At 41.6% G+C, this 72,089-nt stretch overlaps 3 protein-coding genes across 12 annotated transcripts in view; all 3 read left to right on the top strand.

Moving 5' to 3' along the window:
* LOC143038873 (uncharacterized) overlaps nucleotides 1-25,830 on the top strand; it is a 113,702-nt gene extending 87,872 nt beyond the window's left edge. For 4 of the 5 annotated variants that reach the window (XM_076208535.1, XM_076208532.1, XM_076208534.1 and 1 more), the window contains 5 exons: nucleotides 5,446-5,635; nucleotides 9,241-9,315; nucleotides 12,909-13,022; nucleotides 17,063-17,563; nucleotides 23,831-25,830. In XM_076208535.1, the coding sequence (XP_076064650.1) occupies nucleotides 5,446-5,635; nucleotides 9,241-9,315; nucleotides 12,909-13,022; nucleotides 17,063-17,563; nucleotides 23,831-24,151 (1,201 nt within the window). In that variant the 3' untranslated portion in view covers nucleotides 24,152-25,830. The remainder of the gene's footprint in view (nucleotides 1-5,445; nucleotides 5,636-9,240; nucleotides 9,316-12,908; nucleotides 13,023-17,062; nucleotides 17,564-23,830) is intronic. The other variant, XM_076208533.1, reaches the window with a different exon arrangement.
* Nucleotides 25,831-47,528: 21,698 nt separating this feature from the next.
* LOC143038871 (pseudouridine-5'-phosphatase-like) lies at nucleotides 47,529-56,359 on the top strand. 6 transcript variants are annotated; one of them, XM_076208526.1, is made up of 5 exons: nucleotides 47,529-47,559; nucleotides 51,543-51,761; nucleotides 52,349-52,567; nucleotides 52,737-52,969; nucleotides 55,955-56,359. In XM_076208526.1, the coding sequence occupies exons 1-5, from the start codon at nucleotides 47,544-47,546 to the stop codon at nucleotides 56,132-56,134; spliced, it is 867 nt and encodes a 288-aa protein (XP_076064641.1). In that variant the 5' UTR covers nucleotides 47,529-47,543; the 3' UTR covers nucleotides 56,135-56,359. The 6 variants fall into 6 exon arrangements, with proteins under 6 accessions (XP_076064641.1, XP_076064638.1, XP_076064643.1 ...); XM_076208523.1 differs by lacking the exon at nucleotides 47,529-47,559 and adding an exon at nucleotides 47,719-47,860; XM_076208525.1 differs by lacking the exon at nucleotides 47,529-47,559 and adding an exon at nucleotides 48,135-48,390.
* A 1,084-nt stretch (nucleotides 56,360-57,443) lies between these two features.
* Nucleotides 57,444-70,952, top strand: LOC143039050 (WD repeat-containing protein 3-like). The gene is made up of 5 exons (XM_076208900.1): nucleotides 57,444-57,462; nucleotides 61,786-61,971; nucleotides 62,095-62,254; nucleotides 70,528-70,622; nucleotides 70,890-70,952. Exons 2-5 carry the CDS (start codon nucleotides 61,804-61,806, stop codon nucleotides 70,950-70,952), a joined length of 486 nt encoding a protein of 161 aa, XP_076065015.1. The 5' UTR covers nucleotides 57,444-57,462; nucleotides 61,786-61,803.
* The last annotated feature ends 1,137 nt before the right edge of the window (nucleotides 70,953-72,089 follow it).

Genomic DNA, 72,089 nt, shown 5'->3' with positions numbered 1-72,089 from the left:
CCAGGTTATCATGTGGGTGCTCGTATTATTCAAAGACTGTCGGACTGGCTGGGCGGAGCATATCTCATATGAATGCTTACCCTTCAGCAGAATTGATTTGCTTCATAAAACCAGAAGCACATCTCAACTAACCTACGGTAAGTCTCATGTACTTCAGTAATTGATAGCTAAATCCCCTGAGTCACTCAGTGGAGGAGCTTCTTTGGGGAACTATCAAAAGTTAAAGGAGAGTTGATATTCCATAGAGGTATTGAAGTGCCTGAAGAGGCCAAGACACTTGCAAAAAGGGAATTGTTCTGTATTTGTGGTTCATTAGTCATTATCCCATAGCAGGGTGGTTGCACGTCGCATGTAGTTTCATTAAGAGAAGAGCTGGAGGCTCACATTGGGAGGATTTTGTTGGAGAACAGACGATGTTGATGATTAAGGAAGTCATCGAGAAAGGATTCTGTAAGAGGGAGCTGGTGGGTGCCCAACGTTAAACATGGTGTTGTGTGGTCAGATGCCAGTAAGATTGCAGTTGGAGTAGTTTTGGAAAATAATGGTAAGACTGTTGAGGATGCTGCTTGACTACAAAAAAAGATGATTTCAACCACATTAATGTCACAGAATTGGAAGCTGTGTTGAAAGGGGTGAATTTGGCTGTTAAGTGGGGCCTTACCTATATAGAGTTGAGGATTGATTCGGCAATGGTTGGCGCCTGGTTGAAAAACGTGATAAATGCTGAAAAGTGCATTCATACGAAGGGAGCTGCCAAAATTATTATCAAATGGCATTTAGGAAATTTAAAGGAGATGGTTGTTGAATTTGGGTTGAATATTGCTGTGTCATTAGTACCTAAAGAAAAGAACAGAGCTGATATTTTAACCAGATTTAAAAGGAGTTGGTTAATGGATACTGAACCACACATGTGTGCTGGGGCCTTTGTGAATTTGAAAGAAAAGCAGGACAAACACCACATGGGAGTAGACAGGACCTATCTGGCCCAGAAGTTGAACCCAAAAGTCTAGAGATTCTGTGAAGAGGGTTGTGAAGAGTTGTGACTGATGTCAGTCAATCAATCCTGCTCCTATAGTGCATAAGTGACGTGAACTTAGTGTTGAATATAACTGGTGGCACCTGGCTGTTGATGTGACTCATTACAAGGGGATTCCCCACTTATTTGTAATGGATCGTGGGCCAGGTCCATTTGTGATGTGGAGGAGATTGAGGAGAGAAGACGCACAATGTATCACAGCAAAATTGGACAACATCTTTATGGAAAGAGGTCCTGTTGGTGGACAACTGTATGGCCTTGTGATCACAGTGTTTGGGAGACATGTTGCACAGGTGGAAAATTGAGAAGGCATTTAGAGCTGCTTACTGACCAGAAGGGAATGGGATAGAAAAGCATCACAGGACCATTAAGGCTATTGCTGAGAGGGGAGGGATCTCTCCCTTTGAGGTAGTATATTGGTACAATAGTAACCAACGTCTGGACAAAACCAGTTGTCTGTGCCACAATGCTCTGTGTAAACCTATGATTGGAGATATCCCTTGGTGAACCTTGGGAGGGTGGAAGATGACTTAGATGGCCCTGCCAATTAAAATGGGAGTGGATGTTTGGGTAAAACCACCTGCCACACGTTGTACCACTCAGTGGAACAAGAGAATTGTTACCCAAGTGAACTCGTGAAATAATTATATCTGTTGACGGTGTGCCAAGACATGTATTAGATTCCCATCCAGTCATGGGTCCATGGTCCCCGTCTGAAGGTGCAAATGATACTTTGAGCAAGAAATCATCTCCTGAAGAACATGTGGAGCCATCGGTGGTTGATGAAAGTAATCAAGAGGATCCTCAGCCTCCTTGAAGGAATACAAAACCGCCTGTTTGGATGGTTGATTATTAATTTTTATGTCTTTTTTTTTTTTTTCATAGGTGATTGGTTGTGATCTTAAGATCAACCAGGTATGTGGTGCGTTTGGCAGAAAGTTGCCTGTTGGTGTTGGTCGCAGAACCCATTCTCTTTGGTAGTCGCTGCAGTGCTATAGCGGGAGAAGACATTTGGAATTATGAGGTTCTGGAGAAAGGATAGGTTGTCTGTTGGTATTGTTCTGTTGTAGGAGCTTCTTCCAGTGTAAATCCTCTCATTTAAAGTGGAGTTTCTTCTGTTAGTGAACTAGAAGGCAGACGTCATCAAGAAGTGAGTCCAATTGAATAACACACTGGCAAGTAATTTTTAAAAAAAATTCTAAAGTCACCTATGTCATGAGGACCCAATGTATCAGCCTTGTCAGGCAGTCTTTTGGGAAGCAAGGAACCCAATGTTGGCTATCCCATTTCTTAAATAGCAGTTCAGTCCATATTTTCAGCCATGTTTAATTGCTAGCCTCAGTTTTCTTTATTGTCTTTATCCATTTCTTCCATATCCAAGAGAGGTGTCTCTCCTATCATGATAGTGCAATGTGTTCTTTATCTGTGCGCACTACAGGGATGTTAATGGCATTATATTATGAAAAGTTCCCTTTGTGTTTTTAGTCTTAGTTCTCAGATTAGAAAAAGAAGGTGAACATCTAAATATGGGAGTAATGCACTTGTGGTGTGCATAGGCAAGACACCTACAATGGAGAGGCAAAATATACTTCACACAGAAATGGAAAAAAATGCAGTGGGAGTTGCTTATATTGCAGCATAGTAGAACAAAATAAAAGTGAGGTGGCAATATCAGATGAATCAGGACTGGATAGCCTGCTTTAGAGACCCAACAGGTAATGTTTGTAACTACCCAGTGTCATCACACAAGCAGCTTGTCAATAATGATCCAACATAGGGACTATATATAATTTGTATTAACCTTTTATGGCATAGAGGTTAATAAGTTGAACAAAATTGTTAGGTATTTGGCAAAATACAATGCTTAAATGTGGTGAGATAGACACTATATACCTTGAAGAATTAGTTGAGGTAGTTCAATGGAGATTGGGTTAAACTTTTATGGCACAAAGATTCATCTAATTGTTAAACTATTTTATGGCATTAGCCAGAACAAAATCCTTTGATGTGCTAAAAACAGAAGAATATATTGGATATGGTTCATTTATGGAGTTCCAAGCTTTTGCACATTCACCTGAAGTAATCATGTCACAGTATTCTAATAAATTTAGTGTATATATGTATGGCATTGGGGATTAGAATTGAAAATGGAAAGAGCAAGTGGTTTGAGGTAAAGGCGGGGCTGCATTAGGGCTGTGTCACATTGCCATGACTAATTTGTACATGGATGGGGTGGTATGGAAGGTAAATGCAAGGGTAATGGGCAGGAAATAAGAATTGGTCAAAGATAGTGGAGAGAAGTGGAAAGTGAGCCAGTTGTTGTTTGCAGATGACTCTGCCCTTGTGGCAGGGTCAAAGGAGGGTTCTTAACCTGGGGTACCTGTACCCCCAAGGGGTATGAAACCTTAATCCTGGGGGACGAGACATGATGGCCAGTGCAATGGTACAGTGTATTTATCATGAGAAATCATAATGTGCATTCATTGTATCCTACAAACTGACATTTTAAATTTGAAATAAAAAAGTGCCTTTGTTCAGTAATGCATACATATATACATATACCAAAGGCTTTTTTCCCCCTTACTCGGGAGGTAGCCAAAAGACAAGGCATAGAAACCACTCCCGCCCATTCCATCCCCTACATCAGTGGTTTCCAAACTGTGGGTAAATTACCCCCTGGGGGGGAGGTAAAAAGATTTTGGGGGTAATGGAGGGGTGACAATTTTTTTTTTTAAATAAAATAAAATGGAATAAAATCAAGAAAACATTGAGGTACCTGGCATTAGGATTAAGGTTAACTTCGTACGTATAGTCGTAAAACTTAAAAAAAAAAAGTTTGGGAACCACCTACATACTCCCCTCTACCCTCTTCCCCTCTTATCTTGGCACCTCCTGGATGACGGGTCATCCCTGCATCTTGTCCACTGCCCTGGGTCAGAAGCAGTGTCGCAAGACACAGCACATCCACAGCAAGGCCACTTCATAGTTTCGGCAACCCCCCTCTCTGTCCCCTCATGCAGAAAAGGAGAAGACTGGGAGAAATCCCTTCAGGCTACGTCAATTTATTTCTCATACATACTCCCTCACCCCCATCCCCTACCCACTCCCCCTCAATACAAACATATGAAAAGGATTAGTGATACAAACCTTGCTAAGAAATTATTATATACATATATATTATATATATAATCATTTCTCAGCAAGGTTTGTATCACTAATCCTTTTCATATGGTTGGATTGTAATTATATTGGATGGGGGTATGAAAAATTTATCTGAGATAATCAAGGGGTACGGACACTGAAAAATGTTAAGAACCACTTGTTTAAGGTATTTAGTGATGGAGTATGGGAAGTTATGTGATAGGAGAAAGTCGAAGGTAAATGTGGGTAAAAATAAAGTGATGAGATGTACAGAGGGGAAGGATGGCAGTGAGTTGAAAGTAAGTCTTAATTTTTCTGGTGTTAAAGGAGAGAGGCTGGAGGAAGTGGACAATTTTAAATATTTGGGGTTGCATGTGACAGGAAATGGAGGGGTGTGGGTGGAGTTAAACTGTAGATTAAGAGAAGTAAGTAAAAGTCTTGGGGGATTTAAGGTCATAAGGAAAAGGCATCTGAAAAAAGATCCAAAGAGAAGTTTATATGGAGGGGTGATTGTGCTTACACCACTCTATGGGGCAGACTTGGAATTTAAGAGAAGCAGAAAGGAGAAGTTTGAATGTGTATGAGATGAAATGTCTGAGAAATATGGCAGGGGTTACAAGGTTGGATAGAGTGAGAAATAAAGAGGTGATGAGGAAGGCAGTGGTGGATAGGGCTGATGAAAGATTATTGAGATGGTTTGGACACATGGAAAGAATGAGTGAAGAAAGATTAGCAAAAGATGTGTGGAAGGCACAGGTGGATGGAGTGAAATTGAAGACTACTGAGGATGGGATGGATGGAGTGAAAGTGGCTTTGAGCAAGAGGGGAATGTCTGTTGAGCAAGGAAGGGAGAAGGCAGGGGATTGGGGTAAGTGGAGAATGGCTATGAATGGATATTTTGATGCAGCCTGAAGGGATTTCTCCCCCATCCTCTCTATCTACCATGAAAGGACAGCAAGGAGGGTCGCCATGCAAGTGAAGTGTCCCTACTGTGGATGTGCTGTCTTGCTGCATTGCTTTTGACCCAGGTAGGGGGCAGGAGAGAGGGATGACCCTTCATCCACGAGGAGCCAGGATGAGAGGAAAACAAGGGTGGTGTATGGGAGTGGGCCCATGCCTTGACTTGTCTACCTCCTTAAAAGGGCTAAGAAGCCCTTGGTATATAGGTAGACGTAATAGTGTAATGGGTATGAATGAATAGATGGGATGTAATCACAGATTATTTATTTCTTAATGACATATAATTGTGACTAATCATTTGATCTTAGACTGCAGAAGGAAACCAAAGAGATGATGGACTCCTTCCAGATTATATTTTCATCATTAGATACTCAAAAGACCCAGTTGAGATCAAAGCTTGAGTTGTTGTGTGACTTTTCAACACAAGTTGAAATTGTTGCTACTGCTGCACAAGAACAGAAGTTAGTTCAGGAAAATGCTGCAAAAGAATTAACACAGGTAATATGTCTTTGTTTAGTTATACACACATAGGTGCCATTGGACTGAAAAGGTGGAAGTGTGTTGCTAGTAATCAAAGGAGGAAACAGGGAGGTTCTATTATATTATGAACCAGTGTCTTTGACCAACACAGTAGCCTAAATGTGTGAGAAAATTGTAAGAAATTAATGGATGAAAGGCTTGGAGGGGAAAATAATCTTGATTGACAGTCACTTGAGAAAAGGAAAGTCTTGTGTAACCAGCCCATCAAATTTTTATATAATGGTGGTTGGTGTGTTGAATGAGAGAGTTTGGTGGATTGTGTATACCTGGATTTGGTAAAGGCTTTTAACAAGGTACAAAAGATTAGTATGGAAGTTAGAATTCACAGGTCTTAAAGAGAATACATTGGAATAGGTAAAAGACTTTTCAAGTAGTAGATATATGAGAACAGTAGTGAGATATAAAATGGAGTTGGAGAGAAGTGACTAATGGTGTACTTCAGGGTATGATTCTGAAACCTGTTATGTTTCTACTGTATATTAATGATATGATAAATGGAATAGCTATTTATGCTAACCTATATGCATATTATGTTAAGATCACAAAGTAAAAAACTAGAAAGATTGTAAACAATAGCAGAAATACTGAAATAAGGTTTATGAATGGAGCCAGGAGTGGAAAATTAACATTAGTACGAAGAAATATAATATCTTGGAAATAGATCATAGTAAGAAAAATAATGACAGTCAATCAGTCATCCAGTTAATCTGTTCCCCCAGGTCTCACTTACAGGAAATCCATGGCTGCCAGGTACCCAGCATTAGCCATCATGCCAGCCCATAAGTTGCTCAGTGAAGGAGTTCAAGGTTTTAAGATTCATTCAGATAAATACCAAAGCAATATGTTGTAATGCCTGCCATTTAATTTATCTTATTCATTTATTTGTTATTATTTATTATTTATTTATATAATGGTAACAAGGAGTATAGTAGAAAGAGTTAAGGATGTATATGTTCTAAGGGGAAAAGGTGGGGGAATATCAGATCATTTTTTGGTGGAAGGTAAGCTGAGAGTGGAGGATAGATGGAGAAAGAGGAAAAGGACAGAAGGTAAGGAGGTGCTTAGAGTGAGCTGCTTAAATGAGAAACAAAAGGATGAGTACAAGAAGAAGCTGAGAGAGGAGTGGGAGGAAGTGAAGTATAGAGTAGAACTAGGAGTGCAGGAGGAATGGGGATGGTTCAAGGAGGGAGTCACAAGGTGTGCAAAGATGGTGTGTGGAACAAGGAGGATGTGAGGAAATAAAAGGAAGTGTAGTGAGTGGTGGGATAAGGAAACAAAGAAGGTTGTAGAAGAGAAGAAGCGATCTTTCACAGATTGGTTACAAAATAGGATGAGGAAATCATATGAGAGATACAAAGAAAGAAGAACGAGAAGTAAAGCATAAGATAAAGGAGACAAAGAGTAGAGCAGATGTGAAATGGGGTAAGAGTATGACAGAAAATTTTGAAACAAATAAAAAGATGTTTTGGAAAGAAATTAAGAGAGGAAGAGGAGGTGAATCAAGTAGAGAAGAAAAGGTAAAAGGTGCAGATGGAAAGATGATAATGGAAGAGAAGGCAGTAAGAGGAAGATGGGCAGAGTATTTTAGGGAGTTGCTAAATGTGAAGGAGGATAGGGAGGAAAAGGTAGTTGCAGTTGGAAGTGCTAAGAAAATGACCATGATAAGTGAGGGAAATGGAGGAGAAATAAGGAAAGATGAAGAGAAGGCAGTTAAAATGATGAGAGCAGGTAAGGCACCTGGGTTGGATGGATGTCATGCAGAATGTCTGAAAAAAGAAGTACAGTGATGGTGGACTGGCTGGTGAGATTATTTAATGTTTGTTTAAAAGAGGGTAGAGTGCTAGAGGACTGGAGGAGTGCCCGTATAGTTCCACTTTACAAGGGGAAATGGGACAAGTGTGAATGTAGTAGTTTGAGAGGGATCAGCTTGTTAAGTGTAGTTGGGAACGCTGAAGGGAGGGTTTTGATTGAGAGGATTAGGAGAGGAACAGAGGGAGTAATTGGTGAGGAACAGTGTGGGTTTAGGACAGGTAGAGGTTGTGTAGATCAGATTTTTGTGGTAAGACAGATATGTGAGAAAGCTATAGGAAAAGGAAAGGATATTTTTTGGGCTTTTATAGATCTGGAAATGGCTTATGACAAGGTAGACAGGAAGGCACTGTGGGAGGTATTGCAGATATAGGGGATAGCAGGAAAGCTGTTAAGAGCAGTCAAGAGTTTTTATGAGAGTAGTAGAGCATGTGTTAGGATTAGAAATGGAGAGAGTGAGTGGTTTGAGGTAAAGGTGGTACTTTGTCTGGGATGTGTTATATCACCCTGGCTGTTCAGTTTATAGATGGATGAAGTGGTGCGAGAGGTAGATGCAGGGGTGGTGGGTCAGGGATTGGAAATAGTTAAAGAAAATGGAGAAAAGTGGGAGATAAGTCAGTTGTTGTTGGCTGACGTCACTGCACTTGTAGCAGGATCAGAGGAGGAATTGAGGAAGTTAGTGACAGAGTTTGAGAAGGTGTGTGAAAGAAGGAAGTTGAATATAAATGTGAGTAAAAGTAAGGTGATGAGATATACAAGGGGAGAAAGTGGCAGCAGACTGGAAGTGAGTATTAAGGAAGAGAGACTGGAGGAAGTGGATAGTTTTAGATACTTGGGTGCGAATGTCGCGAAAAAGGGAGGAGTGGAGGTAGGATGTAGATTGAGAGAAGTGAGTAAATGCCTTGGTGGATTAAAAAGTGTAATGAAAAATAGACATTTGGAAATAGATGCTAAGAGGAGATTGTATGAAGGAGTGATTGTGCCAACAGCACTGTATGGGGCAGAAACATGGAACATAAGAGAGGAGGACTTTGAATGTATTTATCTAGTTGTATTTTATGGGAAGGGGAGCTATGCTCGTGGTGTCCTGTCTCTATATCTCATTTTATCTAGACTGTTACATAAGTCAACTGTGAGTTACTTTATCAAAAGCCTTCTTTAGGTCTAGATACGTAGAGTCCACCCACCCCTTTCTCTCTTGCAGCACATCAGTCACTCTTGAGTAAAAGCTTGAAATGCATTGGGCATTTGATGATACTGGCATGGTTTTCCTTCAGCTCTGCTCCAGTGTGTGACCTTCCAGAAATAATGATTCTCCAAGCAGTCTAAGAAGTAGCACTTCAACATACAGTGGATTCAAGTGGAGGAACACAATGAGCTCACATGTAGTGATCTTGCAATACCTAAGGTTCAATCATTTCCACTTCTAGCCTGTGCCAAAGACATTACTATGTCTGTTCCAGTACTAAGTTCATACTTATACATAATTCATGGTGGGAGCCATGGCAACATCAACCATGGATCTTTTTCAAGCCCCAGCTGCAACTGCATCAGTCCTTTATCTTGGATACCTACGTGGGTCAACACCCAGTTGAGGGTCACTGTCCTGCTCTGTAATTAGGACTTCTGTAGTAGTATATGAATTGAAAGCAGAATGCATCAAGTTACAAGACATGACTCCACACTATTTATAATGGGTTAAACTTTGACTTATCATTTAACTGGTCACTTTACAATCTTGATCATTTGTACAGGTCCTGAGAGTTGTGGAGCAGATGGGCTCACAGATGGCAAGTTTCACAGCAAAAATGGAAACAAATGTTGCTAAGGTGAGTTGTTTATTTTGACATTATATTCTAGTACTTATAGAAATTTTCTATATTTCTAGTGAAACCAGGATGTGTACAGGTTAATTAAGTACCTAAGAACCTTCCTCTTATAAGGGGAGTGAGTCAGACCACATACCCACATTGTATACATTAAAACCCAGTTTATACCCATTCATTCTCAGCATGTTGTTGATAAAGAGTCACCCCTGTGCCTCCCTGAGGAGGAGGAGGTTATTAATGAGATGGATGGATGGGATGAAGGGGGCCTTGAATAAAAGTGGATTTTCTGTTGAGCAGGAAAGGGAGAAGGCAAGAGATAAGTATGAGTATAGGATTGTTGTGAATGGAATGTAAATTGATGTGGCCTGAGAGGATTTCTCCTTGTCTTCTCTTTATTTGCATGAGGGGACAGAGAGGGGTCACCATGTAAATGAAGTGGTTGGCCCTGTTGTGAATCTGCTGTGTCTTGCTGCATTGGATCGGACCTGGGCAGTGGGTGGGGAACAGAAATGACCCTTCATCCACAAGGAGCTATGATAAAAGGCAAATGATTGGTGGATGGGTTGCCGTGGATGTAGGCTTTGGCTGGCTAGCTCCCTTTGTGGTATTCTTGTCACCAGTGTGTAGCTGAGGTAGATATAAAAATATATATATATATATATATAAATATATATATATATATATATATATATATATATATAAATATATACATATATTTATATATATATATATATACACATATATATATATATATACATATATATATATATATAGTGATAATTGCCAATAGTAACATTAAGATTTTCTTACTTTTATAAACATAAATGACTTTCAAATACAATACTGGGTTACAAGGGGAATTAAATATAGTTTGTTCTATATACATCAAATCCTCAAGCTTAATGTATAGCATGACCAGAATTATGAATCACTTTGGATGGCTCATCTTACTTCAGAATTAACCTGCTGGTCCATTCCCTTTCCCAATAATATTTACTAATAAAGATGCACATAAAATATATAATTATACTGTTCTAGCTAATGTTATCAAGTTTAGGTGGGGTTTGGTAATGTACTACACCAAACATGGTACATCAAAGAAGAACCCACCAACTATAGGCCAGTATCACTAACAAGCACCATAGCCAAAATTTGTGAGAAAATAATCAAGAATAGATGGGTAAAACATCTGGAAGACAATGACATATTAAACCCAAGACAATTCGGATTCAGACAAGGAAGATCATGCTCCATAAACTTAATATGCTTTTACTCAAGACTAATAGACATAGTGCAAGAAAGAAATGGATGGGCTGATTGTGCATTCCTAGACTTGCAAAAAGCCTTTGACAAAGTACCACACAGAAAACTACTAAAAAAACTGGAACACATAGGAGGAATACAGGGAAACCTACTAAAATGGATAGAGGACTTTCTGACTGGTAGAAAGATGAGAGTAGTGCTCAGAGAAAAATATTCAGACTGGAAAGAGGTGATCAGTGGAGTACCGCAAGGATCTGTGCTGGCACCAATAATGTTTGCTATCTATATGAATGACATGGATGAGGACGTGAACTGCTACATGAGCTTCTTTGCCGATGACGCCAAACTGCTAAGGAAAATAGAAACTGATGAGGACTGTGAAGCACTGCAAGAAGACCTAAATAGGGTATGGAACTGGAGTCAGAAATGGGAAGTGGACTTTAATACTAAGAAGTGTAGCATAATGGAGTTTGGAAAAAGCAAAAACAGAATATCAGGAAAATATACAATTGGAACCAAAGAAGTAAAGAAAGTAGGATCCGAAAAAGATTTGGGAGTAATTATCACGAACGACTTGTCCTATGATATACAGATTAACAAAATTGTCGGGGAGACTTACAACTTGCTAAGATCAATAAAAGTGGCGTTTACATACTTGGACGAAGACATGATGAAAAAAATATTGGTTACATTGATAAGGCCTAGATTAGAGTATGCAGCGACATTGTGGTCCCCCAGTACCAAAAAGAATATAAAGAAAATAGAAAGAATCCAAAGAGCAGCTACAAAAATGGCACCTGCACTTGCAAACCTATCATACGAAGAGAGATTGGCTAAACTGGAGTTACCGACACTGGAGCAAAGAAGAGAGAGAGGTGACCTATTGACCATCTACAGAATCATGAAAGGCACAGAGGTACTCGATAGTGAGAGCTTACTTAACTGGGACAAAAGAAACACAAGAGGACATGGAAAGAAAATAAAAAAACATAGCTATAGAAGAGAACTGAAGAAAAACAGTTTTCCTCATAGAGTTTTGGACACTTGGAACAAACTGGACAATGGAATAGTATGCGCAAAAACCATTCATGAGTTTAAAAACAAACTAGACACTGCAAGATACAAAGGCGGGACATCACGAGCATAGCTCCCCTTCCCGCAAAATACAACTAGGTAAATACAACTAGGTAAATCTACCTTAGAAAAATAGAATAACACCCCTTGTAAGTGTATGTGTGGTGAATAATGATTCAAATTAATAGATACATAGGACAATATTTACAGACCTGTTGGAGTGCAGGGTTTGGCTTGAAGTCTAATAATCTTGGATATTTAAGATATATCACTATATACAGTAGATATATTTCCAAAGAGGGGTGGTGTTTCAAGATTGGAGGAACTAGATACAAGAGGGGTTGACTTGTTGGAGTGCAGGGTTGGGCTTGAAGTGATGCCTTCCAGTAACCTTGCATGGCTTGCAATCTCTGACATTCTATGATTATGAATCCATGGCGGCAACTTCCTATTCATCTGTATCTCTATGTCTAGCTAGTAAGAATTTATAATCTAGGTCAGATAATTAAGAGGGAGAGAGGGTTCCATTTTACAGGTTCCTGAGTATCATGAAATAATGTGGGATTTTTGGATAAATAGACTGGTAAATTGAAGTTGTGGCACATCATCTCAGACCTGTTTTTAGCTGTAAGTGACATTGGGAGTAGCATTCAGCATAGAGGGAGGAGGGATGCGGGGGAAGGGGGTTAGCACATGCTACAAAGGAGTGGGAGACAGGTTATGTATGAAAAGTGAAGGGGGAAATTTTTGTACATTTGTTTTGTTGGATTTATCTTTATGTGTTCCTTGTATATGTTGAAATTTCTCCCAGGCATCCTATCCAGTAATCTTGTATAATGTAAAGGGAATATTAAACATGTGGGCATCACACCTTATAAGAGGGAAGAAGCCGATTGGTATATAGATGGATAGATAGATTGGGAATTCCGAAAATACATGTCTGCCTGTTACAGTTCTTCAACATTTTTTAGCTATTGGTTTGGCTAAGGATGATTTATAATTCAGAGCTTCTTCCTTACTTCTTACCTTATGAATTGGAACAGCATTTGCCCTTCTCCAGTCTTTGGGCATTTTTCTTTCTTCTAGAGAGCATACAATCTATGTGTATGTGTGTTAAATTATGTGTATTTTGTTTGTGTATTTAACAAATATTGTTTCAACCCTTGAAACTATTTCTGAAGGACCTACATTCATCTTCATTAAATTTGTTGCTCAATTCCTTATGCTTGTGATACCTTTAGTGCAACATGTTGCAGATGGTGCAGGAAGCTGTGTCAGGATTGCCATATACAAGAAATTTAATGAGCACAAGTATGATCAGCCCCATTCAGCGAAGTGTATTGGCACGACGCCGTCCCCTATTTACCAGTGTGAGGATATGACACTGGTGATAAGTGTCACATGCAATAATTTTTTATTATTTGATTTTTAGTGTAAGAATTGCAGTACATCTAGAAAACAGTATTTAGTTAACAAAAAAGCAAAGATAAACTTTAAAGAGAAAGTAGACTCCCAACAGTGGTTCAACAATTTATACTGTAGACTACTATGTTTTTTGTCTTTTCAATATATTGTTTGTTTTTCTTATACTTTGTCTCTCCCTCTCCCTTCTTTCCTCTTTACTCTTCTCTTCTTCCTTCTTTCTTCCTTCCATTCTCTTTCTCTGTCCAGTGGATTTTAGGAAGATAGATATATTGACAGAAAACCTTCATGCTCATAAGGCTGAATGGAAAATATATTAATAGATGGGTGAACATTAATGAACAGATAAGTCATGATATTTGCCCATTAATAGATAAATAGATATGAAAGAAATTATTATCCCTGATGGGATTCAGACATTATTGGTGCAAGCACTGAACCTTGTGGAACTCATCTTGTTACTGCTCTCCAGGTTGACATCTTATCCTTTACTACTGTCCTCATGTATCTTTCCATCAAAAAGTCTTTCATCCATTCTATTAGTTTGCCTCTCAGTCCTCCAACATGCTCCAATGTCCACATAAGTTGACTGTGAAGTACATACATACATACATATACCAAGGCTTTTTCCCCCTTACAAGGGGGGTAGCCAAAAAGAAAAAGGCATAAAATCATTCCCACCCATTCCATCCCTGAATACACTCCACACCCTTCCACCCTCCCTCTTATCTTAGCACCTCCTGAATGACAGGTCATCCCTGCACCTTGTCCACTGCCCTGGGTCAGAAGCAGTGTCGCAAGACACAGCACATCCATAGCAAGGCCGCTTCATTAAATCGGCGACCCCCCTCTCCGTCCCCCCATTGCATTGACTGTGAAGTACTTTATCAAATACCTTCTCTAGGTTGAGGTACACGTAGTCCATGCATAATTCTCTCTCCTGCAGCAAATCAATCACTCTCAAGTAAATGCTTAAAAGGTTTGACACACCTGACCTTCCAGATCTGAAGCCAAACTGAAAATGTTCATCTTTTCAAGATATTTGGTCCATGGATCTTTCACAATCCTTTCACATAATTTCACTATTATACTGGTTAGTGATACTGGCCTATTAGTTGGTGGTGTTTGTTTCCACATTTGTGATTTGGTATCCTATTTGCCCTTTTCCAATCAGGTGGCACAATGCCTTCTTTCCATGAACATGTGATAAGACTGGATCTTGTCTGCTAGTTGTTTCCCCACATTCTTTAACCTCTTCAATACGAGTCAAATTCTCACATGCAGCATCAGATGCCTGATGTACGATGATTGATGCATCACAATACTTGTATTTACCTAGTTGTATTTTGTGGGAAGGGAAGCTATGCTCGTGGTGTCCCGCCATTGTATCTCGCAGTGTCTAGTTTGCTTTTAAACTCATGAATGGTTTTTGCACATACTATTTCATTATCCATATTGTTCCAAGTGTGTTGTAAAGTAAAGTCACTGGTGTATTACTCATTCTCATTCATTGAGTAATAATACACACAGAAAATGTGATCAAGCCAGATCACAGAATTCGGGGGTCACTCAGCTACAACTACAAAGTAAATATAATAAAGATACTGACACTGGCATCCACACATACCCACTTGCACCTCATGACACCTATGTAGGCATCATCAAATTGAAGAGATTAAGTATCCAGTTTGAGATCCTGTCAGGCTCTTAAGCTTTTGTCACATCCAGTGATCCCAGGAGATTGAGTACTTCCCTCACTTCTACATTTATATCTGCTGGTTTTTTGTTCCCCTTACTTTTCTCCAAAACATTGCTTTCTTTTGTAAAGACTGATTGGAAACCTTCATTCATTATTTCTGCCTGAGCTGAGGCCTCTTCAAAGACCTCATCATCTATTAACTTGGTGATTTCTTCCCTGTGTCTCAATTTATAAATTGTAAACCTGTAACAGTTTCTGTTCATCTTTGGATATATGTACTATATCTCTTTCAAAATTGGTTTCTTCCTCCATGCAAATTCTTGCATAGTCATTCCTAGCTTGTTTGTAAGCTTCTTTAGTTTTATTGTTTCTTTTCTTCTTCCACTTTCTCTAAGCCTTCCTGACCTTTTTTGCAATCTCACACTTTTTGTTAAACCAGTCTTGTTTTTGCTTCTTCCTTCCTCATCTTTGGTACATGTTTGTTCACTCCTAGGTTGTAAATGCCAAAAAGCTTTCCCTTTTCCTCCTTATTCCTATGGTATTCATGAATTCCTCCCAGTTTGTTTCTTCAAAGAATTTTCTCAACCCCAAGTAATCTGCTTTTCTTAAATTGTGTCTACCTTGCCCATGTGATTCATTCCTTGGCTCTATTTCCTCTTCCACTAGCTGAATTTCAGTTGTAACATGGTCACTTTTTCCTATTGGGCAAAGGTAGTTCAAGGAACTGATGATGTCTGGCTCTTTGGTTAGTAACAGATCTAATCTTGTGGGAATGTCATCTTCTCTTACTGGGTCATTTCCTTTACCCACAGGGTCATTGTGTTCTCATTGTTATACTCAACAGTGTATTTCCCCAGGAATCTGCTTTGCCACATGCTTCCCATTCCTCCCAGTTGATGTCACCACACTCAAAATCTCCAATAAGGACTTGTGTTACTACTTTGTTCAATATTTTTCTTAAGAAAAAAGTTGTATCCTTTAACATTTCTTGATATTCAGTTTCATCCCAAGCTCTTCTCTTGAGGGGAACATATGCCACCATGAAGTCTCTTATATTGTGTCCTTTAGTACTAATCTTTAGGTGAATTGCTTCAGCCCTGCCCTCACTCAGATTTGTTTCTTCCACCTTTATGTCACTTTTCTCCACAAGCATTACTACTTTACCCTTTTTATCTTCTCTTTCTCTTCTCCAGGAGATTTATCTGTTGTTCCCCAACTGTATATCAACATTCTTTGTGAGTTTGGTCTCTACTAGACACAATATATCAAGCTCATTTATCCTTAAGTAGTTATTTATCTCCAACCTAGCTGATAGTAAACCATCAACATTAGCATATGCTATTCTAAGTTTCCTTGTAGTGCTTACTTTGCAATACTGCCCTCTTGTTTTCTTAGAAACCATTTCCTTACCTTCTGATTGACAACTCCACTACCCCCCCCCCCTTTTTTTTTTTTTTTTTTTTTTTTTTTACAATTTTTTATTTTTTTTTTTTTTTTTTTTTTTTTTTTTTTTTTTTTTTTTTTTTTTTTTTTTTTTTTTTATCATTCTTTGCTTCCACTAAAGGCTTTCATGTCTTTGCTCATTCCTCTTTGTTAGTACCTTTCCTAATCCAAATATTTTAACCTTTCCTCACATACTAACTTCCAAGACTTGCTGATTACTTCTTTTACCATGACTTGCGACTTGAACTTTACTTTTATTGGACGTGCAAAATTTATCTTACATTTGCCTTACCTATGCATGCTATCAATCTGGTCTGTTACATCCAAGTCCTGCCCTAGAGTTGTTGATATGATTATTTGCATTTCTTTTACTTGATGTAACCCTACAAACATGATTTAGGGGCCCAACATTGGCCATAGGTTGGCCCATTTTTTACCAATATATGCCAACTTAAAGCCAATGTTGGACAGATGTTGGCCCAATAAATCATGTTTGCAAGGAACTTCCATGAGATGCATTTTTATTGGCATCCAAAGGTTAAGATGCATCTAAACATGTTGACAGCATCTGTTTTATGTAGGCCGATGTTTGGGTCACCTCCTCACCTGGCCAGAGCTATTGGAAACCATCCCAAGAAACCTGTAGTTGGTTCTGGGAATTGAACTCATGACCATCTGCTCATGAGATCGACATGATATCCAATGTGCTACCACTCAGCCCATACATAATACAATTTACTATTTTTATTTTGCTCAATCTTTTTGTTACTTTTTATTGTATGGTTTAACTAAAATTGGTGTTTATTTTATAATACTCATACTTTCTTAATGTTGTTTTTGAAACAGGGAAGAGTTGAAGTATCTCCTGTTGCAGAAGTTAGACCAAATATCAAGCCATCAAAAGACAGCAAAGTAGGTCAAAATTCTTACTCAGGTAATCTTTACAGCAAGCCTTCTATGCTTCTGTCCTCATTCCAAAAACAAAACCACCTGCACAACCAACAACAGCAGTATGCACAAGAAAACCAGCAATATCACAGTGAACATCAACCTCAGCTGCAGCAGAGTTGTCAGAAGATTTTCCAGAACCAGCAAATGGACCAGCAGCATTGCAAGACCCAGAATCTAGAACATTTGAATCAGAATGAGCCTCATTTGTCACAAACTAAGGCAAGTGGCCATCACAAAAATTACCTCCAACGGCAGGTGAATTTTTGCAATAGAATTCAAATTGATAAAGAACGGAAGCATGTGGAATATCATGGGAAGGAAATACAGAGGTTGCCAGAAGCAGCTGTCCAAACTTTACAGAAAACTGAGGTAGAAAGACAAGTGGAGTCAAAACAGGTTTGTTTAAATTAATTAATCATCTCATAAGATATAGCATTTTAATCATCTCATATCCCATTAAAATATGACACAAGAAGTGAGTAACCAACATTATAGCAGAAAGACAGTACAGAGTAACTCAAAACAACCAAATCCCAGGTACAAAAAAAGACTACAGTGAAGTCCCTTAGGGTGCAATATTTTCACCATCACTGTTCAATCTCTTCATGAATGATCTCTAAACTCCAAAATCAGAACTAAACACCAGTGCTTCCATGCAGATGACCTGACAGGAGATACCCAACACAGTAAATACAAAAGAGCAGTAAAGAACACCCAAGCATACTTGAACAAACTGGAACAGTTGCTCAAAAATAACGGAATGGAAGCTTCACCCCAGAAATCAACAGTAACCTTACTCATACCAGATAACCATGAATATAAAAAACACCCTGTAGTAAAATTAGATGGCCAAATCCTTCCTCTGGAAAAGAATCCTAAAATTATGGGCCTCGCATTAGATACTTTATATAACTTACACCCCACATATCAAAGACCTAACACCAAAAATCATAAAAGAAACATACACCAATAGCTTTGTTTCCCCTTACTCCACTCTCACTCACCCCCTCCCTCCCTCCCTCTTATCTTGGCTCCTACTGGATGATGGGCCATCCCTGCATCTTGCCCACTGTCCTGGGTCAGAAGCAATGTAGAAAGACGCAGCACATCCACAGCAAGGCCGCTTCATTTAATCAATGATCCCCCCTCTCCATCCCCTCATACAGAAAAAGAGAAGACTAAGAAATCTCTTTGAGCTGCTTCAAAATATCATTTACACTTACCCCTTCACCCTCACCCCCCACCCACTCCCTTTCATGCATGACAGCATCATCCATACACAACCATTCTCCACTGACCCCCATATTCTTTCTCCCTTCCTTCCTCAACAAACATTCCCCTCTTTCCCAATGCCCCTTTTACCCCATCCATCCATCTCATCCTTGGTCACCCCCTCATGTTCACCCCTTCCAACTCTGTCTTCTACACCTCTTTTACTAATCTTTCTTCACTCATTCTTTCCATGTGTCCAAATCATCCCAATACTCTTTCATCAGCACTTATCTCCCAACTCCCTTTCCCCCCTGTTCTCCTCCTCACTTCCTCATATCTCACTCTATCCAGTCTAGTAACCCCTACCATACTTCTCAGGTATTTCATCTCAAAAGGGAAAGGGAATTGGGAGACAGGGTTGATGGAAGAGTATTGGGATGATTTGGACACGTGGAAAGAATGAGTGGAAAAAAAAACTAAATACATAGCAAGCACTGACTTTGGACAACAGAAAGAAACTCAAATAACCATCTACAAGCAATTCATAAGAATCACCCTTGACCACACCTCCACAGCATGATTCTTCATAGTCAGTAAAACAAATACAAACTTTGAAAAAAAGGAGTACTAAGAGTAATAACCAGATGTATCAAAAAACTCCTATTGGGCACCTATATACAGAAACCAAAATACTCTTTATAGATAGAATACCACATGAAAATGACAGGAACACAAATCTGCACCAGAATCCAAAACACTTGACACCCTTCACACTATATTTCACAAATACCATCAACAAAACACATAAAAAATACTGTGCCAGCAACCTACTACTCAAATATCTATAGCAATCTACCACCTGTACCACACAAAACAGCCTCACAAAAATACACTCATATTACTAAACAACCCACACAAGAAATTCTAACAACATAACAACAGGCCCCAGACGTAAACCCATTAGAGAATACACTCCCACACCAACAAGAACCACATTGGCAAACCTGTGCTTAGGACAGCATCCACCATTAAAGTAGTACCAAAACAGAGTAGCCATCAAACTGCCCTAGGTGTAATCACCTTACAGAAGATGCTGAACACCTTATATTACAATATCTCCCACTAACAATACCCTGACAACAACACAGTATTTCTTCCCTGAGTGACTTATGGTCCTGCCAGCCAAGAGGTTGTTGTTGGATACCAGAAGTCCACAGGTCTTCTGCAAGAGAAACCAGAGGCAACAGATTGATTGAATTGTAGGGGTGTGCCAATTAATTGGCATTGGCAAGAATTGACACTTTTTTGGTGAATCTGCATTTTTTTTTTTAGAAAGGGATTCGGCATTGACAATATTTTGCCGATGACGATGCCAATTCAGTAATTCACCTGCTATTGTTCTGGTGGTTGTATAGGGCCATCCAGTATATTATGTGCTATATGAGATACCACTACCAAATAATCATTGCTTTGTTTTATTTTCACATAGTATCACAACTGTAGGGAATGAGGTGGCTAGGAATATGCTGTGGTAGTGGTAAACCTACACTGCCGTCTGGTGCCGTAGCACACGTTTTGAAAATATTATGCAGAGGTGATAAAATCTGTAGACACGTGGACATAAGACCGGAGAAACTTAAAATAGCAGCTCAAGTCAGAGTAAATATTAGAGCAAATAATATTATTTTTTTATTTTTTTGTATTATATAAACTTATTATAATTATTTTCATTTACTTATTCATTTATTTATTTATTTATTTTTTATTATTATTTTTTTTAACAGCAGTTTCTATAATAGAAATTAAGCAAGAGTAATATGGGAGTAAATTGTCTGGGCATCTGGTTATAGGCATGAAAAATAGGGGGACAGATTTACTCCCACTTACTCCACAGCAATTTATAGCCAAACAAATAATTTATAAAGAATTTTTTGATGCATTTTGACAAGTAGATACATAACAATATAGCTTTATGCTTTTTGACAATGACAGCTATGACTTTGACTCATGTTTAGATGATTTGCCGTCAAATTCACAATCACATGAGTCAAATTTGGACAAAGCAAAACTTCAGTGAAAAAAAGTTAAGAAGATCTTCATCTGTTCTGACACTTCAAAGCAAAGTTGATAAATTTTGCTCTCTCCTACTGGAACCACATGGCTCAAATTCCTTGAGTTGGTGGAGAGACAACCTCAACTTATATCCTGAACTTGGGAAAGTTGCCAACAAAATGCTGTACTCTCCACCTTTGAAAGATTGAAGAGAAAGAGGTGATATAATTACAGTATTCAGGTCACTAAAGGGGATAGATTGCATAGAGAGAAGAGATCTGAGTAAAGATGGGGGGAGGGCTTTAAGAGGTCATGGGAGTAAATTAAGAAAGACCACTTGTCGAAAGGATATGAAGAAATAGAGTTTTCCATTTAGATGAAATAGGTTAGAAAATTATATGACCCAAGCTCGAATAGTACAGGAGTTCAAATCTAAATATGATAATTGAAAATCTAAGATATAGATTAAGTTGGAACCATACATGAATATAAAGGTGGGTATGTTAGAAAATTAGAGAATAGGAGACAGGACCCAATGAGCATTGCTCCTTTCCTGTATACTACAATTAGGTAAATACACACACATGCCATAATATACAATACATCCAAGTCATTCAAACAACATTACAAATATAAGGACAAAATGTACACCTAGACTCAATGCACTTAAATCACTTGCAGGTGCAACATTCAGACAGATCAAAATAGCACTACATAGACAAACAATGTACAGGGTGTGGCAGATATAACTCCCACATTTCAAAGGGTGATTGAAAAAAAAAAGGTCCAAGTTATCATCAAAAACATTGTACTTCCCAAATGTAGATATATAAAAGTTTTTTTTACATTAGGTTTTATAAATTGTATTGTCCAAATCGTCTTCTCCTTTTATGCATGGGGGGACGGAGAGGGGGGGTGGTTCGCCGATTTAATGAAGCGGCCTTGCTATGGATGTGCTGTGTCTTGCGACACTGCTTCTGACCCAGGGCAGTGGACAAGGTGCAGGAATGACCTGTCATCCAGGAGGTGCTAAGATAAGAGGGAGGGTAGAGGGGTGTGGAATGTATTCAGGGATGGAATGGGTGGGAATGATTTTTTGCCTTTTCCTTTTTGGCTACCTCCCTTGTAAGGGGGAAAAAGCCTTGGTATATGTATGTATTGTCCAAATGGTGGCCTTGCTGGGTGATACACATTTGGAGCCGTTCTTGAAAGTTTTCCATCACTCTCACTAGCATGTTGGGCGAGATTCCTTCAATTTCTTCTTGAATGGTCTCCTTCAGTTGGTCCAAAGACTGAAGACATTGTTTGAAAACCTTCACCTTGAGGTACCCGTAAAAAAAAAAGTCACGGAACTGTCTTGTGTAAGGAGACCACTCAACCTGGAACCATCTGCAAAATTCTTCAAGGGCAATGTGCTATGTGTGCCATAGTTCTGTCCTGTTGGAACCAGAAGTCCTCTGGGTTGTGTTCCTCCTTATACTCTTTGATTTTCGGCCACAGAAAATTCTCCAACATGTTGCAGTATTGGTTGGAATTGACAGTAACTGTGACTCCACCTTCTTCAAAAACATAAGGCCCAATGATGCCTATAGATACCACAGCACACCAAATGGTCAACATTGGGCTGGGAAGAGGTGCATGGAGTTTTTGAGGGTTTTTGACAGCCCAGTAGCAGAAATTTTGTTTGTTCACTGAGCTAGAAAGGTGGAAATGGGCTTCATCACTACTCCACAGAATACCAGTGGGAGGCACAGTTGCTTGCAAGGATAGCATTACAGCACTCCATACATCTTCCCCAGTCTGCAGACAATTCCTGACCAATCATAATCTTGCATGGATGTAAATAAAGGTCAGTATGCAAGATTCGCCTCACAGTACTTCCCGAAATCATAATAGCTAAGGTATGTTTCCTTGCTGAATGCCCTGGAGACTGCTCAATCGAATCCCTCATTGCTGTGATGTTTTCAGGTGTTCTCACACATTTGTAATATCCAGGTGGTTTTCTCTTCAGTGTAGATCCTGTTTTCCTTACTCTCTGTACCCACAGCAAAATTGTTTTCCGGTCTGGAACACTTTTATTAGCATGTAAACCGAACTGCCTGCAAAACACTCTCCCAACCACAGCATAGCATTGACTGAAAACTATATTATGTACTTGAGCTAACAAAACCGTATATGCTCGGTGATGAATTATGCAAGCCCCACATGGGCCTCTAACCTCACTAAGACAAACCGCAACACCTTAGTCTATATAGAACAAAACCTTAAAGATAGGCTACACAAACACAACACCCACAGAACATTTATACCTACACCATGAAACAGAAGTCAAGGATTACCTTGACACGAGAGGCACACACACACATTTTCTGCAGCCTCCACAAACACAGCCCACTCACTACACTACATGGCAGAACACCCACTCATGCCAAGAAACATCAAACACAAATACTCTCATCTCCCTCCACAAATATCAGACACTCACCTCCAGAAGCATATCCATAATCATATTACTCACTGTTCCATCAATAAACTGAAAGACAACATATTCCTGCATGCCCAACCCCCTGATATACATCCCTCTGAATCCTCTTTCCCTCAAGAGGACAGAATTCACCTGGCCAGGCTGTGGTGTGGCCCTTCATTTCCAGCCTTTCTAAGTTACCAGAGGAGGCTGGATGACTGCATCACAGATAATTGTCCAGGATGTAACATTACACCCCATACTGTACAACATATTATGGAAGACTGCATTGTACACAATTATGCATGCCAACAACACAACATATACACTGTAAGGGATTTGTGGGAAAACTCCATTCCAGCCAAGACATTCCTCAGGGAGACAGGACTGCTTGGCCAGACAATGACAACAACAACATATCCACAGCAGGGCCTGACAGCCTAAGCAGCTTTATTTGCATGGTGACCCTCCCTCCTTGTCCCCTCACACATAATTAGGGAAGATAGCCATGTCAATTTATCATCCATTCACATTCTCCATTTGCACCTACTGTATCTCTTGCCTTCTCCTTTCCCTGCTCAACAGATCTTTAATAATTATAATAATAATTTTTATTTGGCATGGAATCAATATACATGAAGTGCAGATAATGAAAAGAACACATAGTTCAAAATATCAATTACAGATGCCTAAATATTACCCTTTTACCCCTATCCGTCCCTTTCATTCTTGGTCTTCCCTTCAAGTTCATTCTCTCCACCTCAGCCTTACTGGTGTTGAATGATGTGCTGTTAGGCCCTTTTTTTTATATAATTTTTAGCATTTTATTTTATGAATACCAAGATATAGATTATTTTGTAGTTTTGCAAATATTTTGAGATAGCTCCTAGAAGCATACAAGGTATACTAAATTAATAAGCTTCTTTTTATTACAGAATTTTTTTGAAATAATATGTGATGGTAGTAGTTCTGAAGAAGATTTCTCCCGTCCTGCAGTTTGGGTTAATAAGAAGCTGTGTTTTGGGCAAAAATGTGAACTAATGCCATTGCCAAAACCATACTCTGTAATTGCCACACCAAGTCTAAAATCACAAAGGAAATTGAAAACGGAAAAGATTGTCAGAGTATCATCTTTCAAGGAAGTAGCTCCTCGGATTAGATATACCCCAAATAAATTGAGAAAAAACAGTACCCACTCCATCCTGTCTCCATTCATTTCTCATGGAAACTTTATAAATATTCAAAATGAAATTTGAAAAGCCAGAAATGAAGAGGGAAATGAAACACACTTTTCAGACATGCAGAAACACTAAGAAAGTTCCTGTTCCATCCAGACTTGAACCTCCAAAGATATGAACACATTTCCTATTGACCATGATGCACAAATGGATTTTAGACATATAAGCAGGCATCATTCTAAAGCATCTTGTCAACTGCTGGAAATAATGAATAACTAATGTTATCAGAAGGCTTGAATCATTTTGGTTGAAAGGTGTTAATTTCCTCACAAAATTTACATTCATTTATGCACATGGTTTGCAACAACATAGATTTGATAGATATGTATATATTTCCAGTCTTAGGCTACTTAAGTGGTTTGGCTTGATTTTACTTTTTTATGTTACTACCAAAATGGTATTTATTTCAAGGAATAGAATGTTAGAAACTTGTAGTTGTGAAACTTAACTAAACATAGTCTTTGATTTAATGGACCTCAAATTTATGGATTTTGGAGGCAATGGGCAAAATCCAGTGACTGAACAATTTTCTGATTCACCCCCCACACACACACACACAATACAATCACAACATATCAAGAACTAAAAACACTGGATCAACTTTGAAAGATGAAAGAGAAAAAGGCTATTAAGGATAGGAGGGCTTTAGGAGGTTATGGGAACAAATTAAGGAAAGCTACATGTCTGAAGGATGTGAAGAAATAGTTTGCATATAGGTGCATAAATACTTGGAATAGCCCAAGCTCAAACAATACATGAATTCAAACCTTAATGTTATAATTGGAAATCAAAGACATAAGTTGGAATTATACATGAATTTGAGACAAAGTATGTTAAATTGGAAAGTAGGAGGTACGACCCAATGAGCATTGCTCCTTGTATACTACAGTTAGGTAAATACATTTTTACAATCCTTGGTAAATCACATATTGAATTCCAATGAATATGTTTAATTCGTTATATTTATTAGATCCAGGTTCTCCACTTTTGTCTGCTAAATCAAGGGTTAGGGTTGGGTGCGATGAAAGCTGCATATGTACATCAAAGGGTGGGTGCAGTGCTTATGGAGCTTCATGTGAGTCTCTCTCTCTCTCTCTCTCTCTTTCATAATTTTATTGATTTCATGATAATTAGTGAGTGTAAACATGATACTTAATCACCATGTGACATACAGTGGGCCCACTGTATATAGAAACATGATAGGGATGGTAGGCTTTTTTCAAGCCCTCCAGAGCTCTGGCACCTATAAAATTGTCTCTGCACCTCTGATGTATATATATATATTTACCTAGTTGTATTATATGGGAAGGGAAGCTATGCTCATGGTGACCCATTTTTGTATCTTGCAAGATCAAGTTTGTTCTTAAATTCTTGTATTGTGTTTGCACACACTATTTTTTCATCTAATTTGTTCCATATATCTATCACTCTGTGTGGGAAGCTGTTCTTTTTCAGGTCTCTTCTGCAGTTTTCCTTTTTGAGTTTCATATATGTTTGTGTGTACATTTATATATATATGCAAAGTAGACCACTTGGAAAAAGAAACTAACAAAGCAGAGCGCTTTCATATATTACATCTTCAGTGCAAAAAGTATATATATATATTCATATTTTTATTATCAACAAGGAAGTACAACATTTATTACTTTTAAACTTTAGAATGAGAGATTACTATGTTTCTGATAATAAAAGTTGAATTGGGTATGATTTTTTTTTAACAGCAAACTGGCAATTGGCATTGGTTTGGGAATTGAGCCTGTGGCTTTGTGCAAGTGGTCACTGGAGACGACCGTGATGTAATTACAATATGGTCAATTATATTTGGTAAGCACACCTGCCTGGACTGTGGGAGGTCCTGGATTTGATTCCCAGTCAGTGCCAGCTTTACAGTGACACTCCCTAACACACATGATGCAGTGAGTAGGATCCCCACAGCAGTGTACATTACCAGACTGGCAGAGACCCAGGGAATAGAGATTTCTGAGTAGTCACCGTGGTGTAATTGGTAAACATGCCAGCCCAAGCAGTGGGAGATCCTGGGTTCAACTTCTGGCCAGTGCCAGCTTTGCAGTGATGCTCTTTCCCAGTGAAAGAAAAGCTAAATATACACCACATTTATATTGTATACATGTACTGTGTAAGGAAAGAGATTGTGAATTTAACAAAAGGCCTTTTCAAAGCTGACAATGAGATATGTGAACTTAAGAAAATAAATTCCAAACTAAATAATGAGCTACATACATGTACCAAGGCTTTTTCCCCCTTACAAGGGAGGTAGCCAAAAAGGGAAAGGCATAAAATCATTTCCACCCATTCCATCCCTGAATACACTCCACACCCCTCCACCCTCCCTCTTATCTTAGCACCTCCTGGATGACGGGTCATCCCTGCACCTTGTCCACTGCCCTGGGTCAGAAGCAGTGTCGCAAGACACAGCACATCCATAGCAAGGCCGCTTCATTAAATCTGCGACCCCCCCTCTCCGTCCCCCCATTGCATAAAAGGAGAGGACGGGGAGAAATCCCTTTGGGCTGCGTCAACTTTTGCTCACACAAAAAGATCTAATGGAGTTTAAATGTGAAAATAAAAAGATGAAAATTAATTATACTACCAATAGTGAGAACTTAAAAAAAGAGGTAAATAAAATACAGGCAATGTCTGAAAAAACTGAAGAAAATTTAGGTGAGGAAAATTTATAGACGATTGAGAAATGAAATGAAAACAGGAAACAAAGAGCTTTGAAATAAATAGTACAACAACAGATGCAGGAAAATGCAAAGGACACAGTTATTCAAGTAATCAAAGAAAAAGCAAATTGGGTCAGAGATACAGTGGATAGAAAAAAGTGTATTGTAGTGTATGTATATATTAAAGGAAAAACATGGTCCAGTGAGGTATGTGAGAGAAAAAAAAAACAGAAAAAGAAATGGCAGTAGTAATAATTCTAAAAGAAGCACCAGATGACCAGGAAGTAGAGAAAGATATAGAATGGGACAATATTCTAAAGAAAGAAATCGACCCCTAAAGATAAAACTAAGGTCACATAGAAGACATATTAGCAAAATCTAGCAAGTTAGCAAAGAGTGAGCATTACAACAGTATATGGATAAAAAAAGAGATTACACTAAGAGGCAAAGCTAAGGGAAAAAAATGTAAAAAGAATGGAGACCAAAAGCAAGGAGTTCTATTGGAGGGTCTTAGACTTGAGGCTGGAAAATGGTACATAAATGTAAGTGAAACTAAAGAAACAGAAAATAGGATGAAAAAGGAAAAATTTTAAAGTGGCCTATACTAACATAGATGGATTAATTTCAGGATTGAACGAACTAAATGATTACCGATCAGATGAAAAACCAGACATAATGGGAATCGTGGAGACAAAATTAAGGGGTCCACTACCACCTAGTGTTGGACATGGGTTATACAATTATTGGATTAAAAACAGAAATGAGAAACAGGGAGGAGGAATCATGTTCTTGGTCAAGAAAAACTTAAATGTGATGAAGTTTATAGAGGTTAAAAACAATGTGGAAAAGATCATGATAAAAGTTGTAGACAGACATACATATACCAAGGTTTTTTCCCTTTCCCCCCTTACAAGGGAGGTAGCCAGAAAGGAAAAGGCATAAATTCACTCCCACCCATTCCATCCCTGAATACACTCCACACCCCTCCACCCTCCCTCCTATCTTAGCACCTCCTGGATGACGGGTCATCCCTGCACCCTGCATCCATATACAACCATTCTCCATTCACCCTTGTCTTCTGTCCTCTCCCGTCCTTCCTCAACAGACATTCCCCTCTTCCCCAAAGCCCCCTTCACCCCATCCATCCACCTCATCCTAGGACATCCCCTCACGTTCACTCCCTCCACATCTGCCTTCCATACCTCTTTTACTAGTCTTTCTTCACTCATTCTTTCCATGTGTCCAAACCATCCTAACACTCTTTCATCAACCCTATCTCCCAGTTCCCTTTCCACCCCTGTTCTCCTCCTCACCTCATTTCTCACTCAATGTAGCCTAGTAACTCCTATCATACTTCTCAGACACCACATCTCAAACACATTCAAACTCCTTCTCTCTTCCTCTCTTATGTTCCATGTTTCTGGCCCATACAGTGCTGTTGGCACAATCACTCCTTCATACAGTCTCCTCTTAGCATCCATTCCCAAATGTCTATTCCTCATTACACTCTTTAATCCACAATGGCATTTACTTGCTTCTCTCAATCTACATTCTACCTCCACCTTCACTCCACCTTTTTCCTGCCACATTTGCACCCAAGTATCTAAAACTATCCACTTCCTCCAGTCGCTCTCCCTTAATGCTCACTTCCAGTCTACTGCCACTTTCACCCCTTGTACATCTCATCACCTTACTTTTACCCACATTTATCTTTAGTTTCCTTCTATCACATACTCTCCCAAGCTCTGTCACCAACTTCCTCAATCCCTCCTCCGAACCTGCCACAAGTGCAGTGTCGTCCGCAAACAACAGGTGGCGCACCTCCCACTTTTCTCCATTTTCTTTAACCATCTCCAATCCCTGACCCACTACCCCAGCCAGGGCGACATAACGCATCCTTGACGAAGTCCCACCTTTACCTCGAACCACTCACTCTCCATTTCTAATCCTGACACAAGCTCTACTACTCTCATAAAAACTCTTGACAGCTCCCAGGAGCTTTCCTCCTATCCCGTATATCTGCATAACCTCCCACAGTGCCTTTCTGTCTACCCTATCATAAGCCTTTTCCAGGTCCATAAGAGCCCAAAAAACATCCTTCCCCTTTCCTATAGCTTTCTCACATATCTGTCTTACCACAAAAATCTGATCTACACAACCTCTACACGTTCTAAATCCACACTGTTCCTCACCAATTACTCCTTCTGTTCCTCTCCTAATCCTCTCAATCACGATCCTCCCATAAGCCTTCCCAACTACACTTAACAAGCTAATCCCTCTGACACTACTACATTCACACTTGTCACCTTTTCCCTTGTAAAGAGGAACTATACAGGCACTCCTCCAGTCCTCCGGCACTCTACCCTCTCTCCAGCAAACATTAAATAACCTCACCAGCCAGTCCACCATCACTGTACCTCCTTTTTTTAGACATTCTGCATGGCATCCATCCAGAGACCACGTGCCTTACCTGCTTTCATCATCTTAACAACTGCCTTCACTTCATCCTTTCTTATTTCTCCTCCATTTTCCTCACTCATCACGGTCATTTTCTTAGCATTTCCCACTGCAGCTATCTTTCCCTCCCTATCCTCCTTTACATTTAGCAACTCCCTAAAATATTCTGCCCATCTTCCCCTTACTGCCTTCTCTTCCATTATCATCTCTCCATCTGCACCTTTAACCTTTTCTTCTCTACTTGATTCGCCTCCTCTTCCTCTCTTAATTTCTTTCCAAAACATCTTTTTATTACTTTCAAAATTTTCTGTCATACTCTTACCCCACTTCACATCTGCTCTCCTTTGCCTCCTTTACCTTTTGCTTTATTTCTCTTTTCTTTTCTTTGTACCTCTCGTATGACTCTCTCATCCTATTTTGTAACCAATCTGTGAAAGATCGCTTCTTCTCTTCTACAACCTTCTTTGTTTCCTCATCCCACCATTCACTACCCTTCCTTCTATTTCCTCCTGTCCTTCTTGTTCCACACACCATCCTTGCACACTTTGTGACTCCCTCCTTGAACCATCCCCATTCCTCCTCCACACCTAGCTCTACTCTATCCTTCACTCCCTCCCACTCCTCCTTCAGTTTCCTCTTGTACTCCTTCTCCTTTTCCCTTTTCATTTAAAGAGTTCACTCTAAGCACCTCCCTACCTTTTGTCCCTTTCCTCTTTCTCCATCTATCCTCCACTCTCAACTTAATTTCCACAAAAAAATGATCTGATATTCCCCCACCCTCTCTCCACTTAGCACATGTACATCCTTAACTCTTCCTATCATAATCCTATTTACCACTACATAATCCATTAATGCTCTATCTACCATCCTTCCATCCACCACCCTCTCCCATGTGTACTTATGCTTGACTTTCTTCCAAAACACTGTATTTGCTATCATCAACTCTCTTTCTAGACACATTTCCACCATCAAGTCTCCACTACGATTCTTTCCTGGAACTCCACATTTCCCAACCACTCCATCAATTGGACCATTTCCTACCCTAGCATTAAGGTCTCCCAGTACTATTACATTGATATTTCTCCCTAAATCCTCTATGCACTCATTTAAATCTATCCAAAAGGCCTCCCTTTCTTCTGCGCTCTTCTCGCTGCCAGGCCCATATGCACTTACAAAGACCCACATCTCCTTCCCCAGTTTCACCTTCATCCACATCATCCTTGAGGAAACCTCCTTCCACTCCACTACATGTTTACCTATCTCTTCACTTACTAGAATAGCCACCCCCTCCCTCCCTCGCCCTCTCTTCACTCCTGATAACCTCCCACTTACACTCACCCTTCCCTTTCAACTTAGTTTCACTCAAAGCCAACACATCCATCTTTCTTCTCACAAACATACTACCTATCTCTTCCCTTTTACTCTCATCTGTACCACATCCACGCACATTAAAAGACCCAAACCTTAGGGTGCTGGTCGGAAAACTCCCAGACCCTCTTATGCCTTTACTTTTTCTTCTAGGAATGTCCCCTGTGGAGCTACAAGGAGAAGGATGCCTAGTCCCACTCCCCGTCTCTTTCTTCTCGCCTCTTACGATCCAAGTGAGAATACTTGGTGGCACTATTCTTTTCCCCCTCCACAGGGAATTCCCCCACCACAGAAAAAGAATACTCAGAGAAATGGTACAGGACAGCAGCAAGGGGTTGGGGGACAGCATAACAGAGGGATAGTCGTAGTATAAAAGTGTCATCATTTCTCTATGAACAGAGTTTTCCTCTATCATAGACAAAATGATGTGTGGCTCCGGTCCGTAGGGGCGCCCCATATAGACCCTAAAGTATCAACTGCATGCTACTTTGCCACAATAACAAGCAGCCAATACCCCAGATGGGGTAGACAGTTGTAGACAGCAACATGAAAAGTAGAAAGTTTGTGATTTATGTGCCCCCAAAAATGGGTTCTTGAAAAGAGGTCGAACATTCAAAATAAAAAAATGTTAGATGATATAAGGCATTCATTAAATGAGGTACAGGAGGATGGAGATAATCTGGTACTTGTGGGAGAATCTAACTGCAAAGAAATCTTTTGGGAAGAGATGACAGTGAAAGGTGGAGAGGATACATGGGGAAATGTATTACTTGAACATAGAACATACAATGACACAATTGGTAAATGAAAATACCAGATACAGAAGTAATGAAGAACCATTGATATACAACAAAATAGACTTTGGGAAGCTTAAGAAATTCTTTCAAAATGGTAATTGGAAAAAAAATTCTACATTGAAGAGACAAAAGTGGAAGAGAAATGGACGATCTTGATGGAAATCTACAATGAAGGAATGAGTGAATATGTACCAAGACAGAAACAATACGTGTACATTAAGTGCTGGTTCAACAGAAGATGCAGTGAGGCATAAGATAGGAAATATAAAGCCAGGAAATGATGGAGAAAATACAAAAAACCTGTAAAATGGCAAATATATATAAACCATAGAAATGAATATGTAAAAGTGCACAGAGAGGAAAAAAGAAACTATGAAAAAGATATAGAAAAATGTAAAGAACCCAAACTATTCTATAGATAGGTGAATGGTAAACTTAAGAATAAATAGGAAATGGTGAAACTATGCCACGGAAATACAGAATACACAGAAGATCTAGAAATGGCTGAAGTCATGAACAATCACTTCGAGTTGGTTTTCACTAGAGAAAAAGTATATTGAGACAAAGGAAGTGAAGTGCAATCTCCCCCCATGAGGGAAATAACAATAACACAAAAAGAAATAATGGATTAATTAACAAACCTTGATGTTAGGAAATCACAGCCCAGATGGAATTGCAAATTGGATACTAAAAGAATGTAAAGAAGAACTAATGGACAAAAGATACAACATAATAAGTCGCTCACTCAAAGAAGGAAAAATGCCAAGATTGTACCAATATATAAAGAAGGAAACAAAGAACCAACAAATTAGAGATTGGTCTCACTAACAAGCACTGTAGCCAAAATTTGTGGAAAAAAAAACTATCAAGAATAGATGGATAAAACTCCTGGAAGAAAATAATATAAACTCAAGACAATTTGGATTCAGACAGGGAAGATCATGTGCCACAAACTTAATCTGTTTCTACTCAAGACTAATAGATATAATACAAGAAAGGGATGGATGGGCTGATTGTGCTTTCCTAGACATGCAAAAAGCCTTTGACAAAGTACCACACAAAAAATTATATAAAATGGAAAGCATAGGAGGGATACTAGGTAACCTGCTAAACTGGATGGAGGATTTCCTGCATGGTAGAAAAATGAGAGTAGTGCTCAGAGAAAAGTCTTCAGGTTGGAAGGAGTTGATTAGTGGAGTTCCACAGGGGTCAGTATTGGCTCCAATAATGTTTGATGTTTATGTGAATGACATGGATGAAGATGTGAAATGTTACATGAGCTTCTTTGCAGACAATGCTAAATTGTTGAGGAAAGTGAAAACCAAAACGGATTGTGAATCACTATAGAGAAACCTAAACAAGGTTTGGAAATGGAATCAGAAGTAGGAACTAGACTTCAACATTAAGATATAGCATAATGGAGTTCAGAAAAAGTAAAAAAAAAAAAAAAAAAAAAAAAAGGACAATATACAGTTGGAACAAAGAAAGCGAAGAAAGTGGGATCTGATAAAAACCTGGGAGTAATTATCTCAAATGACTTGTCCCCTGATAAATAAACAAAATTGGCAGAGAATCCTACAACTTGCTAAGATCAACAAAGGTGGCTTTTACCTATTTAGACAAAGAATTTGTTAGCAAAAAAAAAATATATATATTAGTCAAACTAATAAGGCCTAGACTGGAGTATGCTGCGACACTATGGTCACCTAGTACCAAAAAGAATATAAAGAAAATTGAAAGAATCCAGAGAGCAACCACAAAAATGGCCCCAGCACTTTCAAACCTGTCATGTGAGGAGAGACTGGCCAAATTGAAATTACCGACTTTGGAATAAAGAAGAGAAAGAGGCGACCCATTGACCATCTACAGAATCATGAAAGGCACAGAAGTCCTTGATAGAGAGGACATGATTGATAAAAAAAAGGATAGATATAGAAGAGACCTGAAAAAAAAGTTTTCCATACAGAGTAGTGGACATCTGGAACAAACTGGACAAAAGAATAGCGTGTGCAAAACTATACACAAATTCAAGAGCAAACTAGACACTGCGAAATACAAAGACGGGACACCACAAGCATAGCTCCTCTTCCCGTAAGATACAACTAGGTAAATACAGACTGTTAAGTACAGTAATGGAGAACACAATGACTCAGTGGATAAAGGAAGTGACCCAGGTAAGAGGAGATGACATTTAAACAAGATTAGATCTCTTACTAACCAAAGAGTCAGACATTATCAGTTTATTGAACTACCTTTGCTCCATAGAAGTGACTGTAACAATTGAATTTCAGCTGGAGGATGAGGAAATAGAGCCAAAGAATTAATTACACAGGCAAGGGAGACTCAGTTTTAGGAAAGCATATTACTTAGGGTTGAGGAAATGAAGTTCAATATAAAAAAGAAATGCAAAGTGATGGAAAAGGACAATGGCGGCAAAAGACCATCTTTAAACTATTCCTTGGGAAGTGAACCCATTACAAGAGCAAAAGAGGAAAAAGATTTAAGAGTGTTGATAAAAGACAACCTGTCACCTGACACATATCAGGAGGATTGTAGGAGCAACATATGGACTACTACAGAGTCAATATATGGGTGAAGAGACGATGAAAAAACTCGTCGAAACCCTGATCCATCCAAAACAAAACGAATATGTGTCAGTTCTATGATCCCCACACAATTAGAAGGATATAAGCACGATTGAGAGAATACAAAGGACAGCACCTGCAATGGTCCCCAGCCTGGCAGATAAACCATACGAGGAAAGACTACAAGCACTAGGTCTGCCAACTCTGAAAGATTGAAGAGAAAGGTTATATGATTATAGTATTCGGGTCACAAAAGATGGAAATACCAATTGAGTGAACAGAGGGAAGCAACATTATTTCAGGGTCACAGTAGAGGCAAAACGTTGCTGGCTCCAACTTTAGGAGAGTCGGGGAGGGAAAATAGTTATTTTCGTCACGACGAGACGGCAGTGACGACGGCGACGCAAAGCGAGGCTCCTAGATTTGCCATCAGGCAAAGCCAAATGAAAATAATTTCCAAGGACTTCAGGTTCGGCATGGAGATTGAGGAAAAGACAACCAAATACTTCGTATGTTTATTACAATAGGAAGTGCCATCTACATAAGTTACAAACACGTACAGCCGGCACATTCAATGGACAACGCTAGCCGGTGGAAATATTCCCAGTCTGACATTTAGTGTTGTTATACACAAGCAAGCAAGCAAGCTGGGTAGGATGAAGAGCCAGCGTGTACGTTAACGCGAGTTGGTGGCAAGCAGCTATCTTGTCTCATACAATAACACTTTTCTTTGTGCTAGCAGCAAAGATGAGGGTCGTCCCGTTAGAACTGCAGCACCCGTGCTACCGGCGAGATGGGCGGAGGTACCCGCAACCAATCCAAGGTGGGCATTGTGGGGTCACACGGGACGGGTCCCTTCCGTAAATGGCCAGTCTGTTTGTTGGCAGTGAGCCGGGGCTCCATAGGAGAGTCCTCTGGCCAGTGGGAGACCCGCGACCCGCGGGAGAACTCCGGGAGGTCCACGGTTGGCACAAGTCGATGTCTTGAAGAAGACAAATTTAAGAGGACGGCCGGACAACAGCAACAGGACTTCGTGTACTTGAGAGAGAAGAAGCGTGATACCCCGCAGCAGCGTAGGGTCTTAAAAAGGACGCGGATCGGCGGCAGCTACAGGACTTTGTGCGCCAAGTAGAGTGGAAGGAGCTTTGCCCGTCATCAGCACAGTTCTTTGGTTCTGGCTCAGCGGCAGCACAGGTTTCACAGAGGCAGGAGACGACTTAGTGTCTGACCTAACGGCAGCAACATCAGGACTTATAGACGACGGGGACTTTGGTTCTGACCCGGCAACAGGATCAAGACTTATAGGCTGTGAGGGGAGATAAGGCTAGGCGGCAGCTCGTGAACTTACCGACTCCGGGATTTTTTTTTTTTTTTTTTTTTTTTTTTTAAGTCTCGGCGGTGTTAACCGATTTAAGGACTGGCGTATATTTTCCGGGGTCTGTGTTAAGGCGCTTGGTTTATGGGGCACTTAGGCCATTTAGGTATGGAGTGTGTGTGTGTGTGTTTCTTGTGATTGCTGGGGTAGATTGCGTACATTTACAGTAGTGTTCCCACTGGTGAGGAGCAAACGAGCTTCGCTGCCATTGCCAAGTACCGGACGTCGGGGGTACTGTCGGCTCTCAATCTATCGTGGGCTGAATCTGGGTCGCCGAGGAGGGTCCTTAGTTGCCGGAAGTGGTCTTCCAGTGCAGGGCAGAGGAGAAGGCAATGCCGGAATGATGCCAATTCCGTGCCGCAGGCGCAGTAGGTACCGGTGTACTGGGTACGCCAGTGATCTACCCGTATCCTACTTATTGTGGAGGAGATGTGTTAGGGCAGTGAAGCTAGGGTGGGAGGGTTTGGTCCAAGGTAGTACGTGGGCCATCCACGGGCGGAGGCCGTGGCAGCGTAATCCGTCTTCCATTGGGCCCAGGCGGCACGGTCGATTCTTCTGATGGCGTCACTAGCTGTGAGGTGGATAGTTAGTCTCACTATCTTTAGGTGCCAGGGCACCGTGTTTGGCAGCTCTGCCATCTCATTGCCGTGGAGTCCCACATGAGAGGGAACCCATTGGTACCGGAGACGGACTCCCATTTTTGGCAGCCTCGTCAGAAAGGTGCAGGATATCGTTGAGGATTTCTGGACTCGAGGGGGAGTGGCCTCTTTGGATGACTACCAGACTGGATCTAGAGTCTGATAGCACTGTGACGCGCAATGGTGGGTCGGGAAAGGCGATTATTTTGTTCAGCGCTTCCTTGATGGCGACAAGCTCAGCCGTGAGGATTGTGGTGGGGGCAAGCTTCACGGAAAAGGACTCCCTTGTGGCTTCTAGAAAAATGCCCGCCCCTGTGCGACCATCTTCAAGTACTGACCCGTCCGTGTGCACCAGGAATTCTTCTTGATACTTGAGAGCCAGCAGCTCCCGGGTGCGTGCAGCCAAGAGGTGAGGGTTGTCGTGTCGTCCTAGCCCGGGGGATGTCAAGTTCGACCTCGGCTGGAGAAATTGTCCAGGGAGGAAAGGGGTCTACTTGGTATTGGGCGACCCGTCGACGGTCACTGGGCTGGACTCCGGCTCTGGGGCAGAGATCCCTCACAGAGCTGGGCAATCCATGGATGGGTGCTGTGGGCGGGGCTGAAATCCATTCCTCGTACATTTCATCTTCTGTCGAGTTTGGCATCCTTGCTGAGCCGAAGAGGTATCTGCCGGCGTCCTTTTTTAAACGGTACCGGAGTGGGATGACGCCAGCCTCATTATACACCTGTTCGTGTGGCAGGTCAAGTCCTAGACGGAGTGCTTGGCACTCTATCTGGACCATTTTGTACGTGCTCTCCGGGGAGAGATCGTGGAGGGCAGGAGAGCCGAAGAGGAGTCGGGATCGTACGAGGCTCCGAACAGTGGGGATCAGAGTTTCTCTTCGCTGGCCCCAGGGTTCACGTCGGATGACTCTGACTAGGTTGAGGGCCCTTCGAGCATTCAGACAAACTTGTTGGATGTGTCTGGTCCACCGTCCGTCTCGCTGAAAGATGACACCAAGGTAGCGAACGGACGTCGCGGGTTTCACGGGCGTGCCGCAGACTGTAAGCTGGTTCCAGTCCGGGTAGTCCCCTCTGTTGTATCCAATGCTGTGAATTGGCATATACACCGTCTTGGCCGCAGAGAGTGTGAAGCCGAGGTCCACAAGGTGAGACACAACCATGTCCACTTGTCTCTGGAAGAGCCGAAGTTCTCCTCGGTGTTGGGTAGAGTCCTTTTTGGGCCGCCGATGTCTTGATTTCCTCCACATCGTGGAAATCCTCCACGAGCCATCGTGAGTGCATCATGGCGGCCATGGAAGAACCCCCGAGTACAAAGAGCTTTTTTCCGCCAGCTAAGAAGAAGATGAAGAACCTAGACTCCAGGGCACCCTCCACCGCAGTAAGCGCCTACGAGGAGCTGCCTCTGACGCAAGGTCACAAACATACTGGGATCTACCGCAAAGTATGGAAGAAGAATCCTCCCCACCTATGGAACATCACCCACAGCCGGACGGCCCAATAGCCGACCAGCCCCCTGCCCTCCCCTCAGCTACGGACGCTACCAGCAACATCGACGAAGAGGGGAGAGAACCGGCACGTCCTTCGTACGCGACCATCACTGCTTCCTTTGGACAGGGAGAATGGCGTGTTGTCAACAACCGTCGTCAACGTCCCCAGAAGCCCCGCCTCGACTCGGGCCCCACAAAATATCCGGTCCTCATCAAGCCTACTGAGGACCCTTCCCAATTCCTCAAGCTGGGATCCTGGCGACAGGCACAGCTTGTAAAGGATGCAGTAGGACCTGTTGATGGCATCCGCCGAACACCATCCGGAGAATGGCTTATAAGCTGTACATTGGAGAAGCAGCAGGGCCAGCTCCTACGGACGGCGACCCTGAAATCAGCCCGGCAGCCACCCATGAAGATCACGACCAGAATACCCAGAACCATCGTCGTGGGAGTTGTGAAAGGTGTCCCCATAGACGACGATGCAGAGAAGCTTCTCAAGGCAGACTTGGAGGCCCAGGAACTACCCGTACAGTCCAGCGTTTCACTACAAGAGATGGCGTTGCACCCGGGTCAGTGAGAGTAGCCTTCCAAATGAACATCCTCCCCTCCACAGTGAAACTTGGGTACACCCTTCACCAGGTGGTTCCTTATATCACCCCTGTACGGTGATGCACCAGGTGCCAGCTACTGGGGCAGTCCAGGAAGGATTGTCGACACAAGGCTCCCCGGTGTGCTCGATGTAGTAAGACTCATGCCACGCAAGACTGCAAGGAGAGCCAACTTTTCTGCGTTAACTGTCGTGGTAAACACTCCGCAGCGTATCCCAACTATCCGAAGGTAGCCATCTGGAAAGTAGCGCATGAAGTGAAAAACCAGCGCTACAACCCCTTCGTGGAGATTTTGGTCATCGCCAGGGAATGCTGGGCATCCTATTAAAGGATGAATGGGCGAAAGAGAGAGACTTCGCTGCTCCCCCCAAGAACCCAAAACCCCCGAAAAAGGAGGCAAATCTAATCCTTCCCACCCCAACCCCCGACTCCTTGGACGTTGCATCTCCCCCCCGAAGTCGGCAAGAGCTATAGCGCCAACGTACGCTCTCCACCAAAAGAAGATTCCTCAGCCACACCCGGTGCTGTCGTAGCAGAGGGGAAGAAGAACCGCAAAAGAAAGGCCAAGCGCGTCAAACCCACCACCCCAGCGGCCACCACTGAATCCACCTCACCTGAGGACGCTGTCCCCACTGCCGAGATGGGAGCAGTTTCCACACAGAGAGTTGGCGAGGCCTCAATACACTCAGCATTCCCCCCCACCACCACCACCCAAAGATACATCTCTCTCCAGCACCATCGGGAGCCTTCGGTCCACCGTCAAGTCCCTGCAAGATAATATGGCCCATTCTAACCCACAAGCGGCCAAGTTATTAGACGGTATCTTCGTGATCCTGCGTACCATTTTGGAAATTGCAAATAATGGCTGCGCTTAGGATCATGCAGTGGAACTGCCGGGCGATCAACACCGCCTGGGACCTTTTAGTGCAACATCTCGAAAACAACTCATACGAAATAATTGCACTACAGTCCTTACTGAAACGTCCCCACCTTCTACCGGCTCTGCCAGGATACCACTACCCTCTGTTTGTAGGGACTGATGATTCAGGAATGGTGCGCGTCGCCACTTATGTTTCTCAAGGATTGGCTACTAAGTCCGGGTCGCTACCTGGTTTCTCCCTGGACGAGGGTCACGATGTGGTCACTTCCATCACAGTGGAGGGGGACCGGAGCGTGCACGTCCTGAACTATTATAACCCTGAAACGTCTCGTCACTTCCTGACGACTGGATAGTGGTAGGCGATTTCAATCGCTGCGACGCCTTATGGGAAGATGGTTATCCCCATTCCTCCCCAGAAATTGTCTCCCACCTAGACAAAGCAGATGTGGTACTCAACGACGGCGGTCACACCAGGATTCCTGACAACCCGGTACACAGAAAGTCCGCCACTGACCTGTCCTTCGTGTCCTCCAATCTAGCGGGGATCACGGATTGGTCAACTCTGAATGACCCAATGTCATCTGATCACCTCCCCATTAAGATCACCGTCCATCTCACCCCCATTGTCCACCTCCCTCCACCGCAGAGTAAATTCAAACTGGAAAGGGCAGATTGGACTGCGTATCAAACCTTCCTAGTAGACACGAACTTCTGCCCTGACCTTACCAGCTCGGTGGAAGAACTAAACACACTCCTCACCCAAAATGTGCTCGAGGCAGCTCGACATGCCATCCCCGTGACCAGCGTAGGACGCGGAAGGCGAGGTCACCCCTGGTGGAATGACGACTGCAAGATAGCCGTGGAAAGAAAGAAGCGGGCCTACCAACGCTACATGACGGACGACTCCGAGGAAGCATACATTGCCATGAAGGAGACGAAGGCTCAGGGCAAGAAGGCCATCGTCAGGGCCAAATTCGCTTACTGGAGCAACAGCAAGGACGACCATCAAGATCTCACTGCAGCCTGGAAGCGGTTCAAGGAACTGAAGAGCCGTTACAATCCCCCCGACGAGGACCTTACTACCCCTGACGGTAGGGTTCTGTGTACCCCCGAAGAAAGAGCAGAGGGCTTCTTACACCAGTTTGCTAATGCAAGCTCCACAGCCAGCCTCCCAGAAGCGCAACGTCGCTTCCGCGAAGGTCAAGACGCCCAAGCAGACATATTGCCCCCTACGGGGAGAAAAACGGACCTCACCCTCTTCGAGTTACGTTGGGCCCTACGGGCAACCAGAGCCACCAGGAAGTCCCCAGGGGCCGACAACGTCACCTACCCACTCCTGAGACACCTTCCCCATCCCCTGCAAGAGGCCTTGCTTGCCATATACAATAAGTGCTGGAGGGAGGGTGTTGTGCCAAAGGCCTGGAAGCACGCTGTTGTGGTCCCCATCCCCAAGGTAGGCAAGCGCAGGTACCAGATTGCCAACTATAGGCCCGTGTCCCTCACCTCTCATATAGGTAAGATATATGAGAGGATTGTGCTAAGCCGCCTCCAGCACCATGTTGAAACCAGAGGAGAGCTACCGAAGCTTCAAGCTGGCTTCAGGAAGAGAAGGAGCATCATCGATCACGTCGTGCGACTCTCGGAGCACGTCCGCAGGGCCCAAAAACAAAGAAGAGTCCTACACACATGCTTTATTGATATTGCCAAAGCTTTTGACACTGTTTGGCACACGAAACTGCTCTGCAAGCTAAAAGCCATCGGGGTCTCTCCAGAGGTTTACAACTTCACCAGAACGTTCCTCTCCGACCGTTCCATAGCGGTACGATGGAGAGGAACACTCAGCTCCCAAGCAAAAATTGACATGGGGGTCCCACAAGGCTCTGTTGTGGCCTCTCTCCTCTTCACTCTGCTACTGGCAGACGTGGGAAAAGGGGTGTGAAGTGACACCATCATCACAGCATACGCAGATGACATAGCCATGTGGAGGACTCCGGGATGCCGTTTCCGCTGCCTTTTATACCCGCTTGGGAGGTGGGGATGGGGTGCGCACTGCACACTCTGGGCCTAGTGCAGATGCTGCATTCGAGCGGCTGATCTTCCCACCCGCTAGGTGGACTGTTTTGCCACCGCCGCACAGAGGCCCTATCTGGGATTACTTTCCTTTGTCTTATACAGGCACTAGGACCACCGTGAGAGTCACTGGACCTCTATATAAAAAAATGTCTAGAGAGGTCTATTTCTGGCATACACTAAGATTTGCCATACACGGCTTGCAACAACTTTGGGTGATATTTTTCCACAAAACTTTACAACTCGCTCCACTTTGCACACATGCCCTTAATCAAAGTATGATAATTGGAAATCAATTATACAGATTAAGTTGGAACTGTACATGAACTTGAGGCTAAGTAGAATAAAGAATTAGAGGATAGGAGACGGTCCCCAACGAGCATTGCTCCTTTTCCTATATATTTTGAGTTGCCGACTCTGTTAAGCTACAATAAAGGACATAAAAAGTTTATTGGTATTTAATTAAGTGTCTATAGATTATAATAGATGCAAATATCAAATACAGTTCAAAATTACATTTCTCTTCCCTAAATGAAAATACAATAGCAAGAATGAGAAGACATTTTTTTTTACTTTGATCAAAGGATTCTAATTTTAAAACTATTTGCCCTGGCTTTTTGTTGCTCTCAGAAAATTTTGTATCATCTTTGATATTTTTAGCCAATTCCAAGGAACTATATTTTATGTTAAAATATATGAGAAGTTCATTCTTAATTCAACAGAACATCGGTTCCTTTCATCTCGCCATTTAGATGACATTAAATTAAAAACTCTCACAATAAGATGATATATGTGTAGTGCTCTAGTATGAAGGACAACCAAGGAAAGAAATCAAAGCAGTATTTTATTTTATTTATTCACCGAAACTGGCGAGAATGTGGTGAGCCTGAAATCTGGAGCTGGTCTACGACTCGTTGTTTGTTAGGAGAGAGAGAAGGTCTTGGAGCTTGTAGATCCTCGATCCGGTGCTAGGAGAGAGAAGCTCTTGGAGATATTCGAGTTGTTGCTGTTGCGATCGAAGAGGCTGTTCTGTCCTCCGTTGTTGTTGTTCTTTGAAATTTGGGAGCGGGAGTGGCTCCCGCGGGCTTTGTGTGAGCCCGCCCTGGAGGGTATATTAACTCTTGCCGGATGTAGGAGTTATATTATGGAGTTAATCAGTCGTATACTGTTCTGTTGGCCTATCGCCGTTCTTATCTTGCGTCCCACATCCCCTTCAGTGCTACGAGGATGTCCTCACGTGTGAATGGGCAAGGCCTTTCGTCATCATCAGACATGTAGTCATCAAAAGTGTCATGTTCCGGTCCTTCGTCGATGGTCTCAGCGGTGGTATCCCACTGGATGCCTTGTGCAAGTCTCACGATATATCACGCTATTTATACATTTCTATGTGTGTTGTAGAAATACGTTTGGCACGAGTAGCCAGAGTACGAAAAGTCCCGAACGGCTGTGTACATCCCAAACTTTCACGCCCTAGTCACTTCCATAAGATGACGCCTACGTGGGCGTCATGAGGATTGCAAGTGTGTACGCGAGGATGCCGATATGGGCTTCTTGATTATATTTATTGTAGTCGTGCCTGCGTGATCCCCATACTCTCTAAACAAACTGGCTTCATCATATTTTCTATGGTTATCAAAATTCACGGGTGAAAGCTAATGCTGCCAGACGTGCGATGTGGCCCGTAGTGAAGGGGCATGGCAACAAGGTGACGCTACTATAGGGGAATGATATGATAATTCTGCACATCAAAAATGTTTTTAAATTTCTGCTATGACCGCATCCCCTCTTCCCTCTATTCATCCGAAACGTAAACGCGTATGATGTCTGACGTATGAAAGTCAGGTGCGTTCTGATTGGCTGTAATGCAATTGAGTTAATAATGGGGTCCAGAAGTCTCGTGGGGGAAAAAAAAATCGCCCCCCGGGCCTGGCAGTCACTCGCTGTTGTATAGGAGGAAAGTGAGTATTGTCAGTGATGTCAGGAACATCGGTGGTGGAGGCAGGTTGAGGAGGAGAAGTTTTCTTGCTTCCCCTAACATAAGTACCAGGTGGCACAAGTACGAGTATGTAGTCCTTACCAAGATCTAAGAATATAAGGTCTAACCACTTCCGACCGAATTTCGAGGGAGTTGGCGCAGCGGGCCCGTGAACGTCACCTGGCTGCTCAAAGTGGGGTTAGCGGGTCCTATAGCTGTCAGTTGAAGCTGGTCCGTCGTTCAAAAATGACGTTGCCTTCGCTCGTACTGCTCCACGCAATTAGTTATATTCTGACAAATATTATATAAAATACATATATAAATATATATAAAATATTATAGTTCCTGTCTATATATATGAATATATAATATATATGATATATAATATATATATACATATATATATATATATATATATATATATATAATATAAAATATTATAGTTCCTGTCTTCCTTGGCGTTTCACAGTTTTCTTCAGTGTATCACAAAGAGAAAATGGACTCAGCCAAATGACGTCAGAAGCTGCGCACAAGAATTCAAACGGTCTGACCTGTATATTTAGACCTTGGTCCTTACGCTTCCTCGCAATCTCCACGCAGGCCATTGCCCTTGTTCTTCTGACAGAGCACCCAACGTTCCAAGCGTGGTGACGCTGTCAGTGGAGCTCGCCTTGAGCTTGGCTAGGCAATCTTCAATCATGTGGTAACCACTGCAAATTCCAGATGTTGGCTTCACTGCATTGCATTGGCGTTGGTGGTGTCCAAACATCTGACATTTGTAGCAGTGCAGTGGCTCAGGAATGTACGTGCTTACAGGATACGTTCCAAAAAAAAACCTAGATCCAGACAGTCAACAGGCTTACCTTGGAAGAGAATGAGTACTTGACGCGTCTGTTGCTTTTTGAATCTGGCTAATCTTACTGCTTCAGGAACTTGTGGGTAGTCTTCTAAGACATCCAGGGTGAATTCTAAAGGGTAGTCATGTACTACCATCTTGGTGGCCCTGTTTTCAGGCAGAAGTTTAACTATGTTAATGGACTTCCCATTAACTTCCTCAATATTGTCGAGGAAGTCCACCATTTGCGTAGTATCAGGTGTAAGCAGCATGGTGCCATCGCGCAGGGGACGGAAGAAGATAAGCTTCCCATTAAGGGGACCTTTCTCTAGAGCCCTGATCACCTCAAATGATATCTAATTTTTTTTTTCTTCTGAAGCAGCAATCTTGAAGACAGACAGTGCAGGATGTTTGCGGTTAGTCGTGTTGTCATTCAGCGATGCCGCAGATACCTTTGCGGGGGTGGGGGAGCTCGGTTCGTCTCGTTTTCTTTTGGCCGAGAACGACGCTGAAGTTGCCGAGTCGGGGAGTGCGCGTCGAAGCTCCGCGAGTATGGAACCCAGATCGAGGATTACGATTCGTTGGTCCAGGTCCGCGGGACAGGTCGTCGAGGGGCTCCTCCCCTTCCTGTCATGCCAACAAGTTTTAAGACCGCATGGGCAATGTTGGCCGTGCAGGGAGGTCATTTGAGGACATGCTTTCACTGGCAGAGCGAGATTCCACAAAGAAGGGGGAATTTTCTCGGGTACCAGAATTGCGAAAAATGAATATGGTTTGCGACCTCAACCAGAGCTAGAGACTAGCTAGGGTAGTTGAGGGCAAAAGGGCGTAAATGTAACGGAGGGCGTTTCAGCGCAGGTCTTCTCTCAATGAAATTATCCTTTTCTCTGTGTCGTCTTGTCGACTTGCTAGGTAAGACCACCCGCTCGCGCGGGATCGGTTTTTGTGGGAGGGGAAGAATGTCTGTAAGAAAATGAAAAGATAGTAGTGTATAAAAGAGGGCTTATGCCACCGGGCGATTGAGCGAGCGATTAGGGGCGGTTGGTGGTCGTGGCTCAGGAGAAATAGGCAGGAAACTCGGACGGCGGCGCCGACGCCTGGGATTAAAATCACCAAAAGTTGAAAAAATGGTAGGAGGCGTAGTAGTAGAGAAAGGTGGAAAGACGGAAAAATCTTTAGTGGGAGGTAAACTGAAATGAGAAGATGTAGTATAAGAGAAAGTTAGAAAGGAAGTGAATTTTAGTAGAAGAAAAAGTACGTGTAGATGTTTATGCGTGGGTCGTGGCTATGTTCGTGAGAGGTCTGTGTATGTATTTTACGAGAAGTGAGTAGAGTTCACTTCCCACGTGTAGAGAGCGCATTCCTGATTAGCCCCAGGTTGGGCACGAGCGTTCTTGTTTATCCCCAGGTTGGGTTTGAGAGTCAGGAGAGTGGATCCAATGGCGGTGCGAGGGGGGGGGGGCAGGCGGGCGGGTGTTGTACTATCTTTCTCCCTCCAAGCACAACTCTGAAAGCAAAGAATTACGTGACTTGGGAATTGTGTATAAATGTCAGAAGTGTAAACCCGCTCGCCAGCGTCAGCGAACAGGCCAGGGCGTGGGTGCGGGCCGGTCGGCAAGAGAGGCTCCCCAATTCCTCTCTCGCAACCAGCCGGCGAAGAGAAGGGCGCTGAATCAGAGTTGAATCGTGAGCCCCCGACAAGCCAGCGAGCAAGTGTGCGTGCATCTCTCTTTTTCCAAGCACATCTCTGAAAACAGAGAATTATGTGACTTGGGAAATGTATGTATTTGTCTTTGGTGTAAACCAGCCTGCCGACGTCAACGAAGAGGTCGGCCTGTGCCAGATTGGTGAGGCTGCTCTGATCAGGGTTGGCAAAAAGCTGTCCTTATAAACCCCGTGGCGGGATCACGGACCTGTTCCGTTTGAACATCTAGCCTTCTGATTGGCCGCCTTCCCCTTGGCTGTGGTCAGCGTGAGTGAGCTGTGAGCCTTGACGAGTGGATACGCCTGTTGTGGTTAGGTTCGGACAAGCCAAGGAAATGAATCTCACAATAACACTAAGGCACACAAGATTTAATGAATACTAGCCTCGGAGGTCACGGACGAGGGATCGTAGAGGGAAGGTCCGGAGTGAGGGCCTCTTCAAGTGTCGTGGGCTGAGAGCGAAGGGCCACAGGAGGGAAGGTCTAGGGTGAGGGCCTTCAAGTGTCGTGGGCCGAGTGCGAAGGGCCACTTGAAGCTTGGAGATGTGCCCGAGGCGACTTGTTGGAGAGAACTTGCGACTTGCAAGGTAAGACCACCTGCTTGCGCGGGATCGGTTTTTGTGGGAGGGGAAGAATGTCTGTAAGAAAATGAAAAGATAGTAGTGTATAAAAGAGGGCTATTGCCACCGGGCGATTAAGCGAGCGATCAGGGGCTGTTGGTGGTCGTGGCTCGGGAGAAATGGACAGGGAACTCGGACGGCGGCGCCGACGCCGGTATTACAATCACCAAAAGTTGAGAAAATGGTAAGAGGCGTAGTAGTAGAGAAAGGTGGAAAGACGGAAAAATCTTTAGTGGGAGGTAAACTGAAATGAGAAGATGTAGTATAAGAGAAAGTTAGAAAGGAAGCGAACTATAGTCAAAGAAAAAGTAAGTGTAGATGTTTGTGCGTGGGTCGTGGCTATGTTCGTGAGAGGTGTGTGTATGTATGTATCCTACGAGAAGTGAGTAGAGTTCACTTCCCGCGTGTAGAGCGCGTTCCTGTTTAGCCCCAGGTAAGGCCTGAGCTTTTCCTGCTTTTCCCCAGGTTGGGTTTGAGAGTCTTGTAGAGTTAATCCAGTGGCGGTGCGAAGGGGCAGGCGGACGGGTGTTGTATTATCTCACTCCTTCCAATCACAACTCTGAAAGCAAATAATTATGTGACTGGGAATTGTGTGTAAATGTCAGATGTGTAAACCAACTCGACAGCGTCAGCAAAGAGGCCAGCGCGTGGGTGCGGGCCGGTTGGACAGAGAGGCTCCCCAATTCCTCTCTCGCAACCAGCCGGCGATTAGATGAGGGTTCTGATTAAGAGTTGTGTTGGGCCTCCGCTAATCCAGCGAGCAAGTGTGCGTGTGCCTCTTTTCTTCCAAGCACTACTCTGAAAACAGAGAATTACATGACTTGGGAAATGTGTGTGATTGTATTGGTGTAAACCCGCCTGCCGACGTCAACGAAGAGGTCGGCTTGTGCCAGACCGGCAGCAGCAAAGGAGATATATCTCCTCGCCACCACCGGCCGGCGAAGATTGCTGGGCGCTTGTTGAGTGAGCTGGAGTGGAGAGACGTCCGACCTCTTGGCAAGACACCGTCCTTTTAAAGGAGGCTGGCGGCTCAGCGAGGTCCCCGGAGATCTCTCCCTAGTTTCTGATTGGCTGCTGGCTGGAGCTGGCCGAGACGTCTTGCTAACTACGGCGAGTTTACAGGCCTATCTCGAGTTGCGTGACGGCCAGTCGCGTTGCTGACGTCATCAGTCTGGGTTGGACCGGCCAGGGAAGCAAACATCTCCGGTGTGGCCGGCGTCAGCGGTTGAGACAACGTCATCATACCAGCCTCAAGACTCGAGTCACGGAAGCGGGTAGCGCGTATCACGAGTGAGAATGAACTGCAGTGAAACTAGACTGCCATGGCTAGGCACCACGGTAAAGGGTTGATACATCAGCCTCCTCCGAGTATCGTCACTGTAGTGGCATACCGTGGACACCGTCTCCTGCGTTCATGTATAAACACTTCTGGACTACCGACAAGGTTAATGTTCGAGTGGGTACCAGCCCTGCAAACCAAAAAAAAAAAAAAAAAAATAGACTCATGCCGCGATGGGCAAATTTCGTGGGCTCCGTCTTTTTGACTCGGGCCACTCCGGGCCGATCCGATGGGCCACGTACAAGACCCAGCTTGCCATTCGGCACTCACAGATTAGAGAGGGATTACAAAGGGAAAAAGGTAAAGTTATTCGCTAGTCTCACAAATGCAGTTCTTATCTATATCATTGGATAACTCCTATCATTCTGACTATTTTGAGCCCCCATAAATAAACACCGGAAAAAAATAATTACGTCAGTACTGAGTTTTTAAAATAGTTTTTTTTTTCATTGGCGGGAGATGTTGTGAAGAATAACCTTACCTAAAATATCTCTTGCTATCAAGGTTCAGACTAATATAATCAAAGTTCATACTCGGCATGTTCCACTGGCACCCGGTCTATCGATGTGTGATTGCGTGTAGACAAGCAGACTGCCAGACTACTGAGTTGGTGAATCGAGTGACCGATTCTCTTCATTGAATCACTCATAAAAACTCGAATCACTTAAAAGAATCGAGTTATCATCATTAGATTGGACAGACTAGTAGTCTAGTACATCAGACAACAGAGTAGTCATTGTTTAGGAGGAAACTTTATTTGTCTAGGATTGCAATGCCCGACTTTCAACCAGTGCGATATGTGATATTTGATATGGATGGATTGCTATTAGGTAAGACAAATTACGTTGAAGAAATCTCAAGTCCGAAAATTATAACCAATTGTCATTTACCAATCGTTACGAATAGCATTGCCTTTCAGTTCATGCCTCTCAAACGGGAGATAAAATGTTTGCCCCCATCTGAATTCCTGTGAGGACATTACCAAAGCAATATTATTGTAATTATACCCGAAGTTAGGGGGAGACCCTAATTGCGGGGAGGGTTTATCTGGTACCTTTTGGTCAAGGTTAGGTCTACCTCAGTGCAGGTCTGTGTTTTTATATTTCTTGGGGGGGGGGGAGGTAAGATTTGGACATCTCAACACAATAACACCTATATAAATGAAAAATCAATATGTTGGAAGGTAGAATAAGTAATGTTATTATTTTTTTGTAATTGTAATGTACAGATGTAAATATAATTAAATGTGTTCATCTTGAAACACCAAAATTAAGATACGAGGATATAGTAAATTGTGGGAGGGGTTATAGCAGCCTTAGCCCCCAGAAATTATGGGCCTGCAATGAATCCTGTCCATACCAGTGGATGTGGATAGTATTTGTTGTTTTAAGTGTACGCCAAACCATTTTCTTTGTCAACTTGGTACCAGTTAGGGACAACCCAGTCAACTGTGTCCCCCTACCACATCAATGATCAATGTGCCATTGGACTGGTTGGTGTGTGGGTCTCTCCTTAATATTTACCTTACTTTGGTATTGTGTGACATTTGTTGTATTGGTGGCATTCATTCATTTGATTATGGTAAATAATTGGTTGATCATTTTATGGTAGATAAGTTAATAGTAATATATAATATATTTATTGCATTTCATTGTATCTGGATCTCTGCCACCCCCCCACCCCCATCATATGATGGGGTGGGGGTGCTTCTTCCAAATTCCAGTATACTACATTTTTTAATGTTGAAATTCACTTCGTTCTTTTTACTCCAATTCCAGACTTTGTCCAGATCTCCCTGAAAAGATTTACAGGCTTCTTCGCTACTCACTCTCTTCAATAGTTTTGCATCATCTGCAAAGAAGTTTATGTAGCATTTAATTCCTTCATCCATGTCATTTATATAAATAGCAAACATTATCGGAGCCAATACAGAGCCTTGGGGGTACTCCACTTATCATGTCTACCCATTTTGAGTTCTTTTCTCTAAGTATCTCATTTTTCTTCCTTTCAAGAAGTCCCCCATGTATTGTATTGATCTTGCTTATCTTTCATTCTGTGTGGGGACCATACCACTGATGCATATTCCAGTCTTAGATGGATCAAGGTTTCAGTAAAAAAAAAAAATTTTCATCATCTCTTCATCCATATAGTGAAAAGCCATGTATAATCTTTTGCAGCAGTTTGTATGTCTCTCCCACAGACTAGCTGATATGCTTGTCAGGTGACAACACTCAAATCTTTCTCCTCTTTTGCTTTTGTAATGGGTTCACTTCTCAAGGAATAACATAAGGATGTTCTTTTGCCGCTATAGCCCATTTTCCAGTACCTTGTATTTTTTAGCATTGAATTTCATTTCCCATTGTTGGCTCCATGCAAAAATAGTCTACAGTCCCCTCGTTTTTCACTCGTCTCATGATTTTTGTTTCATCTGCAAATGTGATGGAATTGGTTGTGGCTTCCATCATGTCATTGATATAGACAAGAAACATTATTGGTGTGAGCACTGAACTTGTGAAACTCTGCTTGTTACTGCTCTTCATCATTACATTTAATCCTTTACTACTGTCCTCATGTATCTTTCCTTCAGAAAGTCTTTCATCCATTTTAATAGTTTGCCTCTCAGTCCCCCAACATGCTCCAGTTTCCACATAAGTTGACTGTGAAGTACTTTATCAAGTGCTTTCTCTAGGTAGAGGCACACACAGTCCACTCACCCCACTCTCACAGTGTATCAGCCTTTTTTGAGTAAAAGCTTTAAAGGTTCAACACGCACAACCTTCCAGATCTGAAGCCAAACTGTCTGTCAGAATGTTTTTTCAAAATAATTGGTCAAATTTTTCACAATCCTCTGACATGATTTCACTATTGTGCTGGTCAGTGACAACAGCCTATGAGTAAAAGCAGCAACGACTGCAACAGCACTGTAGGAGAGAGGCCAAATGCAGAGTATGGGATCCAATATATTTTACGTTTCGCCCTACGGGGCGAAACGTAAAATATATTGGATCCCATACTGTGCGTTTGGCCTCTCTCCGACAACAGCCTATGATTTAGTGGTGTCTCTTTGCTTCCACCTTTGTAAATTGGTACCAGTATTTGCTCGTTTCCAGTCAAGAAGCACTATGCCTTCTTTCAACAAATATATAAGACTACGAGTCTTGTCTACCAGTTGTATCCTACATTCTTTAAGTATCCAGTTTTAGATTTTGTCAAGTTCTGAAGCTGTTGTCACATCCAATGATCCAAAAAGATTGAGCACTTCCCTCACTTCTCACCTGTTTTTTTTTTCATCTCGCATTCCTCTAAAAAAAAAGTGCTCTCTTTAGTAAAAACCAATTGGAAACTTTCATCCCCTATTTCTGCCTGAACTGAGGCCTCTTGAAAAACCTGTCTCAGTTTGCCATTTATAAACCTGTAAAATAGTTTTTAGTTTATCTTTGCATTTATCTCATACACCTCTTTCAAAGTTGCCTTCCTCCACTTGGAGAATTCTTATATAGTCATTTCTAGCTTGTTTGTAAGCTTCTTTTGTTTTATTGCTTCTCTCCCTTTATTTTCCACAAGCCTCATCCCTGGCCTTTTTTTCAGTCTTGCACTTTTTTATTAAACGAGTCTTGTTTCTGCTTCTTTCTTCCATTTATCTTTGGCACATGTTTGTTCACTCCCAGGCTGTAAATATCAAGAAAGAATTCCCTTTTCCTCCTTATTACTATGGTATTCATGAATGCATCCCAGTTTGCTTCTTCAAAGTATTTCTTCAACCTTAAGTAGTCTGTTTCCCAAAAATTGAATCTTCCTTGTATGTGTGATTCATTCCTTGGTTTTATTTCCTCATCCTCCAGCTGAAATTGAATTGTTACATGGTCACTTCTTCCTATTGGGCAAAGAAAACACAAGGAGCTGATGATGTCTGGCTCTTTGGTTAATAATTTATCTAATTGTGTTCATATACTGATAAATGTATTCTCTTCTTACTACACAGACACTGAGAGGTTATACACAGCAGCAATTGAAAGAATAGTGGGCCAGTATAATGCAGTTTACACATGGGAAATCAAAGTGAAATGTATGGGTATGAAAGGACATGAGGGAGCCCAGTACATTATTGACTCTCTTCATTTGCCCATCTCGGTTGAAGAGTATTACAGTAAAGTATCCATAGAGTATGATAAGCTCTTCCCAACTGCTAAATTGTTGCCAGGTACCAGCATATAACTATCCACACAAAGCTTCTTGCATATAGTGGCCTGTCTTGCTCATTTCCATTTGTATCAGATGTAATACATGTATTCTGTCCATCTGAAGAAAAAAATGGCTGTATTGGTAACATACATGGCAAATATAAAAAATAGTCTTGATAGCAAGTTTGGTTTATTGTATGCACTACATTTTTATAGTTCATCAAGCACATTTTATAGCAAAGCCTTTGATTAGAATTTTGGGTGTATTGTTGATCCGTGTAGCTTCTCATTTCCACCATATTTATATTTTGTCATTGATAATCAGAGCTTCTAACCATGAGGACAGTATTGTGCTGTGGAGTCAGTCATAGAGACAGTTTAGGAAAGATTTAAAGTAAATGGGAGGAAGGAGGGATAGTAGAAGTTGAAAGTGATAATCTATTTTGAGTGGAGATTAGTTTTCAATCATTAAAGAGCATTGCATAACTCTTGTCCACAGGGGTGTGAAAAATCCATAACATGTTGACTCAATACCCCATATGGGGCACATTTACTTTGAAAGGTTATGATTTATAGCTGTTGTCTTTAATTTTCCACTGACTTTCAGACACTGTGGACTTGTACAATCAGATTCATTCTAAAGTTCTTAAAACATATGGTCATGAAATATCATGGCAGGAACTCATGAAGTTAATGGGGCATACTTGCATCGAAACATGTGAGGAGATTTGCCAAATGTTTAATATCCCTGCACAGCCAGAGCAATACAAGAAAGAAGTTGAGAGTCTCTATAGTTCAGTGTTGCCTTCAAGCATGTTAATGAAAGGTAATGTGCCTTTCTTTGATAGAAATAGAATCCAAGACAAGTCCACTATATGTAAAATTGCTGCATGTATTTCAGTTTGGAAATATATGGGGTTTTTTCATTATACTGATGTGATAATATAACATATGTAAAAAAATATGTTTTATTGATAATGGTGTGAAAATTTTAGGGGCAGAGAAACTGGTGAGGCATCTGTACAAATATGAAATACCAATTGCTATTGCCTCAGGGAGCTCTGAAGAGAGTTACAACCTGAAAACAACAAATCACAAGGAGTTTGTGTCTCTGTTCAACCCTGTGGTACTTGCTTCTAGTGACCCTGAAGTTAAAAATGGAAAGCCAAACCCAGATGTTTTTTTGGTCTGTGCAAAGCGTTTCAAGGGTTCAGTGGACCCAAAGGAGGTAAGACCAATGCACATTGATATTATATAGTAATAGATCTCTTGATTTCATATATTTTCTTTCATGTACTGATTTCCTTGTCATGTGTCAAGATGTAAAACAGATAGCCTGGCTGGAAGGCAAACACTGATGGGGAGAAACAGATTTATTTTAAAGTTGGGTGCCTCAGGAATGGTAATGATTTGATCTAGCAGCAAGAGGAGTGGGGCAGGAGGGAGGAGACAATAAGGGAGGCAACAAGCTATGCTCACAGCGTGGTGCTCCTAGGTGGTCTGTTTATGACCAGGTCACAGCAATGTTCGTCAAGTGGTGCCCCAAGGTGGTCTAGGGGAGACAGTGACAGAGTTGGTGGGGATGTTCATGAGTGGTGTTCCCAAAGTGGTCTGAATCTTCAGTGATTACCATCCAGCTTATATACCAGGTCAGATCATGATTCGTGCTCTAATTGGCTGCTAGGGAGAAAGGTCAACGCCGCTGGTAAGTCAGATGCAGGGATGTTCCCAGGCTGCTGACCTGGCTAGGATGGACCTTAGATGGAGCTGGGACTGTACGTGCATTCCCAGGGGACATCATGCCATCTAATGGCGTTGTGAGATTAAGGACTACTGCCTAATGTGCCCCCACTATTACAGTAGACACAATTTATTTGAAATTAATATACTTGAACTAAAACCCATCCTGGATGGTTACCTTTGAAATAATTCTATGCTTAATGGCATAGTTGGGAGGTTATGTAATTCAACACCTAATGGTGTAGTTAGGACATGGATTCTTATGATCTAAATTTCTGGCCATTTATCCAAATGTTTATTTCACCTGTGCCTAACCTAACCTATTTTACTTTATCTTTGGGAGAGAACACTCTTGTCCCTAATCTCACTACACAAATTTTACATTTACCAGAAATATTCTTCCGATCACATGCTCTCTAATACCATGTATTTATGTTGTGTCGTCTCATGTAATTTTCAACTCCCTCAACCCATTTTATCCCTCTTATGAAGAGGGGTGGCTTGAGACTCCTTCTAGATAACTTATAATAATATTTATCATATTTTCAATTTTTATATTCATATATCCTCATTAAATTCAATATTTTGACTAAGAACATTGACATACTTGTTATGAAGAGGGGTGGCTTGAGACTGATTCAAGCTGCACACAAGAAACAGAACATGGCTGGCAAACATGTTTGTATCTATGTATAAAACTACCAACTACCCTATTGTACTATCACTCAAGACTTTGTTAACTCATTCCTTGAGTTAACATCTAGATATCATAACTCCCTTAAATTATTCCTCTAATGGAATCCTGAATTGGAGGGTGGAAATTTTTCTCATTTTCCTAGCACTAAGGTTCCTTGTCTATGTTTATGTCTGAATGTGTTCTAATGACGTCACAGATGGGCGGAGCTATAGTTTACCCATAATGCTTAGTGATCTCGCTTATAGAATCTTCAAGAAAAAATACAATTAATTGAAAATAATATTCAAATAAAATTTCTGGCCTTACATTACTTGGTCAATCAGGTTTTTATAGACACTTCATCAAAGACTACTCAGGTGTTGCTGCTCCTCTTACGTTGGTTTACTACTAGGGTGGTTGATGAATGGAATAAACTTAGTAACCATGTAGTAAGCGCTGAAACTATCAGCTGTTTTAAAATACAATTGGACAAGTTTATGGATGGGGATGACAGGTGGTGACGGATACGGAGCTGCCTAGTGTAGGCCTTATGGTCTCTTGCAGTCTCCTTTATTCTTAGGTTCTTATCCAGTTTCAAAATTTTCTTCTTCCATGCAAATTCTTGTATAGTCATTCTTAGTAGCTTGTTTGTAAGCCACTTTTGTTATTGCTTCTTCTCTTTCTCCATTTTTCCCAAGCCATTTTCAGTCTCACACTTTTTTGTTAAAACAGTCCTGTTTCTGCTTCTTCCTCCTATGAATTTTATGCACGTGTTTGTTCACTCCCCAGTAATAAATATCAAGAAAGATTTCCCATTTCCTCCTTATTCCTGTGGTGTTTATGAATTCCTCCCAGTTTGCTTCTTCAAAGAATTTTTCAACCTTAAGTAATCTGCTTTCCTAAAATTGAGTCTCCTTTGCCTGTGTGATTCATTCTTAGGGTGATGATATGTGGCACTTTGGTTAGTAACAGATCTAATCTTGCAGGGATGTCATCTCCTCCTACCCAGGTCTCTTCCTTTACCCATTGGGGCATGTATTCTCCATTGCTATACTTGACACAGTATTTCCCCCAGGAATCTGCTGTGTCGCTTGCTTCCCATTCCTCCCAGTTGACTTCACTGCAATTAGAATTTCCAATAAGGACTATATTGCTACTTTATTTATTTATTTATTTAATTTTTTCAGGAAAAGAGCTGTATTCAATAACATTGCCAAGGGCTTCTTGTGACATTTTGGCCACCAACTCTTGGGAGTTGAGGGGTGGTCTCATAATGTAGATGCTGCCACACCATGACTTGTGTGTATCATTGTGGGAATATTTCTTTGTTACTGGCTCAAAGTGGTATGAAGAGGAGAGGAATTGCCAGTTGTCAGCCCTTCTTGTGTGAAAATGTGTAAGAAATACAGTTGAAATTAATCTTGGGTCCAGTCTGGAGACTGAATGTCAGCCCCTCAAGGCTGAACCTTCTATTGGAGTTGAGGGAGTTGTCAGGTTTTAAACATAGGTAGCATTGCTGTCCATCTTGCAGGACCATCACAAGCAAATGCTCATCATTGGCTCCATTGTAATATATTAATTGAAGTGTTGATAATGATAACTGTTGACTCAAGTTCCACTGAATCTCAAAAGACCATCACATACAGGTAGTCATTGGTCCCAATTGAGAGCATTAGGTGATAATTATATTGGGAAACACCAGTGTGGGTTAGAAGATGAGGTGGCTGCTTAGATTAAGTTTCATTGTGAAAATTAAGTTATAATATCTTGATTTTTTTCTCACTCTTTCTCTTACAGTGCTTAGTGTTTGAAGATGCTCCCAATGGTGTGTTGGCAGGTGTTCGTGCAGGGATGCAGGTAGTAATGGTGCCTGATTCTCGCATGGACCCAAGCTTGACCAAGGATGCCACACTAGTCCTTAATTCACTAGAAGATTTCAAACCGGAACAGTTTGGACTGCCACCATATGAACAGTGATATTTATAATTATGTTGATAGAAATTATTTTAAATTATAAATCTCTGCAAACTTCTATACATCAGAACTGTGTGAGGTGGAAATCTGAAGTTATAAAAGTCTACAAGACATTGAAGTTGTGGGGAAAAGATGAGAGTGCCTAGGTCAGAATTCAGTAAGTTAGACTACTTCTGATGAACAGAAAACAAAACCTTGATATGAAACTTAAATAAAGTTATCACACAGCATTTGGTATCTTAACCTTGTTTGAGTATGGGATTATTAGTTTGTTGCAGCCTGTCACACAGCTAAAGAAAGGGATGGATGGGTGGGCTGTGCCTTTCTAGACCTACAAAAAGCATTTGATAAAGTACCACACAAAAACCTAACGAAAAATAGAATCCATAGGTGGCATCAAAGGAAAATTATTGGAATTGATGGAAGACTTCCTGACTGGGAGAAAAATGAGGGTAGTAATTAGAGACAAATACTCAAATTGGGAAGAAATGATAAGTGGTGCCTGCAAGGTGTATTGGCTCCAATCATGTTTGTCATATATATAAATGACATGGATGAAGGACTGGAGTGTTGTATGAATTTCTTCGCAGATGATGCAAAAATAATTAAGAACTAGAAAACGTGCAAAGAAGGGCAACAGAAATGGTACCGTGTTGCAAAGTACCTTACGAGGAGAGGCTAAATAAAATTGATCTGCCTACCCTGGCATATAGGATATCCAGAGGAGACCAAATTGAGACTTTTAAGATTATAACCAACAAGTATGACGAGGGATGTATCGAGGGTCTCTTCAGAATGAGAGAAGAAAGTGCGACGAGAGGTCATGAAAAGAAAATTTTCAAGACAAGGGGTAGATTAAACCGTCACAAGTACTCTTTCTCGAACCGAGTGATTAGTGTCTGGAATAGTCTGCCAGATAGGGTAGTTTGAAGCCAGACTTGACAAATATTGGAAGGGTCAGGAACAAAAATTTAATTATAGGGCAAAAATCAATACAGCACGCTACCGCCAGCCACAAAATGTACTGGCTACCATACCGGAGCCATAGGCCCTTGGGCCTCTTCCGTGAGTAGTTTTACTAACATAATATAGTAATAAGGTTATAGCAAAAAGAAAATAACAATAATAAAATTATATAATACGGTACTGTTCTATTTAATTTTTCCTAGAAATGTTGATACAGTCCTTACATGTATGATGAAATGAATAAATAAACATTTACTTATACTATAACGCATCCTAAGATACGATCATCGCATTTCGAATTAATATGAAGGTTTGTTTTCGACACGCAATCGGACAAGCTGATGTAAACAAACTATCGTCAACACGTGTGTAACCCAGTGCTAGTATGACAGTGTCGCATGTTGTAAATGTAGTAAGTAAAAGGGTTAGGGATTATAATATGAAACATGTATGACCAAGTTTTATCTTAATATAAGGTCACATGAATGCAAATGGTTGAGTATGCAGTGATAAGGACATCTAGATCATTACGCTGGAAAAGAAATGTTAGATACGAACTCAAAATTTTTAAAATTGGTTTAAGTTTTAACCCATAAATTGTTGTATATGAAAGGGAATTTCATTAGAAACAAAATACTTTTTAAATTCTTTAAATAGCTTGAAAACTAAAGTAGATACGATTTTTTTCCATACCGAAGTGTGGGAATCAACTTAAGGGTGGTAATTTCAAATTTGATCATTCTTAAAATCCAAACCGCTGGCCCAGTTGACATAATAATAATTATAGATCCCATGATTAAACAAAATAACTCCTTTGAAAGTAAAAATGGACAATTTATAGTGTCACCCAACCAACGATTTCCTGATGTGGCTTATTTGTTTCTGGTGAGATATGACTTTTTATGTTGTGTATTGATTGATGGTGTACACCATTTCTGTTGCAAATGCGTAGTTTTCAAGTAATTGATATATAAAGATATGCCTACCTGACCTCCTGAAAATGAAATGTCTACATCTCCTCCCCAACGATCTTGGGGGACCTTTGGGAAATAGGGGTTTTTGGGTGGGGGGATTATAATTATTACATTGAGTAACATGCATTGCAAAACAGGTCAGAAATAAAGAAAATCACATAATAAACATATGAAAATATATAAATTGTACTTTTCATGGCGGTAGTGAGCGTTGTTATTGTAAAGCAGCGTTGCTGCCACATTAACATTTATGATATTTCCGCTACATTTGAGCGTTGCTGTTATTGTTAAGCAGCGTTGCCACATTTATGATTTCTCCGCTGGGTGAAACTCTAAATTGACCTAATGGATTCCATTTATTTTATTAGCTATCATAATAGTTAAACACACATTTCTACTAATAGTTATACAGTCGAACCTCGAAAGCCCGGACTAATTGGGGGGAAGGGTGGTCTGGTCATGCCAAAAGTCTGGTCATCGAAAATATCGCCCTAACACCTGTAGATTTTCGTAGCGGTATATGTATAGGTAATGTATGATATGGCATAGAAACACATAAGAATAATACTCTTAACACTGTAATAATAACAATACTGTAATAATAATACTATAATACTAATAATTCTGTAATAATAACTGTAATACAGGTATGTAAATATACTGTATATACACTCAGTGTACTGTACTGTATTTTTTATTACGTACACTGTAAATATCGGAAGGTATGCACGCGGGACAGTGGTGGAGACCAGGGTTGCCGCGTTTTCTACACTGCCGTGTAGAATGGGAGTGTTGCCATACAGGGCATACATTTTTCTCGAGCATGTGCAGACTTTCATAGCAAGATATACTTGTCAAACTTTGACAAAATGTTGGTTCTAGTTTTTTATTCTTGAATGTATATAAGGCCCGCATGCCCAAACATATTCAGTAAAATATAAAAATGATTTTTTATATTATTATCGCTAAAAGAAAGCTGAAACTTTAGCGTAGAATTTTTTTCTACACCGTAAAAACGTATCTTTTGGGATATAATATTTTATAACTAACAATTACCAATAAGTCATATTTTGATGTACCATTTATTATTTGATAACTAGTTCTATAATTTTCAAACAAAAGTTTGAGTTTTTGAATGTTTTTAAGAGCCCGCTGGTATGTAGAAATTTTTTTCTCATGTCCTTGTGGAGTTGCCACATGCTGCTATTTCACTATGTTTTGGTACAAAATTCTACGAAACGGCAGCCCTGGTGGCGGCTTGACTGGTCCGGGTTTGAGTACACGTGTACGGCCGTTGCTGCCACCTACCGGACAAATAGGGAACTTTGCTTGAAGAGTCCGCCCTTTGTTCATTTCGACCGGTCATACGAGGGTCCGGGCTTTCGAGGTATGACTGTACTTTAAAGAGAGCTCAAGTTACGAGGTGGGGATTGGAGGGGTCTAGGGGGGCAAAGCCACCAGCTAGGTTAGCATTGGTTAGGTTAGGTTTGGTTAGGTTAGCATTGGTCAGTTTAGGTTAGGTTTGGTTAGGTTAGCTTTGGTTAGATTTGGTTACATTATGTTAGGTTGAGGTTAGGTTAGATGTACACAAAATCGCAACTCTTGGTCATCTCGAAGCTTCATGAATTTATTCCCGATTTTAGGGTTAGCAATTTGCACGGGCGGAATGCGCTTCGCTAAATGTAGTGGATAGAGTGAAAATTTTTGTGAATTGTTGCTAACGCTGCTCAACAACAATATGGTACCTGCGAGCCCCTGCCACTGCCACCATCAAAAGTGTAGTTTATGTATTTCCATATATTTTTTAAGTGTTCTTGTTGATTTTACACCTGTTTTGCAACGCGCATTACTCGATTTCATGCTCCCCACCCAAAACCCCGATTTCCCACAGGTCCCCCAAGATCATTGGGGAGGAAAGGTAGGCATAACTTTATATATTAATTTCTTGAAAACTACGCATTTGCAGCGGAAATGATGTACACCATCAATCAATACACCACATATCTCACCAGAAACACATAAGCCACGTATAAAAATCATTGGTTAGGTGAAACTATAAATTGACTGTAAAAATACTTTATTCATTTTTCTATTTCAGTAAATTGGTGTAAAAAATAATTCACCAATTTTAATGTAAATTGAAATTAGGTCTTAGGATAGATTATGATAGTTGCAGTACTGGCAGGTTAGTGTATTGAGAAGCAATATAAAGGTAAGGGCTAAGGCACCTATATATGCACTTTTTAATGTGATAGTAGAGTTTTTTGGCTTGCTTTTTTCCGGAAATAAGCAACTTCAAGATCATTGTTAATGACATGGCTCTATTTGCTGCTGAAAAATGAATTTGGATTGTCAGGTTTTGCCGCTAGGAAACTTAGATATTTTTCAGATGGCTTCAATCATGAAGAGGTGCAAGAAACAGTCAAGGGCCCTATCACTTGGGCAGAAGATTCTGTTGGTTTTCTGGAGCAGCTGCTGAAGTCATTGAATCCAGAACAGTTAACCAATCAAGTTGTTTGTGAATTTGTTACACTATTGAGTCACCATCGTGGATGAAAGCAGAAACAGAAGGAACCACATTTTTAATGGAAAAACATCTGAGATTGTCATAGCATCATATATCAGGATGATTTGACTTGCATTTCTGAAATATGACCAAGAAATGATTTTCATACAGTCAGTAAGGAAAGGCGGAAGAGAATAAAAAATGGGAAGGCAATAAAATACCAATATGCTTTCAATGATTTTATGGACCAAATACATGGACATGGAATACTCACCATATTATCAATAGTTATTTCACATACTTGCTAGCATAGCCATAGCCGGCTATGTAGTAGGCATAGCATAGCCTGTCCAACATCTTAAAATTCATACCATAACAACATATTATTTGTGAACAACACCCTCTGTGACTACTACTTTTATTATCTCCAACATGTCATGTGTAAACAAACAAGACTAAGTATCAAAGAATATTAATATGTTGAGTAGGCATGCTCTGTGCATCAAGGCACAGCCATATTATTACCAACAATCTTAAAGTTGCTCATTTCCAGGAAAAAATAGGCTTAAAAACACGAATATTACATTAAAATATTCATATATAGGTGCCTTACCTTTAGATTTCCACTCAGAGAACTAATTTGCCATGGCTAATAACCAAATTTGTGTTTAAATCGGTGAAAAAAAAATTTGTTTTTGAAGAACTGGGCATACACTTGTAGAATACCAAGACAATTTGAAAATCCTGCACATGCGCTGAATGCTACCAGCATTCAAACTGAGGCATACCCATTTGAATGGGTCACAAAAAATGGCAGTGTAAACATTACATCCGTGATGGTGGCGCTGCCTGTGGATTCGTGCGTACCTAGAAATGTTAATTAATGATCAAGATGTTTCCAAACTATAACTTCCGCATTGTTTGTTCAGTTTAGTGAAGGAATCATCCGAATGCTGGAGATCCTGTTTACAAATGTGATTTTTTCAGTCCCTCGTGTGTCAAAAAGAGATGATCTCCACTTTAAGTTTAGTCAAGTTTAGAAAAAAAAAGTCAGGAAATTAAGATCTGTTGTCCAGAACACTTAAGCCTTTGATTTTATTCTGGCAGATTCTGTGACTTCACCTCTTCAGTGCAATATTGCCCCCAAGACAAGAAGTACTGGTTATTGCTAACAAAATATTAATTTCTTATAATGTCTTCTTTTTCAGGGGTGAACATCAGGAAAGATGGGGTTGACAACACAGTATTTGCGATATGTTCCTGGTTCAATGTTTGGTGTTATTTGTTCTGGGAGCAGTATTTGTTTTGTTACAAGGTTTTGCCAGAAAGGAAAATATGTGGCTGTTCCAGCATGTGAGAAGGTCTTTATATGGGACATGCACAAAAGAGCAAAGGTATTCATTTTTCTTGATATATGTGATCATTTGGAAAGGAATTTCCTTGCTTAAAGTTTATGATTATAGAATTTTCTTGGTGTAAAAGACGTGTTGGCATTTCTTTTTTTATATTGTTTGAAGGTTCTCACATTGGATGCTGAAGGTCAGGGTGAAGCTTTAGTGCTAGCAGCACGCCCTCCAGCACCAGGAACTTTGGACAACACACACCTTGCAGTTGGTTACTTAAGTGGCAGTATCACAGTATTTGACTTACATGTTGGTCAACCACTCACTTTTGCAGGTTTGTGCATAACATTTACTGTACATTGCATGCCAAAAGGCCAAAAATTAAACTATTAGCACTTTTCATGTAAAATTATAGAACAGCTACATGCTTATGGTGTTGTAATCAGTATTCAGTCTACCCCCAGTTGTTCATTGGTTTTCCTTTTCTTTTGACAACTTGTAGTTTTGGAAGACTGCTGGCTAAGTTTTATAGATTTAATGCATGCATACATATACCAAAGGCTTTTTTCCCCTTACACGGGGGGTAGCCAAAAAGAAAAAGGCATAGAATACAGATTTAATACATCAAAATAAGTTCTAATATGAATGCAGGCTTCAGGCTTTGGAAAGGAGAATGTGCCTTGCCTTTGAGATCCTGTTTAAAGAGAATTCACAAGCTAATGGGTTAATGTTTGAAGAATTGTCAAACCAGTCCATTGTCCTAGTTTTCTCTTGCAGGAGAGTTATAGCCTTCTGGAAATTGGCCATGTGCACTGGTTTAGCATAAATATCACTCTATGAATAAATTTTGTGTAACTGTCTGGAAAGAATGAACTTTGGACACTGTAGTAGTAGGTGCTCTGTCCTTAATTTGATGGTTGCATCTGTCTGTTACCAGAATGGTTCTTTGTTGGTACTGTTGTAATCCAGAGTGATGACCTGAATGTAGGTGCGCCAGTGCTATTTTTGTTTGTCTTGGAAGTGACTTCTCTGCTGAGTTGAATGATAATGTAGAATATGGCAGTCTATTATGGAGTGAAGGGTGGTTAACCTCTTCAATACAAGTCAAATTCTTGTGTGCAGGATCAGATGCCTGATGTATGATGATTTGATGATGTATCACATTACTAGTGTTATTCCCTGTGGTGGGGGAAAAGAATACTGCCACCAAGTGTTTCCACTTGGATCGTAAGAGGCGAGAAGAAAGGGACGGGGATTGGGACTAGGCATCCTTCTCCTTGTAGCCCCACAGGGGACATTCCTAAACGAAAAAGTAAAGGCATAAGAGGGTCTGGGAGTTTTCAGACCAGCACCCTGAGGTTTGGGTCTTTTAATGTGTGTGGATGTGGTACAGATGAGAGTAAAAGGGAAGAGATAGGTAGTATGTATGTGAGAAGAAAGATGGATGTGTTGGCTTTGAGTGAAACTAAGTTGAAAGGGAAGGGTGAGTGTAAATTTGGGAGTGTAAATGGGAGGTTATCAGGAGTGAAGAGAGGGCGAGGGAGGGAAGGGGTGGCTATTCTAGTAAGTGAAGAGATAGGTAAACGTGTAGTGGAGTGGAAGGAGGTGAAACTGGTAAAGGAGATGTGGGTATTTGTAAGTGCATATGGGCCTGGTAGTGAGAAGAGTGTAGAAGAAAGGGAGGCTTTTTGGATAGATTTAACCTCTTCACTCCGGGGCACATTGCACGTCTGGCAGCATTAGCTGCCCGACGTGCAATGTTGCATCATAATAATCACATTATAAAAAATAAAGTCAGTGCTCAATTGTTCGTTCTCTTTCACCCGTGAATTTTGATAACCATAGAAAATATGATGAAGCCAGTTTAGAGAGAATGGAGGTTACGTAGGTACGACTACAATAAATATAATCAAGACGCCGACGTCGGCATCATCGTGTACCCACTTGCTCCTCATGACGCCTACGTAGGTGTCACCGTATGGAAGTGGTTAAATGAGTGCATAGAGGATTTAGGGAGAAATATCAATGTAATAGTACTGGGAGACCTTAATGCTAGGGTAGGAAATGGTCCAATTGATGGAATGGTTGGGAAATGTGGAGTTCCAGTAAAGAATCGCAGTGGAGAGTTGATGGTGGAAATGTGTCTAGAGAGTTGATGATAGCAAATACAGTGTTTCGGAAGAAAGTCAAGCATAAGTACACATGGGAGAGGGTGGTGGATGGAAGGGTGATAGATAGAGCATTAATGGATTATGTAGTGGTAAATAGGACTATGATAGGAAGAGTTAAGGATGTACATGTGCTAAGGGGAGAGGGTGGGGGAATATCAGATAATTTTTTGGTGGAAGGTAAGTTGAGAGTGGAGGATATATGGAGAAAGAGGAAAGGGACAAAAGTTAGGGAGGTGCTTAGAGTGAACTCTTTAAATGAAAAGGAGAAGGAGTACAAGAAGAAGCTGAAGGAGTGGGAGGGAGTGAATGATAGAGTAGAGCTAGGTGTGGAGGAGGAATGGGGATGGTTCAAGGAGGGAGTCACAAAGTGTGTAAGGATGGTCTGTGGAACAAGAAGGACAGGAGGAAATAGAAGGAAGGGTAGTGAATGGTGGGATGAGGAAACAAAGAAGGTTGTAGAAGAGAAGAAGCTAGCTTTCACAGATTGGTTACAAAATAGGACGAGGGAGTCATATGAGAGGTACAAAGAAAAGAAAAGAGAAGTAAAGCAAAAGGTAGAGGAGGCAAAGAGGAGAGCAGATGTGAAGTGGGGTAAGAGTATGACAGAAAATTTTGAAAGTAATAAAAAGATGTTTTGGAAAGAAATTAAGAGAGGAAGAGGAGGCGAATCAAGTAGAGAAGAAAAGGTAAAAGGTGCAGATGGAGAGATGATAATGGAAGCGAAGGCAGTAAGGGGAAGATGGGCAGAATATTTTAGGGAGTTGCTAAATGTGAAGGAGGATAGGGAGGGAAAGATAGTTGCAGTGGGAAATGCTAGGAAAACGAGAGTGATGAGTGAGGAAAATGGAGGAGAAATAAGGAAGGATGAAGTGAAGGCAGTTGTTAAGATGATGAAAGCAGGTAAGGCACCTGGTCTGGATGGATGCCATGCAGAATGTTTAAAAAAAGGAGGTACAGTGATGGTGGACTGGATGGTGAGGTTATTTAATGTTTGCTGGAGAGAGGGTAGAGTGCCGGAGGACTGGAGGAGTGCCTGTATAGTTCCACTTTACAAGGGAAAAGGGGACAAGTGTGAATGTAGTAGTTTCAGAGGGATTAGCTTGTTAACCCCTTCCATACGGTGCCGCACACGTAGGCGTCATGGGGAGCGAGTGTATTCGCGAGGCTGCCATATCGGCGTCTTGATTATATTTATTGTAGTCGCCCCTCCATAATGACATTCTTTCTAATTCTTTTGTAATCGCATTTTCTATGGTTATCAAAATTCACGGGTGAAGAGAGAACGATCGATATAAGCGGTGACTATATTTTATGATGCGAGTATTATTACGACACGTCGTACGGCTGGCATTGGCTGCTGCCACCGAGATCTAAGTCCATGACGCCTACGTGTGCGGCACCGTATGGAAGGGGTTAAGTGTAGTTGGGAAGGCTTATGGGAGGATCTTGATTGAGAGGATTAGGAGAGGAACAGAGGGAGTAATTGGTGAGGAACAGTGTGGATTTAGGACAGGTAGAGGTTGTGTAGATCAGATCATTGTGGTAAGACAGATATATGAGAAAGCTTTTATGGATCTGGAAAAGGCTTACGATAGGGTAGACAGAAAGGCACTGTGGGAGGTTATGCAGATATATGGGATAGGAAGAAAGCTTCTAGGAGCTGTCAAGAGTTTCTATGAGAGTAGTAGAGCTTGTGTCAGGATTAGAAATGGAGAGAGTGAGTGGTTCGAGGTAAAGGTGGGACTTCATCAAGGATGCGTTATGTCGCCCTGGCTGTTCAACTTATACATGGATGGGGTAGTGCGAGAGGTAAATGAAAGGGTAGTGGGTCAGGGATTGGAGATGGTTAAAGAAAATGGAGAAAAATGGGAGGTGAGCCAGCTGTTGTTTGTGGACGACACTGTGCTTGTGGCAGGATCGGAGGAGGGATTGAGGAAGTTGGTGACAGAGTTTGGGAGAGTATGTGATAGAAGAAAGCTAAAGATGAATGTGGGTAAAAGGAAGGTGATGAGATGTACAAGGGGTGAAAGTGGCAGTAGACTGGAAGTGAGGATTAAGGGAGAGCAACTGGAGGAAGTGGATAGTTTTAGATACTTGGGTGCAAATGTGGCAGGAAAAGGTGGAGGTAGAATGTAGATTGAGAGAAGCGAGTAAATGCCTTGGTGGATTAAAGAGTGTAATGAGGAATAGACATTTGGGAATGGATGCTGTATGAAGGAGTGATTGTGCCAACACCACGGTATGGGGCAGAAACATGGAATATAAGAGAGGAAGAGAGAAGGAGTTTGAATGTGTGAGAAGGGTCTGAGAAGTATGATAGTGGTTACTAGGCTAGATAGTGAGAAATGAAGAAGTGAGGAGGAGAATGGAGGTGGAAAGGGAGTCGGGAGATAGGGTTGATGAAAGAGTTAGGATGGTTTGGACACATGTAAAGTGAGTGAAGAAAGACTAGTAAATGAGGTATGGAAGGCAGATGTGTAGGGAGTGAACATGAGGGGACGTACTAGGATGAGGTGGATGGATGGGGAGAAAGGGGGCTTTGGGGAAGAGGGGAATGTCTGTTGAGGAAGGACGGGAGAGGACAGAAGACGGGTGAATGGAGAATGGTTGTATACGGATGATGTTGTGATGCATGAGGTGGAATGGGCGGGGGGATGGGGGGTGAGGTAGTATGTGTGAGCAAAATTTGACGCAGCCCGAAGGGATTTCTCCCCGTCTTCTCCTTTTATGCAATGGGAGGATGGAGAGGGGGGTGGGGTCGACGATTTAATGAAGCGGCCTTGCTGTGGATGTGCCGTGTCTTGCGACACTGCTTCTGACCCAGGGCAGTGGACAAGGTGCAGGGATGACCCGTCATCCGGGACGTGCTAAGATAAGAGGGAGGGTGGAGGGGTGTGGAGTGTATTCAGGGATGGAATGGGTGAGAATGATTTTATGCCTCTTTCTTTTTGGCTACCTCCCTTGTAAGGGGGAAAAAGCCTTGGTATATGTATGTACATACATACATACATATACCAAAGGCTTTTTCCCAAAAGACAAAGGCATAGAAACCACTCCCACCCATTCCTTCCTCTACATACTCCACTCTCCCTTACCCTCTTCCTGCCCTCTTATCGCCCTCTTGTCTTGGCACCTCCTGGATGACAGGTCATCCCTGCATCTTGTCCACTACCCTGGGTCAGAAGCAGTGTCACAAGACACAGCATATCCACAGCAAGGCTGCTTCATTTATTTGGTGACCCCCACTTTCCATCCCCTCATGCAGAAAAAGGGAAGAGGGCAAGAAATCCCTTCGGGCTGTGTCAATTTATTTCTCATACATACTCCCTCACCCCCCATCCCCTACCCCCTCATGCATCACAGCATCATCCATACACAACCCTTCTCCATTCCCCTATCTTCTGTCCTCTCCCATCCTTCCTCAACAGACATTCCCCTCTTTCCCAATGCCCCTTTTACCCCATCCCTCCATCTCATCCTGGGACGTCCCCTCATATTCACTCCCTCTACCTCTGCCTTCCACACCTCTTTTACTAATCTTTCTTCACTCATTCTTTCCATGTGTCCAGACCATCCTAATACTCTTTCATCAACCCTATCTCCTAGTTTTATCAAATAAAAAGTCACTGCTAATTTACTCATTCTCTTTCATTCTGCGTAATAACAGAAAACACGATCAAGTCAGTTCATAGAATTCAGGGGTCACTCAGCTACAACTACAAAATAAATATAATCAAGATGCTAATGCTGGTATCCTCCTATGTCCACTAGCATCTCATGATGCCTGCAAAGGCATCATTGTAAGAAAGAATTTAAAGAAAATGGAGAAAAGTGGGAGGTAAGCCAGTTGTTGTTTGCTAACACTGCACTTGTGGCAGGATCAGAGGGGAAATTGAGGAAGTTGGTGACAGAGTTTGGGAGGGTGTGCGAATGGAGAACGTTGAAGGTGAATGTGGGTGGAAGTAAGGTGGAGAGAAGTATAAGGGGAGAGGGTGGCAGTAATTTGGAAGTGAGTCTTAGAGGAGATAGGCTGGAGGAAGTGGTTAGCTTTGGGTACTTGGGGTCACATGTGGCAGGAAAGGGAGAAGAAGAGGTGGAGGCAGATTGTAGAATGAGAGAAGCAAGTAATTGCCTTGGGAGAGAAATAGACATTTGGGAATAGATGCTAAGAGGATATTGGACGAAGGGGTGATTGTGTTGATATCACTGTATGGGACAGAGACATGAAACATAAAAGAGGAAGATTTTAAATGTGTTTGAGATGAAATGTCTGAGAACTATGGTAGGGGTTACAAGGTTGGATAGAGTGAGAAATGAGGAGGTGAGGAGGAGAAGAAGGGTGGAAAAGGAGATGGGAGATAGGGTTGATGAAAGAGTATAATGGTTTGGACACATGGAAGAAAATGAATAAAGAAAGATTAGTAAAAGAAGTGTGGAAGGCAGTGTGAACATGAGGGGACAACTGAGGATGAGATGGATGGATAGGGGTAAAAGGGGCATTCAGCAAGAGGGGATGTCTGTTGAGGAAGGAAGGGAGAAGGCAGAAGATAGGGGTGAGTGGAGAATGGCTGTGTATGGATGATGCTGTGTGTTGTACGGAAGGGAGTGGGTGGGGTATTGGGGGGGGTTAGGGAGTGGTTATGTGTGAATGATATTTTGATGCAGCCTGAAGAGATTTCTTCCCTTCTCTTTTTCTGCATGAGGGGACAGAGAGGGGTGGTCACCAATTCAATTAAACTTCCTTGCTGTGGATGTGCTGCGTCCTGTTGCTTTTGTTCTGACCCAGGGTAATGGTTGAGGTGGAAGGATGACCCATCATCCAGGAGGAGCCAAGATCAGAGTGAGGGATGGTGAGTGGTGGGGGTGGAATTATGCCTTTTGACTATGGCTACCTCCCTTGAAAGGGGGAAAAAGCCCTTGGCATGTATTATGGTGTTTGTTTTACTATCTAAGCCTACCTCTCATCTTCACTTTTCTTGCTACCAGGACTATATGCACTGTCAAAAGCCCAAATCTTCCATCCCAGTTTCACCTTCACCCACATGAACCTTGAAGATGCTTCCCTTCACTCCACCACATACTTTCCTCTCTCATCACTTATCAGCAAAGCTACTCCTTCCCTCCCTTGACCCACCACACAATCAAACTCAAACTGGCCCCTACCCTTCAGCTTAGTTTCACTAAACACCAACACATCCATTTCCCTTTCCACAAACTGCCAATCCCTTTCCTTTAACAACATGCTCTATTATTTATTTTTTTATAATTTGGCTTCAGCATTGTGGCTGAAATGAGATAAAATCTGTCATATTTGGCAAAAATCTGCACAGCAAAATGGCAGTTGTTATTCCTTCAGCTAATGGGCTGCAAGTTGGATTCTGGTGTGAGTTGCAAGAACTGTCTTAGTGTGTCACATGCTCCTGAGGCAAATATTGGCTGGCTATAAGCTTTTGTGCATGGCTTAGATGGCTCACACCTCTCAGCTGTTGGTGTCAGCCTCTCCTCTCCAACTATATGCCAGGCTTGGTGCTCTGTAATAGTTGAAAATTATTGCCTTTTTGGTTGTGCCCCTTCTGTTGCATTATTTGTCATTTTTAATATTTCATTAAGGCTTTGGCTGCTATGTGACGATTAATAGTGAGAGTAGTCTCATCTGTACCACAACAGTGCACATTAATGACCCAGTCATTGGGGCTCTTGATTGGAGTCCTTGTACCAGACTCTCTTATGCTTTGGCTTTTCATAAGATGAGCAGACAGAGAGCAGGATTCCTAGTCCCATCACTCCATCCCACTTAGTCACTTGTTATAACAAGCATGGAAAACTTGATGGTAACTATTTCCACCACCTCAGGAGGTACTTGTGGTGGTGGTGGAGGATTTGGCAGTTATTCTTAGGATCTCTTGTGTGTGGCTGGGATTGTATTTGATTTTATCCACTGGTCAATTCAAGCATAGGAACTGGTCTGTGGTAAAGGCCCCTGAATTTTTCTCCATATCTTGTGTGCATTGTTGCCAATTTGCTTTTCTATACTTCATGAATAGTCTCATGTATTTAGTTCATATTTTTACCACTAGTTCACTGCATACAGAAACCAAAATTCTCCTCATAGAACACTGCACGTAAATGACAGGAACACAAATCTATGCCAGAACCCTTAATGCCACACAGCCGTCACACAACATTTCTCAAGCACCACTAACAGAAGAAAAAAAAACAGCTGCATACTACTCGAACATTTATAAGAACCTACCATTTGTATCACACAAAACATCCACACAAAACACATATACACACTCAAATTACTAAACAAGTCCTTCAGGAGAGAGCACCAAAATCAGTGCTCCACCAATGTCCTTAGATATAGCCCCACAAAAACAACCCTCCCACATCTTATTTTTAATAATTCATTTATTAATCTATTTATTTAATTTAGGTCACAAAAGTCCAGTTACTGCAGTAGCATGGGATCATCAAGGAATGAGAGTTGCATCAGGCAGTTCAGATGGAGAAATTGTTCTTTGGGATGTTGTAAGTATTGTTTTGTGTTCTTTCTTCAAGTAGTTCAGTATTTTTTATTTTTTATTTTTTTATTATTATTTTTTTTTTTACCAATTTTGGATAGATCTCAGTGTTCTCAATTACACTGTTTTAGTATCTGTATATGCAATGGAATTGAGAAGGAATATAAAATTACATCACATCACATGACTCACATGTCAGAAGAGCTAGCCTTATACAAAGGCACCATTATATATAGTTTTCTTTTACTTTATTAAGGCACTTTACATTGCACAGTTAGCAATGGCACAGAATACAGGGCACAAGCAGACTCAACCAGCGGGCATGTCCGAATCCTGACACTCACACAAACACATTCTCCCAAGCTCAGCTCTCTCTCTCCTACCAAAACGCATATCAGCCGACACAGCACCCATACATACATATACCAAAGGCTTTTCCACCCTTACAGGGGAGGTAGCCAAAAAACAAAGGCATAAAAATCACTCCCACCTATTATATCCCGACATAATCTACTCCCATCCACCCCCTTCCCTCCCTCTTATCTTGCCTCCTCCTGGATGACAGGTCATCTCTGCATCTCACCCAATGCCCTGGGTCAGAAGTAGTGTTGCAAGACAAAGCACATCCACAGCAAGACTGCTTCATTAAATCAGTGAGCCCCTTCTCCATCCCCTCCTGCAGAAATGGAGAAGATGGAGAAACCCCTTCAGGCTGCGTCACTTTATTTTTCACACATACTCCCTCAGCCCCATCCCCTACCCACTCCCTCTCATGCATCACAGCATCATCCATACACAACCATTCTCCCCTATCTTCTGTCCTCCCATCTTCCCTCAACAGACATTCCCCTCTTTCCCAATACCCATTTTACCCCATCCCTCCATCTCATCCTTGGTCACCCCCTCATGTTTGCTTCTTTCACCTCTCTGTTACTAATCTTTCTTCATTCATTCTTCCCAGGTGTCCAAACCATCCCAATACTCTTTCATCAACCCTATCTCCCAACTCCCTTTCTACCCCCGTTCTCATCCTCACCTTGTTTCTCACTCTATCCAGCCTAGTAACCCCCATCATACTTCTCAGGCACCTCATCTCAAACAGATTCAAACTCCTCTCTTATGTTCCATGTTTCTGCCACATACAGTGCTGTCGGCACAATAACTCCTTCATGCAATCTCCTCTTAGCATCCATTCCCAGATGTCTATTTCTCATTACACTTTTTAACCCCTCAAGGCATTTACTCGCTTCTCTCAATCTACATTCTACCTCCACCTCTGTCACTAACTTCTTCAATCCCTCCTCTGATCCTGCTACAATGCAGTGTTGTCAGCAAACAACAACTGGCTTATTTTCCACTTTTCTTCATTTTCTTTAACCATCTGCAATCCCAAACCCATTACCCTTGCATTTACCTTTGCACCACCCCATCCACGTATTAATTAAACAGCCAAGGTGACAACACATCCCTGATG

The sequence above is a fragment of the Oratosquilla oratoria genome, chromosome 25, assembly GCF_046742065.1.
Source record: "Oratosquilla oratoria isolate Oo_2021 chromosome 25, ASM4674206v1, whole genome shotgun sequence".
Taxonomy (NCBI): domain Eukaryota; kingdom Metazoa; phylum Arthropoda; class Malacostraca; order Stomatopoda; family Squillidae; genus Oratosquilla; species Oratosquilla oratoria.
The sequence above is the reverse complement of the archived record's forward strand: the minus strand, read 5'-3'. Positions and strand labels throughout refer to the sequence as shown.

Bases quoted from the DNA above. Each gene is read 5' to 3' on its own strand.
- LOC143039050 (XM_076208900.1), top strand. From the start codon at position 61,804: ATGGGGTTGACAACACAGTATTTGCGATATGTTCCTGGTTCAATGTTT. The intron at 62,255-70,527 runs GTTTGTGCATAA...TATTTAATTTAG, and splicing joins TCAACCACTCACTTTTGCAG to GTCACAAAAGTCCAGTTACT. The intron at 70,623-70,889 runs GTAAGTATTGTT...TACATTGCACAG, and splicing joins AAATTGTTCTTTGGGATGTT to TTAGCAATGGCACAGAATAC.
- LOC143038871 (XM_076208523.1), top strand. From the start codon at position 47,734: ATGGGCAAATTTCGTGGGCTCCGTCTTTTTGACTCGGGCCACTCCGGG. The intron at 47,861-51,542 runs GTAAAGTTATTC...CTTACTACACAG, and splicing joins GGGATTACAAAGGGAAAAAG to ACACTGAGAGGTTATACACA. The intron at 52,568-52,736 runs GTAATGTGCCTT...TGAAAATTTTAG, and splicing joins TTCAAGCATGTTAATGAAAG to GGGCAGAGAAACTGGTGAGG.